We start from the raw sequence: 68,330 nt of genomic DNA, 5'->3' as shown, positions 1-68,330 counted from the left end.
TTGCATGGTAGTAAGATGTCAGGTTGTTGTGTTAAGCCTGTTGAAAAGATAAAGCATCTTAAAGAACACAGCGATGTCATTATTGATTGTGGAACGTTAAAATTAGCGTTAAGTTATGAACGAGACTTGGAATTGCTGCTCGAGAAACTATGGGACAATCTGTCAAGATCTGAAACTTCTTTGAGTTTCTATGACATCAAGTTGTCAAGTTATGCTAGTGGATATGTGGTAATCTCCATGGTGCCCGGTGAATCGCTGCTTTGCTGTAGTTTCTGGCTGCAAGTGCTTCTATATTTGCTTTCATCATGTAAACTCATGTCATCTCATCTTGTCAACTTTGTAAACTCGTGGATTTTGTGCTCTCAAGCTTCAATTGGTGTCGCTCAGTATATGACATTAGTGGAAACTTTATGAATACGATCAGTTGTATTCTACGTCACCTTTAGTACAAAAGCAACGCTAGCAAACATGTATGGTGTAAATATCACTGGCTTCATTGTACAAAACCTTGACGATTATTGGTTACATACTTCACGATGATTATAGTTGATTTTGTACAATATATGCAGAGTTCTATTAGATTTTTGGAATTGTCACAGCACTGGAAAATATAGAGAGAGGTGATAGTTTTTTTTTTTTTTTGGGTCTACTAAAACCTTTTTTATTGTAACTCAGTACTGAAGAAGCGATATGGTTGTGCATCAACTGTAATGGAAGTTTGCGATTAATTTCAGTTGTAAACCTATCAGCATAATAATAGGTTCGGATATATCCAAGTTTGGATCTATATTCCTAGTCTTTGCCTAAGCAAATTTATATCAGCTTCCTGATCTATGATTGTAATAGGTGGTCTGTATGCACTCTTGGTTTAAATTTTCCTTGACTCTCCTCTCATTCCTTGTCAACATGTGTCGGTTAGCAATAAGAGGAGTCGCCGACCAGGACTTAGTTTGCGTGGAATATTATATATCTCTTCCCATTATTGCGATCAGTCTCTTGGTTCATGAAGGGCTTACTATTTTGTTAGCCGACTTTGAAATTGTTAATATGGTAAGTAATGTGAAGGCCATCATTTCTTCTCATCCCAATCTCACTGAGCTTGAAATTTATAACTACACTTTCACTTACGCATTCACCAACTCATATCATTATTACCAACAGCCTCATTTCTTGAAAGACACAGCATGCACATCAACTTTTTTCAGAATAGGAAAGTGTTTCTGAAGTTTAAATCGATTTTGACCATAGCCATGAAATCTAGCGGAAACAGGTTGGAGGAGGAAAAAAAAAATGCATCAGACAATATCATTGCATACCAGCCTAAAAAGGGTTCTTAAGGAGGTTCCTTGCAAAAATTTGACCACCATGTGTTTTCAATCTTCAACTTTAAGCTATGAACTGTATTTTCTTTATTTGGGCGTGCCGTCTTTTTCAGTGGGCTCTGTACGTCATTGAAGTGCACCACCCATATCATTCGTGATAATATGGCTACAGTGACCAGAGTTGCATCCTCACTTCCTCTGCAAAATTTTAGACGTACTGTGATGGTGAAAGAGCGAGTAGTGAATTAGTGAAAGCAAGCACCTAGTGCGTAAGCTCACACTAGTTGGTACATCACGTATGTGTCTGAAAGTGACCCACCAGAATCTAACAATACATAATTCAAAATGGAATTGGATTTCATATTTCTGTTCCATTTGGATCTTTTTTCATGTTTCAAGCGAGACAATAGAAAAACCTTACAAGATTCTCTTATTCCTCTAACTTGATTGGGCATCCAATGCTCACTATCTTTCTGCTCTCGAGCCACTTTCATACGTGTGAAACTGTTGTGTCTACCTTCTATGTCACATGCATGTATAAACCTTCTTGTCGTGCCATTCTCTAAAAACAAAAGTCAGAAAAGAGAAAGATGGCTTAAGGTCAAGAAAACAAAGGTAACACAATACAATGAAAGCCAACAAAGCCAAAGTGAGAGCAAGAAAAAGAAATAGTTGCCATCAGTATAATATAAAAATGAAGTTGGTTCAACGCATAATGATCATTTCACACGCTGAAAAAGCGAAAAGGAAGTCTCAACATGAATCAAAAAGTATCATTGACCCCTTTAAGCAGAGTAAACAATTAAATGCTATTCTTTGTTGCCTCATTTTTGAGTCAGAACAGAGTGAGATGGACAATTACAATTACAGAGAAGCTCATACAAATGCAAGCACAAAAAGTGGATGGTAAAAAGATATATCTGCAGCCTTCTGGAGTTATGAATAATGGCTCTTACGTGTTATACGATCCGACACTTCAGAGAAAGTTTTTGTTTTTCCGTTTATTAAATCAAGTAAATGTCTGCTTTCTCAATTGGCATCAGATGACTGGATTCAAGTTGGTCGGCAGAGAAAACAAGTTGGTCTAAAAGAATGTTGAATTGGTTATTCATTATCATTATTCAGACTAAAATGTCGTCAAAAGATTGGGCTCGAGCCCAGTTGGGATAAGGTCTCGTTCCATTGGCCCTATTTAGACCCCTCCGTGATGCAAAAGGTTCAGACGCTGCAATATTAATAGTAGCAATACCGTTGAATAGCAGATAATTGATGTAAAACACAGTTTGATAACTAAGTTGTGTGGGTGCAAGTTTCTGTGAAGTGTTGATGAGTGATCCTTTGCCATCTTGACATTGCGTTTACAAAAGAGCGGGAGAAGAAACTAGAGAACAGCCCAGGGTGTGGCTAGGTCATTGAAACCATCACCTAGAGCCTTACAGGAATTAAAAGTCTCATTTAAGTTATAATATTGAATTTCGCTTTGTAAAACATGTAATAGTACGAAATTTAAAGATAAATTATAAAAAAAAATGACCTTGCTTCTTCACATAAAAATAAACTGTTTGAATCATTTTATCACGAAACACTGATAAATGATTTTGCAACTCGTGAAAATAAAAAATAATATGCAATAAATATATGAGTTGTATTACATGATATTAGATTTCTGTAATAATTTTGCTTTAGACCTCAAAATTTCTAGACACCGCCCTGGAACACAACCCCAGCTACTTGGATCTTACAAAGATTTGAGATAAGAAAGTACATATTCTTTATCCAAATCTCGACCAAATCTGTTCACGCCAGATACCATTCACATATTATGCCAGCAGATAATGAGAATGGAGGCGTGTGCTGATGAATCTTATTCAAGTACGTCGCGAATCACTTATTGCATTTGTACTTGATAGATGATAGCCTGAGGTTGGGTTCGTGCTTATAGGGAAAATATGATTGCGTAAGACTGTGTTAAGAAGAAGTGAAATGATACCCTACTAGACAGACTTTTTTATTATTAATTCAGCACAAGTATCAAGTAAGATTGCTTTTAATTCTGACTTTTTAAATGTCGTTTGATCTATAAAATGAAATGGAATGATTTCTGGATAAGAAAAAATTATTTTTTAATTAGTTGATAACAGCAAATGTATAATAGATATATACATCACGTCTTATTTCAAAGGAGAGAGAGAGAATCTTTCCTCTTCTGCCTGAGAAAACAGTTAAATATATGAATCTGCGGCGTTAAAATGTTCGATATAAAAGAATAAAGACTGCAGAACATTGAGTTGGAATCCAGCTAATACACGTAGAAAGCACACTTTTAAAAAATATAATTTTTAATCCTTGATTTTTTTTTTCAATTATCAATTCACTCCTTACATTTTAAATCAAAACAATTCAACCTTAAAGTTTTTTGAACACTTTTAAGAAAGCTTCATAATTTCTTGATTTTAAAGACGTTAATCCTTATAGTTTTTTAACTCAATACAAGTCAATATTTATAATTAATTCCTCAATTTAATAAACTATAAAAAATAAATTATATTGAGTTAATTAGGGTTGAAGAGCTGAACAATATGGAGGGAAAGTTTAAAGATCAAAGCTTATACCATCCCTTAATATAATAATGAAGCGAGGTGTTTGGGAGCGGATTAAGAATGAGCTACCATAAATGTGGTGCTTGGTGATATTTGAAGTCCATATAGACAGATATGAGAGAGAAATAATGACAAGGTGACGAGCGTTGGCATTGCTGATATGATACCCGATAGACGATGGCAGGAAAATGGGATCACGTAAGTGTGAAGAAGAAATTAAAGTGCAAAGAGGAATGAGAATAACGGAAGTGGGTGGGTGGGTGGGGAAAAATGTGAAGGGAATCGATTTAAAGGTGAAATAGATAGCTAACATATTCTAAAGGAGAGGCATCAACAAGGAGCAAGCATGGTATCTAGAAAAGCTCGCCACGAGCTTGGTTTGGTTGGATTATTCAAATCCAGGTAACCTGAGGATTAAAAAACAGAAAGCATTTCTATTATCTCTATAGTTATAGTTTTATTGTAGTATAAGTTTCTGTAATTTTTTTTGCTTTGCATTGTTTCAAGCTGCTCTAGTTTATTCTATGCACAATATTATTCTTTTCTATTTGTAATGCATGAAAGAATGATGAAATTGCATTAATGATATCAAATATGTTGGCATGTAATTAATATTGTTAATCTTCGTATTGAGGAAAATTATACTTCAACAGATTAAGACTTGAAACTTGAAAGAAAGTAAGGTAGACAACACTATTAATTTGTAATTTCACTCAATATAGATTAACGACTTCAATTATGGGCCAACGTATTTAATTTAACATCAATAATGTCATCATCTCATCTTTCAAAAATTATCAAGATTCATTTTCCATAAAAAAATTCAAAAAAATCTTTAACATCAAAATGCTTCTTACATAAAACGTCCCCTACAAAAATATTTATTAGATTGGATACTTTTTAAGTATTATATAATAAAATCTCTTACAATTATTAATCAAGTCAAACAATTGTTATCATACAACCAAAATTAAATAAGCGAATTTATGCCACTTTCCGTATCTAAATCCTTGTTAATTTCTCTATAAAAAAATATACAAGGTATCTTTTCTTATGTTGGATGTTTAAAAATATAAAACATATTTAGTTTCTCTATACATAAATAATGATTTTTTTTTCAAAAATACTTTAACAATTTTATAAGAGATATAATTCAATTAAATATACTTTATATTTTTATGACTTAAGGTCCAATTTTATTCTTAAACTTATTTTTTAGGAACACTGGGCACCATATACTCTTAAGTAAGATAATTTTGTCCCTAAAATATTTTCTCAAAGTAAAAAAACTCCCTTTTATTAGGAAACCATTAACTGTGCCATTTTCTACTGACGTGGTATATGCGTGAGACTTGCATACAGTGAAAAATAAGACTCTAACCATGTCTTTTTATACTAATTTACCTCTAAACTCTTTTTAAGAAGCGTTGGATACTTTAAAATTTTTGTCTAGTAGCACTGAGTACCTTAAAGTCTTATTAAAATAAAATTTAATAAACATTATCAAAATATTAAATATTTTTATATTTAATATTGTAAATATTATTTATAAATATCCATTCAAAGTTTATAAATTACTTTTAAATCTTAACAACTCAAAATTATTAAATATTAAAATATTTAATATTTTAAAAATATTTATTAAATTTTATTTTAACAAGACTCTAGAGTACCCAATACTTATAAAAAAAAACTTTATGGTGTTTTGTGCTTTTAAAAAAAAAAGTTGAAAAAAAAATAGTATGAAAAGACATGGTCAGAGTCTCATATATCATTGTGTGTAGATCTCACACACATGCCACGTCAATAAAAAATAAAAAAAATAATGGTTGATTAATAAAAGGAGATATTTACTCCTTAAAAAAATTTTAAAAGTAAAACTATCTTACTTAAAAATATAAAATGTTTATCACTCTTGAAAAATAAGTAAATGAATAAAATTAAACCTGAGCTCTTTTTTTATTACTTCCCTGACCTTCCACCTCATCCTCACCATGCGCCTCCCTGCGTCTCCTTTTTATCCCTGCGTCTCCTTTTTATTTTTATCCTTTTTCCTTTTCAATTTCTCTTTCATAACAAAACAAATGGGATCTCCCGGCCTTTCTACATGTCTCTCTACAGTCTGCATATTTGCACGCGCACATCATATTCCAAGAGGGGAAATTCCAGTTAAATTTCTTAACTCAAATTAATTTCAATCAGACTTTTTAAAATTTTAAAATTTCACTGCATATATAACAGATTGAAATGAAATTAATAAAACGACTGAAATGATTTTATTATTCTTAGCAAAATGAATAATTAATGTATGGAAATTGAATAATTGATAGAGATGAAATTTACAAACTATAAATATAATTATAAATAAATGGTGCTAAGCTATAAATTTCACCTATATTATTTATTTACTTTTTATATGTCAATTACTCATTTTTTTCACAATAGTTATCCAAGAGTCTAGCTTTATTATGGACAATATAATTATTTTAGTGAGTTTTAATTTCATTTTTTTCTCTTTTTAAGACATAGCATATCAAGCAGAAACAAGAGTATATAATATTGTTAGGTGGTGGACTGCATTTTCACACGCAAGGAAAACAATAAGAGAGATGGACTGCAGGTCAAAAAACTGCATTTATTCATATTGTAATTTTTTTTATCATGTTTTGGCCAAATTTTTTTTTTATCATGCAAGATTTTCGCTCGGTGTATATTTTGGGGAGGACGTTGATGATGACGTGGCGCTGACACATAGGTGGGGTGACGCGTCCCTTTCTGGGGAGGTACCAGCGGCTCGGTAATTAAATCGTGATCTTCGTTGAGTGCGACGGCACATTGAATTATGAGAAAGATGTCTCTGTCTCAAATGTTCAATTTTCTTAATCTCAAGTAAAAAAATTTGAAAAAAAAAAAATCCCCCCTTAAAATATCTGACTCTCCGGAAATGCGTGCACATCTTTGGTAACAAAAAGCGAGAGAACTTAAAAAAAAAAAAAAAAACTCTTAGATATATTTATTTAAATTTTTAATTTTTTTTAAAATTTTATTATAATTTAAAGGTTTTAATTTAATATTAAATTTTAAAAAAATAATAAAATGTCTTCATTTAAATCAACACCAGGATTGTTTTATTTTATTTATTCACTTACTTATAAAATATTATTCATTGTTTTACTTTAATTGTTTATTTTCTTATAATGAAATCAATTAAAAATTTAGTAATAAACAATAGTCTATAAGTAAATAAGTAACATACAATTTAAGAATCAATAAGTTATTTTAAAATTATTTAAACATCAAAATTAAAAATAAATTAAGCAAGGCAATTAACAACATTTCGTAAATAAATGAACAAGTGAAATAGAACAATTAACAAGAAAAATAAAGTAAATTTTGATATTAATTTAAAAGAGAGATAATTTTATCATTTTACTTAAAAATTTAATATTAAATTAAAACTCCTAAATTGTAATAAAATTTTAAAACTTTAAAAATTTTAAATTTAAATAAATGTGATTAAGGGTCTTTTCTTAAAATTCTCCCAATAAAAAGCTTCCTGGATAAAAGTGATTAATTTTATTATTAAATTGAAAAAAGGGGGAATGTTGGGCCTGGGAATATGGGGCCCCCCAGGGATGGTTGCGGTGGTGGGGGCCCAGGGTGCTTATTCGGGTCCACTCACCAACTTCCACGCAGCATCACACATCCTCTGCCCACTTTCACCGTCTGAGAAGGCGAGAGGGGAAAACCTTCGCCTTTTTCTTTTTATGGAGGAGGAGGACAGATATTTGTTCAGATTCTTCCTCCGGAATATCCCTTCGATATAACTTCGGCCTTCTTAAAAGTCAAAACAAGACCACCAAGGCGCAACCCATCCCATGATGATTAATTTAATGTAATTACCCCCCGCCATCCTGTTATACAAGACAAAACCTACCTTCTAAAAAACACCTTTCATCCATATAATTTTTTTAAAAGATATATATATATATATGGATCATCCATGTACTTTCTTAACATTGTATATTACCGCATGGAGTATTTATTATGTGCCAGATTTCCATTTCAATCCTTCAACAGTTTTGATTATTGACACTGTAAATTGTGAATGGAAGTTTGAATGAACGGTTAAATATTAAAAAATATAAAATATTTTTAACATTTTAAAATATAATTAATATGTTTTTTTAAATTAATTAACTATCAACTTTAAATGAAACACTCTGCTAAATAAGGACAATAATAAAAAGATGATATAAATTTAAAAATAATTAACTAATATAAATTAAAAAATAATTAACTAACCTTTTGAAAGTTATGATCTAGTTAAAATGTTTTATATTTTTAATCAGAATAAGTGATATTTTTCAACATGTTTAATATTATGAGAAATTGTTTTTTTTTAATACAAGGTTACAGAAAAATCTGTTCAAAATGATGACAAATCAAGTTATGTTAGAGTATAAAAAATTCATTCACCCATTGGCTAAAAATAAAAAATCTTAATATTTAGATTATTATATGAAGATTGATGTGTAAATCAATCAACGCATTTATATGACAAATTGATTTTAATATACATAAAAAAGTTTGAAACACTTCATAAATAAAATCATAGGATAATACCCCTCATGAAAGTGTTACTTTTCTTTCTTTCTTTGTTTAAAGGAACCTATTTTTTAATATTAAAAAAGGATAAATTCTTATTGATTTATTCAGTGAATTGAAACGAGGGAGGAGGACAAGGATAAAAATGAGGGGGATTTGGAATAGACCCTGCCTGGGGGGATATCCATGATTTGCAATCTGGGAAACACCACGTTGATGACCTCCCTATCACTCTTTTGTTTCCGTCATTTTCCAATTTGTTCATTCTGGAACTAGATAAGGTTTTTCCACACCCTCCCCTCTCATTGTCTCTATTTCTATTGTTTTTCTTTTGGGTCACAGTTGTTTCTATTCTATTGATCGTTCCTCGTCTCACCCGTTGCTCACATCTGTGCAATGTTTTTCCATATCTATCGCTTTCCACGCTCTTCGCTTGCGTTCGCTTCCCTCGTGTTACTGATCCTCTCTTATTGTTTTCTCATCAGAACTCTACAATTCGTTCTTCTTTCATATCCCTTTATGCAAAGTGCTTCTTTTTTAATTCCGACACCTCTTTTCCAACACTGTTCACTAACATGACAACCTTGTTTGTCAAATCTTTCCGCCAAGAAATACAAAATCGCCACCACAATTATTTAGCTCCCCCCTCGTCGCCATCCGCCCATCCCAAATAATTAGTTTTAATCATACTATTGAAATTCGAATCAATTCAACTAATAAACCTAGCATCTTCACTGTCTCAATGGGATGCTTTTGTTGACGATTAATCCGATTATGGTTGTTGATTATCGACCTTTAAACCAATGGCTTTAACGCAAGGGCAAAGCTAGGAATTTTAATTAGAGGATGGGATGACAAAACACATATAATAATAAAAGGAAAGTTAAATTCACACACGTCATTAATTTAATGTAAATATTTCAATGTTTATATTGATATTCAATTTTATAAACATAAAGCAAAAATAAATGAGTACTTTTATTTTTAATTTTTGTTTTTAATTTTTCATGACATAGAAATTATTAATTGCAGTGTTCATAATAAATTTTTTAATAATTTTTTATCAATATAAATTATCATTAAATTGATGAAAAATCCATCTTCTTTTTAAAAATTGAATGACTTACATCATCCTTAAGATATAAAGTTGCGTTCAATTTAAGAGGCTTTATTGTTTGTTCACTGAATTTATTATTTAATTTTTTTAGTTGGTAATCAACGACAATAATAAATAGATCAGTACAACAACAACATTCAACTATCACAAGTCTTCATGTTTGTGAAATTAAATTATATTATAATAAAAATTATTTATATAATATATTTTAATAGTTTGATTATAGCAAAAAGAAATAATTAACTTTTTTTAGATAAATAACTTAATTATAATTTTTAAATTTTTGAGTAAATAATTTTATGATAAATATCAAATATATAATTTAACAGCTTTTCTTTCGTCATTTATTTCTTCCCCAATCGCCAAACAAGTTGAGGGTAGAATCGGGTCGGTGGGCAGAAAATCAGTCGGCGAAGCTGAGATTGCCGGCAATAATAGCGGCAGATCTCCGACTGAGCTGGAGGCGACACGTGTAGTGACACGTCATCGATCGCCATTTCTCTCCCTTGCGATTCATAAGATTGCCGTACGAGTTGATACCAGAAAAGCGAGGGAGACCCAAAAAGGTCAAAAGACATGCGCAACTACTCTTTCCCCAATCAAAGACCGACACGTCACCTCAACAGGCCACATTCCTCCGCGGATTCTCTAAACAACGCAATCGGGGTCCCTTCGTTTGCCTATTAATTATTGAACTTTTCTTCACAATCACATGTCATCTTTCGTTCTTCCTCGTTTTCCCTTGTTCACTCTCTTTATCTCTCTTTGGGATTTCCGTGGTTTTTGGAGGAGGGGGAGCGGGACTCCTGCCTGTAGTATTTTTGTATTCGAGACGAGTTTCTCCTTTTCTTTTCCTTTAGCCAGTATGTTATTGCCCGCGAGGTGCTAAAACTGCTGGCCTGCTCTGAGATTTCGAAAGAGTTTTCGGTATATGTTTTTCTTAAATTTTCAGAAATGGAAGATGAATATGCAAAGCTTATCTGGAGGATGAATCCCCCGAGGTATTTTTTGCCAAATTTGTAGAAGATTTTCTCAGAGGACTTTGGCGGTCATCACTAACAAATTTGGAACTGTCTTAGGGATTAAGGAGTCAGCTTTTTCTTTTTGTTCTTCCCTTATAGTTTGCAACTCTGGTCCTAATTTAGTAACTTTCAAACGGAATTTCACTCGGATTCTTATTCAATGTTCAGTTCGAGTGAGGAGTACCCCCCCCCCCAAAAAAAAAAAATTGATGAGAAAAAGTCTGTTGTAGATTTGCTTAATACTCATTTTCCAGCTCTCCTGAATTTAGTAGGTCCGATTTCAAAACGATTTCTATATTTCTGATCAATTTGTATTCAACTTTCCTAAAATTTGGTATTCTGATGAACGTGTTGGGTTTGTTACTAAGTGGCCATATTTTTTAAGCTTTTATATTTATTATGTTTACGATTTGAGGATTAACATCTTCCTATTCAAGAGTTTGTATGTGTATCGATAGAGTAACTGTTCGCTGTTACTTAATTATCCTTCCGCCTGGTTCATGTAGGGTTGTAATCGACAACGACGCTAGTCAAGACGCCACCGTTATCCAGGTAAAGCTTGCTTTCCTTCGTGTTTAGGTTTCACAAAATTCGATTGGCACCGAGTTGTCGAATACTTTGCCACATTTTACTTTTCCCTTCTTCCGGTATTTTGTCCCATGTGTCCGAAGATGAAATTCAATTTTGAGTCGACAGGATTTTTAGTATTATCTTATGATTTGAATAATTTTTGCAGGTTGATAGCGTTAACAAACATGGGATTCTCCTGGATGTTGTCCAAGTTCTGACGGATCTCAACCTCATAATAAGAAAAGCCTACATTTCATCTGATGGGGTGTGGTTCATGGACGGTAATCTTCTTTTTCACTAGAGGGAGGCTAAAATGCGAAAGGCTTGAATTATTATTGTAATCATTACCATATTATTAATTAACTGCTCTGCTTTCTCATCTTAGTCCTAATTTTAATATCCCTTTTTCAGTGTTTAACGTGATTGATCAGAGTGGAAACAAAATCAGAGACAAGGAAGTCATTGATTACCTCCAAAGGGTTGGGACTCATAAGACTTGGCTTTTTTTAAATTAAATCGTTTTGTTGTATGTAAATTATTATCGTTTGCTTGGCATTTGAGAATGGGTCTTTGCTCTTTCTGTATGGAAAAAAGAAAAGAAAATATCTTCAGCCCAATTAAGCAGGACTCAATATAAGAATTGGCCAATTGCATGAGCTATCTATGAATTAGTTAATTGAAGTTATATGGAGGAGGAAACTGTTCGTTTATTGTTGTCCATTATTAGATGTGATTCCCTCCAGTAAACTACTTTTCCTGAACTCTGATATTGGATCTACTATGAATTTTCTGGATTCTTGCCGGAGACACTAGTTTCTGGACTCTGAAGTCTAAAGCATGCAACACTTGCTTTATTATCGTTGTGTTAACTGCTAATTCATTATGGTCAGCACAGAAAGCAACATAAAATTATTAAAGGAATCTCAGTTTTCCGAATTTGTGATTATTGAACTTATCATCACTATGTTGGCCCAATAAAAAAAGTAGTTATCAACACCATACTGCTGGCTAACTGCTTCATCCCCACCCCCCCCAAAACCATACTGCATGGATTCTTCTTTTGGGTGGAATAATAAATACTCTTATACTTTTATCAATGATATATTCGGTCCCTTGATGTTTGACTATCTAAATTGTAGTTTTTGATTCCCTGACAGAAACTTGAAAACAATCCCGGGTTTGTGCCTTCATTGAGAGGGTCTGTAGGGGTTGTTCCTTCAGAAGAGCACACCTCGATTGAACTCACAGGCACAGACAGGCCTGGTTTACTGTCTGAAGTCTGTGCAGTTCTTGCAGATCTTCACTGTAATGTTGTAAATGCTGAGATATGGACACATAATACCAGAGCTGCAGCTGTAGTTCATGTGACTGATGATTGCAGTGGGCGTGCTATCAAGGATTCTTCCCGTCTCTCTACTATAAGGGACTTGCTTTGCAATGTCCTTAGGGGGGACAGTGATCCGAAGACAGCACGAACAACACTCTCACCGCCTGGAATTACAAATAGGGACAGAAGGCTACATCAGATTATGTTTGCTGACAGGGACTATGAAAGGGTTGAAAAAGATGGAAATGGGGGAATCAGAGATAAGAGCTCATTCCCCCACGTAAACGTGTTAGATTGCATTGAGAAAGACTATACTGTTGTCACCATGAGGGCAAAAGATAGGCCAAAACTGTTGTTTGATATTGTTTGCACCTTAACAGACATGCAGTATGTAGTTTTTCATGGTGTAGTCCGCACAGATGGGACTGAAGCCTATCAGGTTAGACCCACCTGGCATTTGTTTTCCACTTCCCTTTTGATCCCTATTTTTTAATCTTGACGAAGCTTCTTCCTCCCTCCCTTATCTAGGAGTTTTATATTCGGCATGTCGATGGTTTTCCCATAAACTCAGAGGCTGAGCGAGAACGTCTTGTACAGTGTCTTGAAGCAGCCATTGAAAGGCGAGCATCTGAGGTGCGTAGCAATAACCAGTGAACAACTAGAACCTGTGCTTCTAACAGTTCCTTTTCGGTTATATATTACATGGTAAGGTAAAATGTCTGTGTGCAGGGGATGGAGCTCGAGCTATGCACAGAAGATCGTGTAGGACTCCTTTCAGAGATAACAAGGATATTCCGGGAGAACAGTTTATGCATCAAGAGAGCAGAAATATCAACAGAAGGAGGAAAAGCCAGAGACACTTTTTATGTCACAGACGTGACTGGGAACCCAGTTGACCCCAAGATCATTGATTCAATTCGCAGACAGATTGGCCAGACAGTACTTCGGGTGAAACACGACTCGTCGAGTCTTCCACCAAAATCCCCTCACCGGACAACGTTCGGGTTCCTCTTTGGGAATTTCTTTAAAGCTCGATCTTTTCAGAATTTTAAGTTGATAAGATCTTACTCTTAAAATCTTACCTTCCTATTTATTCTCAGCATTAATCATCATCAGCCCTCTCAAACCAAATGTAGAGGTCAACGACACGGTAAATATGCATCTTCCTCACTCAGGAGGGGCAGGTAGATTCATCCTGCACATAGTCGTCTGTATGTGTACAGAAGTATGTTACACGGGTCTTACGTAGAGTAAACTAGATTATCAACAAGAAATAACTTTGGGTTGTACGTATGGAGTTAAGTTTGGTAGTTTTACACATGTATATAATGGTGGGAAAGGTGCCTTGGCCAAAGAAAATGGCGGGAAAGATGTAAATATTTCAAAATTCTGTGTATATAATTATATACTTTATTTCCTGCATAAGTCGACTACATTATTATATCTTTTCATCTGCATGGATTTTTATCTATGGCCTTGCACTTGAAAAAAAAAAGTAAAAAACTGTTATCTGTATTTTTTTTCGGAGAGTGATATTATTTAATGATTCTCTAAGGAAATATGGTGTCATTCTCTGATTTGGACAGGTGTTTCTGTGCTTGTAATCGTGGTTAACTTCATAAATGAAAAATTAAGGAAAGAGAGTTTTTGATGTCTCAGGCGAGGGTTTTAAAATTGACCAAGATGGTGTGAAAAAAATTTAGTTGGACATAAAGAAGGAATAAAATTGCAAAAATGATAAAAGTTAAGTTTGATCTTCATTTATTATAGGTTTTGTTTTGTCATGGATAATTTTCTCGGTAGGAATTTCATTTTCAGTCAAATTTTAAAGTATTTTTTTATGAATTTGAAGCGTATATTTTGACGTATGATATTAATAGCATGATTTTGTATAAGAATGAATTCTTTTTTGTTTTATTTAAAAAAAATTCCGAAAATATTGTTAAATTATTTGTCCTTTTTAAAACACATTTGACATGGAGCATATGTCTATGAATATGAACACACTTTTTAAAACTGAATATAACAAAAATTTAATTCATCAAATTGCACACTCCAAAAAATCTCATTTTCAGCATGACCTAAACCGAGTTAAATTCAACTAAACCAGCTTCAACTTAAAAGTTTAAACGAATAAATCTAAAATTATATTAAACCGGAGGTGGAGGAAGAAAAGGAGTTGGAATCATTTTATGGGGAAAACTTGATTAACTTCATTCGAAAATGTCTTCATCCAAGTGGAAGGAAAGGAAAGGATGGAGCACGAGAAAATGAAATGGAAATGAAACATATAGCAAATGACCAATATTATGAAAGAGAGTATTTAATATCATGCCTGTTTCATTTTTCAATGGCCAACAATTAATTTGTCAGAAATTCATTTGACAAAAATAAGTTTGACAAAAATAAGTTATCATAATAAAATTTATATTTAAATATATTATTTTCAAAATCAGTTTGCTAAATCAAAAATTGTCTATATTATATATAATAAAAAGTCTAGATGCACTTTTTTTTTTCAAAAGTCAATTTCTTAAATTAAAAAATGTTTGAATTATATATAATAAAAATTACTTTTAAGTGTAAAATTACAAATGATATTGATTTTTATAATTTATAATTTTTATTATACAAATAAAATATATTAAAAATGTTTGAAAAATATATGATAAAAATAATAGGGTAATTAAATGTTTGTAATAATAAATAAGAGATAATAAAAACATTAATAAGTTTTACATTCAATTTTTTAAAAATATATAAAATAAATAAAAGTATTTTCTTCTAAAAGTATTTTTATTTTAAAATATGGAGTATTTAATTTTAGTGATTAGACAATTTAATTACCTTTGACCCATAAGCCTAAATAAAAGGTCTCAAAAATACCCCCACCATTAGGTTGAAATCAAACTCAAAGCACTAGCCTAGATGCTTCACTGCAAAACAATTAGAATTGATAGACGCGGTCATCAATGACTTTGCCTTGTATTATCCAAATGTATATTTCAAAAGCTTCAAGTTCATAGACAAATCAAGTATTTTCAAGGACTGAAAATGAACTCTTCGAAAGGACAAATATATATAGGACGCATGTAAGCCAAAAAAGGGACATCAATTTTAAATCAAAGTATTACCACATTATAATGACATGCATATTCGCCAGACTAGGATACCTTTACATGCCATATTCAAGCTTCATAATCAATGTCATTTTTCCCACAATGGACAATGGCAACCAAATCATGCATCAAAGGATGCAATGATCATCAATCTTTGCAAGTGCGCTGATAAGAGAAATTTGTTATATTCAAGCCGTATAATCAATCTCATTTTTCCCACAATCGAACAAGGGCAGCCAAATCAAGCATCAAATGATGCGACAATAGATACCTTTGCAAGTATGCTTGAAAGAGAAATTTGTCAAATAAAAATATGTTTATGAAATAAATGAGAGGACCACAAAACAACAAAAACATGAAGAGTTGGAGATGCAAAGCAAGAGTAAACCCACTTTTAATATATTTATGCACATCTAAATGAGGCATCAAATCATATAATTGCTACTGAACTTCATAATAGTGCATTAATGGTCCATTGCCAGATGTCAAAGTAAGGAATTCAATTTTAAATCAAAATACTAACATTTGTCTAGCAAGCCAAATATACCATTTCTACGAAAAACAAAGCAGCTTAGTATTTCATGTTCATGGCTCTAAATCACACTTAATCATCCCACATTTAGATATAAGCATTCATAAAAGAGATCAAACGATACGCTGGACAACAATCATTCAACAGTCCACATGGAAGAAATTTGCCAACAAAAGACAAATATATAGCATATATGTAAGGGGGCTACGAGTAGTAAAGACACAGAATCTAAGTTAAAGAGGAAAAGTAGACCCCCCATAGTTCCATTTATGCACATTTAGATTAGGCATCAAATGATATAAATGTCATTGAGCCTCGCAGGAGTGCATTGCATATGTAGATTCGAATACCAAAGAAGGGGCATCAATTTTCAATCCATATATTACCATATTTTAGATAAGCCACGTATGATATTAAGAAGGCCCAAAGACATGCATCTAAGCCAAATTAGGACACCTTTACATGCCATGTTCAAGCCTCCCACTTTTCCTACAATGGACAATGGCAACCAAATCAAGCATCAAAGGATGCAATGATCATCAATCTTTGTAGGTGCACTTGCAAGAGAAATTTGTATATTCAAACCTCTTAATCAATCTCACTTTTCCCACAATCGAACAAGGGCAGCCAAATCAAGTATCAAATGATGCAACAATAATCAATCATTGCAAGTGTGCTCGCATGAGAAATTTGTCAAATAAAACTGTTTATGAAATATGTGAGAGGACTACAAAACAGCAAAAACATGAAGAGTCGAAGATGCAAAGCAAAAGCAAACCCCTATTGAATATATTTATGCACATTTGAATGAGGCATCAAATCATATAATTGTCATTAAAGCACATAATGGTGCATTAATCGTCTGTGCCAAATGTCAAAGCAAGGAAATCAATTTTAAATCAAAATACTAACATTTGTCTAGCAAGCCAAATATACTAATGCTACGAAATACAACACAATTTGTATTTCATGCTCATGGCTCCAAATCACACTTAATTATCCCACATTTAGAAATGAGCATTCATAAAAGATATCAAACGATACTATGGACATCAATCTTTTAAATGGTCCATACTAAAGAAATTTGCCAACGAAAGGCAAATATATAGCATACATGTAAGAGGGCTACGAGTAGCAAAGACACGAAGAGTCTATGCTAAAGAGGAAAAGTAGACCCCCTATGGTTTTATTTATGCACATTCAGATTAGGCATAAAATGATACAAATGTCACTGAGCCTCGTAGGAGTGCACTGCATATATAAATTCGAATATCAAAGTGACATCAATTTTCAATCCAAATATTACCATATTTTAGATAAGTCATGTAAGATATTCCGAAGGATCTGAAGACATGCATCTAAGCCAAACTAAGACACCTTTCCATGCCATGTTCAAGTCCTCAATCAATCCCAATTTTCTCACAATAGATAAGGGCAACCGAATCAAGCATTGAAGGTGTAATGACCATCAATCTCTACAAATGCGCTTCCAAGAGAAATTTGTCATATTCAAGCCTTTTAATCAATCTCACTTTTTCCACAATTAAACAAGGGTAGTCAAATCAAGCATCAAATGATGCAATGATAATCAATCTTTGCAAGTGTTTGCAAAAGAAATTTGTCAAATAAAGACATGTTTATGAAATATGTGAGAGGACTATAAAGCAACAAAAACATGAAGAGTCTAAGCTACAAAGCAAATGTAGCCCCCTTTTAAATATATTTATGCACATTTAAATGAAGTATCCGATCATGCAATTGTCATTGAGCCTCATACCAGTGCGTTAATAGTCCATGGTCAAATGTCAAAGTAAGGAAATCAATTTTAAATCAAGATACTACCATTCGTCTATCAGGCCAAATATATGAATGCTTTAATTCAAAAGGCAACTTCATATTTCATGCCCAAGGCTCCAAATCATTCTCAATTTTCCTACATTTATATACGGGAATTCATAATTACCAACAAATGATGTAGTGAACATCAAGCTTTCCAAAGGTTCATACAGAAGGAATTTGCTCGCCAAGGACAAATATAAAGCATACATTATGGAGGCTACGAGTAACAAAGACATGGAGAGTTTAAGCTAAAGAGAGAAAGCCTGCCATGATTCCATTAATGCACATTTAGATTAGGCATCAAATGATACAAGCATCACTAAGCCTCATAGGAGTGCATTGCATATATAAATTGGAATAACAAAGAAGGGACATCAATTTTCAATCAAAATATGGCCATTTCATAGAAAAGCCACATATGATATTCCAAAAGGTTCAAAAACATGCATGTAAGCAAAACTAGGACACCTTTGCTTGTCATATTCAAGCTTCTTAACTAATCCCACTTTTCCCACAATGGGCAAGGGCAACCAAATCAAGCATCAAAGGATGCAATGATCATCAATTTTTGCAAGTGTGCTTCTAAAAGAAATTTGTTAGATGAATATATGTTTAGCAAATATTAGAGAGGGCTACAATGTACCAAAGACGTGAAGAGTCTAGGCTGAAAAGAAAAGGTATAACCTCATTAAATATATTTATATTTAGATGGGGCATCAAATCATATAATTGTCATTGAGCCTTGTAATAGTGCATTAATATCCTTGGTCATATGTTAGAGTAAGGAAATCAATTTTAAATCAAATTATCAAAAACAACCATTTGTCCAAGAGGTCAAATATACTAATGTAACAAAACACAAGGCATCTTTATATTTCATGCTCAAGACTCCGAATCATTCTCAATGATCACACATTTATCTATGATCATTCATAATAAGGAATTATTAAAGATGCAGTGGACAACAAGCTTTTCAAAGGTGCATAAAGAACAAATTTGTCAGCAAATGACATATATATATATATATAGCATACATGTAAGGGGGCTACGTGCAGCAAAGGCATGGTGAATCTAAGTAGAAGAGGAAAAGTCAACTCCACATGATTCCATCTATGCGCATTTAATGAAGGCATCAAATGATACAAATGTCATTAAGCCTCGTAGGAGAGCATTATAGATACAAGTTCCAATACCAAAACAAGGGCATCTATTTCAAATCACAAGAATGTCATTTCTTTAGAAAGCACATATGTTGTTCTGACCAAACACAAAGCATTCATGAAAAAGAAATTACAACAGCTTAGCTTTTAAAATTTGAGTAAATTTCCAAATTCAGATATTTGCTAACGCAAAGTTTTCAAACACCACTTTATGGAATACAAACAGAAAAAGAAAGAACGATTTTTATTCAATCGGCAGCTAAGATACACAGCACATTGTAGTTGTTTATAAACCCACATATAATATCTTTTGAAAATACATAAAGGATGTGCTTTAGGCCCGCAAGAAACAAAAATAAATAAATTACGAAGTGCTTTATTTTGGTACAGCCATGTTTTTTGCACGTAATATGCGCTTGTCATGATAAGATTCTCCTATCAAGTCTAACTCTAAATAACCTCTTAGTTTGTAATGATAAGATTCTTCCGCAAATGATTCAATTTCAAGGTTAAAATCAAACTCAAGAAATTTATGGGTGATACTGGCAACCCAAACATGTTAAAGGCTAAAAGCAAACCCCGACATCTATCTTTGCACCTTGTATTAGGCCACCGATAATTAAGCTTATACCGTCTCAGGCTCTGTCCACCGTTGAATCAAAATATGATGTGAGAATATCTATATAAAGCCTCAGAAACATTCAACGTCAGGTACAAAAGATGTCAATATAAAACCAAAGGCTAAAATCAAAATATAATAAAATCAAAGCAAACATAAACAAAAAGAGAAATTGATCTTTCTACAGGAATTGCGAGTTAAAAAGGTTAGGAAAAAAATACAATACCTATTCAGAAGACTGGACCTGGATCTTTCTACAGGTATTGCGAGTTAAAAAGGTTAGGAAAAAAATACAATACCTATTCAGAAGACTGGACCTGGAATTTCTCTTTCTTTTTAATATTTCCGACGCACCGGAGATTTGAAAACTTTTTGTTAGATCAGAGACAAGCAAAACATTGTACGCTAGTAAACTAGACGGGCCACTAGTGCTGAATCTAAAACGATTTCCAAACCTGATTCATGCCCTCAAGCAGCGCACATTTCCTCCTCGGGAGATTAATTCGTGAAGGCTGGGATCGATCCATCAATCTGCTGGGCGCGAAAGGAAGAGAAGAGGAAAACCATATTTTAGCCGTTTGATCATCTCGTGTCAGTCAAGAAACCCACAATTTTACCCTCGCCCGCGAAGGTCGGCGCTTGGAAATGACCGTTGGGATTAGGGTTTAGATTTAGACGTGAGGGGCGCGGCTGCGCAAGGGTTTCATAAGCTAACTGGGCCTTTTTTTTTTTTTTTAAATTGGAATCACAAATTGTAAAAAAATATTTAACAAAGAATAAGTATATTTCTCACCGGAAAAGTAATTGGCAGGGTTCCCTCTTTCGCAATTACTGCATTACACGCTTCTTTCTGAAAAGTGATTAAATAAAATTTGAAAAATAAAAAATTTTAATTAATTTGAAAAAGTATCGTATTTGCTTATTTAAAAAATTTACTATCCATGTTATCCTTTGTAAATAAATTTTTTACATTTATTTACTTTAGAAATAAAATTAATTAACTCTAACGGAAATTACTGTCATGAGCTAACCGTAAGACATCAATAATCTATATCTACAATCTTATTTATTAATAATTATATAATCTATATCTATATATAATATATTGTAATTAAGGTCGGATGGGCATGGTAAATCTATAATGCCCCTCTGAGTAATGTGGGCCCTGTGGTAAATGAAATTGGCATGGGACCTGAAAAAATAAATTATTAATAGGAAACTCGTATATAAAAAAATAAAATATTTTGTCCTGCCCTTTATTTTATTTTAATTAATGATACTTTTTTTTATTTTTGAAATCTATATTAACCTTTTTTAGTATGTATAGCTATAAAATACAAAATTTTTTTTATTTTCTGCTTAACCATTAATTGACTGTTAAGTCACATATGTTAGGTTAAAATACATTTCTTTAAATATAAATATTATCTAAATTTCATTTAAATTATCCAAAAAAAATTAATTTTTAATTAGTTAAATGTATTTATTTTGTAATTTTAAATAAAATTAAATGTATAAATTGGCCAAAATAATATTCACACACAATCAATGGACTCAGAAAAAAGAAAAAAATAAAAAAAATAAATTTTTAACAATTTGAGATAGTTAAACTAATTTGATTAAATCCAAAAATTAGAGGTGTCAAAGTGAGAATTGATTACAAATGGAGTCAACTTTCACTTTAACACCTCTGGTTTAAATTAGATATGAATTAAGGGTTTAAAGGGGGTAGGGTCAACAGGAAATTTTAATAAATGAAAATTTTAAAATAAAATGGAGCGGTGTGATTTAAAATTTTTAATTAATTTTATGACAAAATTTTAATTTATTCCACTTAGCTTTTTCTTTGCAATTTCTCTACATTAAAAATTTTCAATCTCATTTATTTTTTTAATTCAATTGATTAAAATCTTCTCTCTCCATTTTAAAAATGCAATATAAGAATATATTAAATTTTATTCTTGTTAAGTTATTAAGAATAAAAGCCCAATATAGGTGCAAGGCTTCTGGGTTACGTGTATTCATATAAATACAACAAAACCCTTTATAGAGAGGGAAATTAGCTGCACGATTGAAGGTGTTGAAAGGAGAAATAGTTCCCAATTCCAATCAGGCCTCAAACAACTTAAAGCTCAACTCTGGTATGATGATCATGAAGTTATAACTTAAGAAGAATTATATTGGTTAGGTGTAAGTGGCTATAGGTTGGAGATAAAAATACAAGGTTTTTTTTATGCCTTCATAATCTCTAAATGTAAGGGGCAAAAAATTTCATCTCTTAAAGATTAAAATGGAAATTGAGTACAAGAGTCGTCATCTTTGAAAAATATGGCCAATCAATATTTCAAGGGACTTTACACCAAGGATTTAGAGCTAACTAATAATGTTAAGTAGTCCATCAGCTTTCCCAAGTATTTCTTAGATAGAGCTAGATTGGATTCAAAGAAGAATTGACCTTACTAAAGTAAAAATACTGCTTTTTTTATTGGGGCTTTTAAGGTACTAGGATCGGATGGCTTGCAAGAACATTTCTTGTAGACTCAATGGAATCTAGTAGGCTATAAAATCTTTGTTTTGGTTTAGGATTTATTCTCAAACTTGAGTATGGTTAAGGATATTTATCATACTAGTATTGTCTTTATACCAAAGGTTGAGCACGCCACCTTCTTTAAAGGAGTTTCGGCCAATCTCTCTATGTAATATGAGTTTCAAAATCGTTACAAAACTTCTTGCCAATCAATTGAAGGTTGTGATGAATGGGCTTGTAGCTCAAGAGCATTGCAGTTTTGTCTTAGGAAAAACAGGCTATGACAATATCAGTATTGCTTGGAAGGTTATTCACATGATAAGAATGAGTAAATAGAAGAAGGCATATGTGGCAATTAAGGTTGGCATGGAGAAAGCTTATGACCAAATGGATTGGAGTTTCATCCAAGATACTTTAGTACAAATTGGTTTGGAACACCACTTTTTTAATCTAATCATGGCCTGCATTAATACAGCTTCTATACGAGTGTTGTGAAATGGGGAAAATGGTCTAAAATTCCATCCTTCTAAAGGCATTAGTCAAAGAGACCTACTTAGTCCATATATTTTTGCACTATGCATGGAACACTGGGCCAGCTCATTAAAGAAGAATTTGCTGTAAACTGATGGAAGACATCTAGATTCAGAACGCAACGCTCGTGTATCTCCCATTTTTCCTTCAGGGATGATCTTGCACTCTTTACAGAGGCTTTAATACAACTAATAGAGGCTATCAAGAAAGTAGTGTAGAAGTTTTATGTTGCATCGGGCTATAAAATTAACATGGATAAATCTAAAATGTTTTGCTCAAGAAGCATTTAACTTAATCGAAGGCTTAAGCTTAATCAAGTTTTAGGTGTTAAAATTACAGTTGATTTAGGGAAGTATTTAGGGATCCCTCTTATGTATTCACATGTCACAAAATTGACATTCAGCTCAATTGTCTAGAAGGCAAGACAACATCTCTCACCTTGGAAAAGTAAGTTCTTGAGTACAATTGGTCAAATTGTTCTCATTAAGGCAGTCCTTTTAGCACTTCCTAGCTATCACATGTAACCAACTTTACTCCTTAAGGGTATTATTCACGATCTTGATAAGCTTAGTAGAAATTTCCTATAGAGTCAAATGAGGAACTTAAAAAAATGTACCTTGTAGCTTGGAAGCAAGTCACGAAGACTAAGAAAGATAGTGATCTTGGCATTAAGAATTTAAGGTAACGGGATGTGGTTTTCATAATGAAACTTTGTTGGAGTTTGACAATTGAGATTGAAGCCTTATGGGTACAATGTTTAAAATCAAAGTACAAGTGTGGGGAAACTCCTATCCTTGGGGTTTGAAAATTTAGAAATGCTTTTCTCACGTGGCAGTCTGTTTTTGAAGCATGGGATACTTTTGAAGGTAGCCTTCTTAAAGAGGTTAGTAAAGGTCAATTAATGAAGTTTTGGTAGGATCTCTAGAGTCCTTTAGATAGACTACTCATTAAGTGTGCTACATAATATAGTTTAATCAACCTTCGAGATAGTGTTCGAGATCATGTTTTACTTAATAGTTAGTGGAGGTAGAGAGGCAGGGGGTGACCCTGCCACCTTGGGTGATTCTCCTCCTTTTATAGACTCAACCTTTTGTGTCAATTGAAGAGGATTCCCTATACTGGTGCCACTTGGTGAAGGACCAATTTACAATCAAAAGTGCTTATGATTCCCTCTTCAGCCATGGAGATGGAAGGGAGTCTTTAATATGGTGTAGACAGTAAGGAGGTGATTCTATGAACAAAGTATGCTAACTAGTCATAGTACATGAATGAACTATTTAATCCCTTTATCCCAAACCAAACAGATGAATAAGCTACTAGATAGTTAAAAAGAATATGCGAAGGTCTGTGAATAGACTCAGAGCTTGTTGACCTGGATTAAGGGTTTGCCCAAATAAGTTTAAGATAACGAGGTTAAGCCATTAAAGTATGAATTCATGCCAGAGCCAAAAGGAAAATAGATGGAAAAGAGTGTTTTTAAAAAGAGTGAAATAGCCTAAAAAGAGATCATTAAGGGATAATGATGGTGGTGAACTTGGGAAAAACAATAAGACTTGTTTTGACATTAGTACTTAAGAAAGAAATGGCTCCTTGGGGATGCTACTTGGAAAGCTAAGGAAAAGATAGAGTAGTAGTGCCTTCACTAGTTTCAATAGGAGTGTATTGTTATTAGTTGTTTAATTTTTAGGGATAAAATTCTTAAAAGAAGGAAAGAGTTGTAAATTTATAAATTTAAATATAAAAGGAACTGAGTTAGAGACAGTTATTGGGTTTGGTTTTAGCTTTTAGATTAGGTCCAGAAGTGAATTAAGTCTCTTAAACTCAAATTGTAAAAAAGAAATAGATTTTGGTCTAGTGCATTATGCTGTAGCATAATTTTCAGAATTAGCTTTTTTAAAAATGTGAAAAAAGGGTCTAAAATAGGGGGAGAAGACCAACAACATAGGGAGGCGATGAAGAGAGTTGTTCCTCTACTAGGGTATCAACTCTTAGGCATTTTAAAGGTAATTGGAATTTGATTTCACCTAGGTATGTCTTCCTTATCTCTTCTTCTTCTCTCTACATGTTTTAGAGGTGAGATTTGAAGTTGGAAGATGATGATTTTCAAACTTAAGGCTATAGGTCTAAATTCATTAGTCTAAGTGAGACTAATAAAAGTTGTTTGAGTTATCTAAGCCTAGATATAGTGGTTTTATACACCTGTAAGAGTGAGCTCTCAATTATAGATGAAATTATACCTTAAAATGTCATGAATGGTGGTGCATGAGGTAGATGGCTGCCATTGATATTAATTAAGGATTGTGTTAGTGTTAGTTATAGTTAATGAGAGCTAATAAACCTAATGTGATAATTAAACTCAATAGTTTAGAGCATTAGGTTATTAAAGTGTTGAAATTTAAGAGTTAGAAGTTACTAATCTGTGACATTGATGATGATTTGGGTTGTTAGATTATATATTAGTGATTATTTAAGTTGAGAGCTAAATGAAATTATTAGGAGTTAAAGAATTCATTGAATGTAGGGTTGATTTTATAGTTGAGAAATTTAGTTATTAAAGTATGAAATTAAATATTGAAAATAGTGATTTTATTGACTAATAGTGACGGGTGTTAATGTAATTGTAGATTAACGTCAGGAAGCACTGGTGAGTTTGCATTAAGCTCGGAAAATAAGTTGTGATTGAGGGGTAACCTTTGACCTCTCAAAGGTTTAAGATAATCAAGGAAAACCTAGTTTATATAGTTGGATATTAATAGATTATTATTGAAATGGATGATTTGAAACATGTTTGCTATTTTAAACTCTTGACACAAAATTGGCATACTTGAGAATGTAATATTGTTGAAGTGTTATGTTCACTTATATATGAATAATGATAATAATTGAGATTATGTGAGTATGTACCATTTGTTATGTAGTATTTGGTATGTGGAGTGGATTATTTAAGTATCGATATGTGAATCCATGTTATGTGATTGATGATCGATGTGCATGAATATGTGGTATACGTGTTCGCGCCCGATTCAAAATCTCCTGGGAAGGAAAATTGAATAAAAAATATAATTATTTTGGAGTCGCCACCAAAATTTTACAAGTAACTTTGAAAATCTTTTTGACGTGTGGTCTACATATAGAGAAAAGGATAAGGGAATCGATTGTGTGCAATAAAGTTGTTAAGCACCTTACAACACCCATTCATGTAAATGCTTACCTTAAGTTAACTATATAAATTTAAATGGCCTTAAAAAGATATTAATTATCCTTAATAAAAAAATAAGATAAAAAAGGTTAGAAAATTAAAAGGAAAAATTTTATTTATTTATGAGTTAGACTTGACCTAAGATAAAACCCTAAGGTATACGTACCCTTTTAAGGGATTAAAGCTCACGTAGTTCGGGATAAAAATGCATGTCTCTTGGTTGAAATTTTTTAAAGAAAATATTACTTATTAATTTTTATAAAATAGTTTTAATGTTGGTTTGTAGTTTTTATTTAAGAAAATATTTTGTTTCTTTATTTGTGACAAAATTTTGAGAGATAATCTTGAAAAAATATTTTGATAATATTTATGAAAATTTCATATACCCAAATCAATCTTTCAAATATGATTTATTTTATTTTATTTATTTTTAGGAAAATAATTTACTTTTAATTTTTTGAAATATGTACTTGCGATAATTTATTGCTGCATAGGATAAATTAATTGACTTATAAATATGTAAGGACTCTAAAAGTCTCACACAGCTGACGATTTCAAAATTATGTACATGCAATAATGTCTCGCTACATAGAATAAGTTAATTGATTTATTAGCTTGCGTGGACTCTGAAAGTCTCAAGCGATCAAAAATATAAAATGCCTTACAGACGCACAAGTTGATAATTTATCCCTATATATACTAAATTAATTAATTTAAAAATTTATAAGGACTCTGAAAGTCTCTCACAATAAATAAATTAGGTAAAACCTTCATGAATACCTTTCAAATGATGCCGAGGTTATTCATTAAACTGTCTATTATAACTTCAAAAGATTTCTTCTTATTTGACACCTTAATGTTTAATGATAAAGCAATCAAGGAAACAAATGATGCAAGAGGAAAATAAGAATTTGTTCTCACATCTTATTTAATGTCTAAGGATGATGCAAGTAAGGACTGAGGAATTGATTCTTACAATGTTACGTGTGAAACAAGTGACCAATGAAGGAATAAATTTTAGTTCATACTTAAAGATGAGAGAATATAAACTTACCTTTATGAATCTCGGTTTGCTTGAATATCTATCGTCCTCTCTCTAACTGTCTCCTTGAGTCTTTATCTAACTATCTCATTGAGTCTCTATCTAATTATCTTATGCTCTATCTTTATTTTCCTTTATACAGACTTATTCACTTAAGGTTTCTCTAATGTCTCAATCATATCGTGATCAATATTAGTATTTTATATATTCTTATATTATTATTATTATTATTTAGAGATTGGATATTAATTGTTATCTTTTCTATTATTATATCCTGATTATTATATTATTTTAAAATCTTCAAATCTTAATGTTAGATATTAGGTTATCTTGAGATCTTCAAATAAGATTAGACTATACTATTTTGAAATCTTCACATTGTAATATTAGATTATATTATATTATGATTATTTCAATTATTATATTGTGATATAGCTTGAATATATATTTTTTTATTATCTTTGTACCTAATTTTTTTATATTTTCTCATATAATATTTTTTTATTCTTATTATTTTCATTTTTATTTTACTATGGATATTATCTTATTTATTTATTAGGACCCGAATAAAATACGGTATTCACAATGTGCATAACATGATCATTGGCAGGAATTCACCTAGGAAGAGGAGTAGATTGGTAAATAAACGTAGTATTGGTAGTGATCGTTGGAATCGAAAACTTGTCTTGGCATCAATCATTGGAATTGAGAGGTGGCCCTTGTCCTATGGTTGATTCAGGACTATCTCACTTGTTTTATTAGGAACTTAAACCTAATTAATCTCCACTAGTTCATGAGGAGGCTAGATTAGGGATACGACACTCCATGGTTGTTAGTATTGGGGGAAATCGGATTACACAAGTGAGTGAGTTGACCTTGATCAGGTAGCTCTTCATAAGTAGAAGGTTGGGTTAGTTCGTGAAGGGCATAGCCACCAGTTTCATGTTAGAGGTAATTATGAGGTAAGGCTGTGCATGGGCAAGGTCAGGTAGGGTAGCCCATTAACCCGTTGCTCTGCCCTAAATATCTTCGAACAAAAAAACTATGCCCAAAGCTTGACCTTACTCGAAAGATGCTCGATTTTGGAGGAGCCGGGATAGCAGGGATCAGGCACCTCGGGTAAGGTCTCAGCCTTGTCTTACCAAAACAAAAAATTAGAACCATCCATAAAAATCTGATAGACATTATAGCAGATTAATTATTCCCATCAATTAATCACTTCCAAGCTCTTATTTTAAAAGTAACAGATTGTTAAATATCACTAGTAAAAATATTATGGTGTCATTAAAAAACTTAATGGTAAAGAAAATATGGAAGGAATTTTTCATGCAAGTCACAAGTGCTGTCTAGTTCTAAATTCTAAGGAATATAGAAATATTCAACCTAAGGTTTACAAACTTGATCATTAAGGCACATAAAAAAAAGGAATGAGTGAGGAGTGAAGTAAAGATAAACAATTAAACACTATTTATGTCCCCATCAAGGTAACAAATTACATCCTATATCATTATTTTTATAAAAAATATATTATATCTCGGGCCGGGCAGGGTCAATTGGTTGGATACCCCAGCCCTAAACCTTACCCAACCCGAACATCGAGCTCAGTCCGACCATGCCTATACAGTATCAGGCAATATTTTTAGGGCTCGGGTTGGGCATATTTTACTCGAGTCGGGTCGAGCATCTCAGGCTTATGAGCATCCTGCACCAACCTATTAGGAGGGTATAAGGTTGGCATATGATCATGCATTTAGTTCGGCCACATGGTTATTAATATTGTGGTTAAGTACTGTTTAGGGGCACATGGTTGGTATTATTGTAACCTTAGGTTGTACATTATTGATATATATATATATATATATATATATGTGTTTGAAGCTCGATCATATGATTGTTATTGTTTTGGCTAAGGCTATACGTTGTCATACATGCTTTATACGTGCATTTAATGCCAGTTGCATCTGTTTTTAATAGATATGCAACTGTATAGATTAGGAAAAACTTAATTACTGAGTAGTTGTACTCACACCTTATTTAACATTTTATAGGGCTAACTCTGATCAGGATAAGGGAAAGGCATATGAAGTTTAAGAATGAATTTTCTACTGTAATGCCTCAAATATTTTTGATTAATGTGTAATTATTATGATATTACTAACTAGGATAATTATGTCCATTAGTTGCACTATTGCATTCATATGTGATTGTTAGTTGGTGTTTTGATGTTCTTGGTCAGTTTATATGAGTTAAACATGCTTCTTCAGGGCCAAAATATTGTGCAAGTATGTTTAAAGTTATTTTGAGAGTTATAATTATGCAATTGGATAATTTGAATGATGATGACCTCCCTATTTGCTTTTGATGAATTTGGGGTTGAGGAGTAAAAATATGATCTGTGGTATATATATGTATTGCATAGGTCATTTTAAGTCCCTTGAGTATAGTCTGGGTAGTTGTGTAGGCTAATAGCACTTGGCTTGAGTTTTGGACCCTTTAAAAATTGAGAAATGTGAGGAAGTAGTAGTTTTAATTCTGAGTGTCTAACTTTTTGATGATAGAATTTGTAAATGAGACCAATGCCATTAACTAGTTCATTGAATGAGCTTTTTGTGGACACTTAAATCATCTCAATCGGATGTCGGACAAAGATTTTGTGTACGCCAAAAATTTAGGCATGAAGTCTATCATGATAGTCTTTTGCTGTTGTCATGGATTTTGTTATTTATGCTGCAACATAAAATTTTATATGGGAGCATAATTGTGCCAAAATTAGTTCTTTTTTGCTATTTTGACCTCAATTTGATGTTATCTTACCTTGTATGTTGTCTAGAATTAAACAAACCAAACTTTATTTAAGAATAATAAACAAAAAACTACTATAACAACTAAATATTTAAAACATTATCAAAAATATCAATAATATTATTATAATAAATAATATTTTAAAATATAAATAAATAAATGAGCCTAAATGGGCTGGCCCTTGACCCTGCAAGGTTAACTTGTTTAGCCTCTTGACCCATTAAGGCTGGCCCTTATAAGCTCATGCTTTGTTTTAAAGCTCAAAAGCTTTTGCATTCCAGTTTAATGTACTGAACTTCATAGGGCAGACTTAGAGGTGTGAATCAAGGTGGGCTCGACCCTTAAGGGCTCAAGCCCTAAAGCCCGATTACCTAAATTTTGATTTATTTTTGGGGCCCAACCCTTATTTATAGGACTTAGGGCCAGACCCTTAAACCCTCTTTCTCCAAAAAAATCTATTTTAATTTAAATAAAATATTCTAAAATTTAATATAAAATAAATTAAAATCTTACATAAAATTCAATATAAATTCAACAAAGATTTACAATTTTAAATTTAAGATGAATATTAAAATTTTTATCAATGTAAATCAAAATTCTCATCATCATCTAAAAATAAAATATTAGATCCTTTAGATGCAGGTTCATGTGTTGAAGATAAAAGTATAGATTTAATGTTAATTATCTCTACAATTTCTTATTCATCATCTACAATAAATATTAACCAAATTATATTATTATTAGTCAAATATATATATGTATGTATATATATAAGATAACTTAACTTATCAAGACTTAAAGAGTAACTTGGACTTGAGTCTTTTTCTATAAGATTTACCAAGATTAACACTTAAAGTTTGATTACTTTAACAAAAATTTAATTTTTTAAATTTAAATTTTTATTTAAACACGGTCTTCAAATTCGATCCTTTAAATTCGACACTTATCTTCCGCTTTAGCCAGACTTGAAGGGGTGCTGCAGTGTCGCTGCACAACCTAGTGCCTGGATGTACTCAAGCCATTTAGCTTTTTTTTTTTTTTTTTTTGGGGGGGGGGGGGGGGAGGAGGGGTGTGGGAGATTGAAACTTGGAGATGGTCGCCTATCGCCCATCTGTTTGATGAAATCCCAAGCAGCGGCAGATTTGGCGGTTCGAATAAGCGGAGCTCTGATCTCGGCCTCAAACCACGCCAAGCCAACACGTTCATGGAATCCTTCTCTCGAGCACGTTCTCCACAAACTCGGTTGCCGCCGTCTTCTCTCTCCCTCGCTCGTCGCCACTGTCATCGATCCCTTGCTTCTCAATCACCACTCCCTCGCTCTGGGCTTCTTCAACTGGGCATCCCAGCAACCTGGCTTCGCCCACACTCCCATCACCTACCAATCCGTTCTCAAATCCCTCTCCCTGTCCCGCCAATTCAGTGCCATTGACTCCCTCTTGAAACAGGTTAAAGACCTGAAATTTTCTGTTGATCCTTCTGTTTACCGCTCCATAATTGCTTCTCAGATCGTTGGGAGGAAAACCCATAATGCTTTTTTAGTTTTTGGCCAAGTGTCCTATCTTATTCCGGAAATAGGAAGCGAGACGTGTAACTCGCTTCTGGCTGCTTTGGCATCTGATGGGTACTTGGATAGTGCAGAGAAAGTGTTTGGCGAAATGGCTCAACGAAACGTCCCTTTAAGTACACTTGGTTTTGGGGTGTTTATATGGAGGCTCTGTAAAACGGGTGAGTTTAAGAAAGTATTGAGCATACTAGATGAGGTTACAAAAAGCAGTTCAGGGATTAATGGTTCTGTGGTAGCTGTTCTGATCATCCACGGGCTCTGCCGTGCATCAAGGGTGTCCGAGGCTTTCTGGATACTGGATGAACTGAGGAACAGGGGATGGAAATCTGATTTCATGGCGTATAGAATTATTGCGGTAGCATTTCAATCGATGGGGAATGTGGTTGATAAGGAAAAGGTACTGAAAAAGAAGAGGAAATTAGGAGTGGCTCCAAGGGCTGACGATTACAAGGACATAATTCTTGCCCTGATCTCGGAGAGGCTGATATCTGAAGCAAAAGAGTTGGGGGAGATAATAGTTAGTGGTAATTTCCCTATTGAGGATGACGTTCTCAATATATTGATAGGATCTGTTTCAACCATTGATCCTGATTTAGCAATTGTGTTTTTGAACTTCATGGTTGGAAAAGAGAGATTCCCATCTCTTTTAACCTTGAGTAATTTGGGTAGGAACCTGTGTAAGCATGGCAAGGTTGATAAACTGTTGGAGGTATTCGAGGTTTTGAACTGTCACAACTTTTTTGAAGATTTAGAGGGTTACAATGCGATGTTATCACTTTTGTGCAAGGCTGGGAGAGTTAAAGAAGGCTATGGAGTTTTACAAGACATGAAGAAGAAAGGAATAGGCCCGGATGTCTCATCTTATAATTATTTGATAGAAGCATGTTGTAGGGAGGATCTACTGCGCCCTGCTAAAAAGCTTTGGGATGAGATGTTTGCTAGTCACTGTTGTGGGAATTTGAAGACATACAATATTCTTATACGAAAATTTTGTGAGGAAGGACAAATTGAAGAGGCTCAAAGGCTATTTTACCACATGTTGGAAAAAGGGTTGGAACCTGATGCCGCAACTTATACTTCTCTTCTGGAAGGACTTTGCAAAGAAGCCAAGCTTGAAGCAGCTTTTGAGCTCTATAACAAGTCCATCAAACAAGACACTATGCTTGCCAGAGACATATTGACCACGTTTATATTATCCCTCTGCAGTAAAGGTATTCTCGACTTGAACAATTGATGGTGTCTTCAAATTTTGCAAGCTAGCATGCTTAGCAACTGAATATTAATCTTGGGTATTTTCAATGCAGGACATCTTATGACTGCTTCAAAGTTTATTTGCAGTCTTAGTCCCGGAATAGGAGGCGCAGAATCGCATTTAATTTTGTTAAAATATTTAGCAGATGCAAGAGAGATTCAAACTGCCTCGGAGCACTTGAAATGGGTCAAAGAAAGGTCACCTTGGACGTTAAATGATATTAGGACTGGACTTTTAGCATCTCTTTCTTCTGTTTCATGTTCACGATCAACGTTACAATTCCTTCAAATGATACCAGATAAATGATTATAGGGATTAGGGAATGATTCATCCTACAGAAGTTCTCATCACATGAAATTTATTAAATCCCTCGTTCTCTTTAAAGCAGCGTCGGTTTTCATATCTCATCGATATTGAATATGAATGGTGGAATGAAGGTCTTTTTATTTTTTTTCCTTCCACTTCCCGATCCCACCGTTCATTAATCTTATTATTTAAAAAAATTAATTAATAAAATAATTTGAATGATGAGGATGGAGTAAGTGGAGGGAAAAAAATAGAGAGAATGGATGTCATTATTAATAAAAAAGTTATCAATGTTTTTCTTCATTTATCATCACGCCTAGCCGGTCATGGGGCGTGGCTCTTCTCATAGTTTACTGTGCTGATCAATAGTGTTGGCTCAGATGAATAGTGTTGGCTTGCATGGGGGTTTGTTGTTAGAGTCATCAATTAAAGGTTGAGCTCATGGGTCAGTTCTTTTAAGTTCGAAAAAATTAAGGGTTATGTTGCTATTTTGATTTTAAAAAAGGTAATCGAACTTTTTAAGCTTAAAAATAAAAAGGTCGGCCTTTTAAGGTCACGGTCGGCTCTTTTATGCCCTAATAGATTTTTTTTTGAAAAATAACATAAAAATAAACAAAAAAAAATCACATCACTCAAATTTAGCATTCACTCTCTAATCCAAACAGTAACACGCACATTGTTATTTGCTTACTTTAAATATTTTTACATTTTTTAAATACCTTAAAATTATGATTTTGATTTATTACTTATTGCAAATAATGAGAATGAAGATTGAAGAAGGAAGATATGAAAAATTTAACACATTTGTCATAGATGAGGATCCACAAGGAGAATGATCAAATCATATTGAAGTTGATGATAATAAAAATCATCAAAATTTAACTGATGATACTACTAACGTATAATTGATGTCGAAATTGATTTTGAAATTTTTTTTTATCAAACTTAAAATTTTTGTTGTGTGAGTTGATTTTATTTTATTTTTCTAGACTTAATATAATGTGCGATAACTTTATTAAAATTTTAAATATGTTTTTTTTTTAAATTTTAAATTGAAAAATTCAAAAAAATAATTAGGACTAAGATCCTGAAGGCTAGAGTCAGACTATTATAAATAGAGTTTTAAAATATAATTAAATTTAAAAAATCAACCTCTTTAAACTTGACCTTGAAGGATCAATTCTTTAGGGTTGGACTGGGTGTCGTGCAGATGCTTCCCAGTCCCTTTCAATGCTCGCCTTTTCACGCTTCCCTCCTTTTTTTAAAATTTCTTGTCAATCGTCATGTGCCTCAACACGCCTTCTCCCCGCTACACTGTTGCCCGTCATCTCTCCTTGGCCCATGCGTCGTTCTTCTATTTTCCGATGGTCTCCTCCCAGTCCCAGATATGTTTCCCAAGTGCGCTTGCCCATCTGCTCTTAATTCGGTGGTTTGCATTCATTCCTTGTGTGCTCTGTTTATTCATTTTTCCTTTTCCCTTCACACCGTGCATCTTGATCCATGTGCCCGCCTCCTGTGACGGTTGTGTTCTTTGATCTCTCTTCATTATTCCAAGCGTCGGCATCTCTTCGCTTGTCTCCAAACGACATAAATGTTGTGACCTCCCCTGCGCCAAGGTTATTAGGTCAGGTATTTTACTATTTTATGTTCTTTTATTTTCCTGTATTTTTTAATCTGGAGTTCTATTGTCTTCTCTTGATTGCATAGTTTTTTCTTTACTTGTTCACTCTAATTTTTGACTTCTTTTCCCCTAACTTATGCTCTCCATTTTCTTATATAAAAAAAAAAAATTGTATCACACAATTTAAAAAAGTTGATTAATCATAATAATTATGTTTGAAGATAAAAAAACTAGACTAAAATGCCCTATATTAAACAACATGAGTATGTATTAATTATTTCTCATTAATATAAATTATAAGGGATGATTTAGAAAATGCGTAATAAATGCTTATTGAAATCAAAAATTTTATTTATATAAAAAAAGAGTAAAAAGTGATAGTTTCTCATATAAATAAAAACGGAGAGAGTATCAAGTAGAGATACTATATATATTGGAGAAGTGCTCTTGTTGATAAACTCTACAAATGACTGGTAATAACATGTAGAGAACTTCAATAAAAAAAACACGTGGAGAATTCAACTGGTGACTAAACTTGGTGTGTTTGACTGTAACCAAGATTTATTGAATGCATTTTTTTAATGCAAGGAGACGGACAAAGCCATAAGGAATTACAAAAGTCAGGTTAGATTAGAGTCCAGAATGGACCTGCAAGCTATATAGGTGGATCGTTATAAATAATGAGATCATAATTTTTATGATAGGTTTGACGTGCAAGCAGATCAACGCATTTGTTTATTTCTCTAAAGTCATGATCAAAGGTGACTGACCAGTTTTCATAATAAGTTTCCATGATTTTCTTGATGTTTGACGTTAAAGGATGACTATTAAAGAAGTTATGCTGGATGAGAGAGGGCTTCCATAGAATCAGTGTGTAAATTGATCTTAATAAGTTTAGCATTCTAACCAAGTTGGAGACCTTTTAAAATGCTTGATTATTTAGCCGTTGTACTAGGTTGGTAGCTAAGATATTTAAAAAATCTCATAATCCAATTTCCTTTGTCATCGTAAAAGACTCCACCACAAGCAACTGCCCCATAAGAATTAACAGAGCTATCAATATCGAGTCTAACCTACCTTACTTTCAAAGGATACCATTTTGCTTCATATCTGAGTCTGTCTTTATTTAAGATATTTCTCTAGATAAAAGCCACGTATCATTGCTTATTTGATGGGCGTAACAAAAGGCAATGTCTTTGTCTTGAATATCATCTTCATAATAAATTTTCTTGCATCTTGCTTTCCATATACTCCAACAGACATGAGCAAAAAACTTCTACCAATGCGTTCTTCTTGTGTTAACCTTCCTTATCTCGTTCGTAGCATTCCAAGCTATCCAGTCCTACACATTCAAAGAAAAGAAAGTATTCAGTTTGGAAGGTTTGACTAATTTTAGCCAGACCTCCTTTGCTTCCTTACAATAGCATAGAATGTGTATTGAAGAATCAGGAGAGTTACAACCAAAAGTGCAGGAGTGTTGCATTATGTTTACACCCCTCGTCTATTACAAAATTTGACTAAAGACGATCCCAAGCAGCTTTTCAGAGGAAATATTTGAATTTTTTTTATAGGTAGGCCATTTCTAAATTTTGAACTAAATGTCAGAATTGTTTTGTTCATTTTAAAGACCCAATGCATTGTAGGTAGATTTAATAGTGAAATTTCTGTCAGAGGAAGGTCTCCAGCAAAGAATATCATTTTCACCATGTGGGTTAAGGGGTTGCATAAGGGTAATTTGTTTTATCACATCTTGATGAAGGTGGCGACTAAGAAGGTTGAAATTTCATCTTTTGCTGGTGTGCATAGATCAAAAACTTTGGCATGAAGATTAGAATCAGTATTAGGAAAGGCTTATTTCACAAGAGGTTCAGGAAGAAGTGCCCATTTGTAGTACATAGCTACACATTCTCTTACATTTGATATTTTTTGGGTTAAACTTACATTTGATACTGGGAAAATAGTACAAATGATTAGCATGGTCTAAAAGTATATAATAGTCCAAAGTGGCATGGTACTCTCGTGTTTTCAATAATTCCATTATTGAACGCATTTGTAGTGCACAGCTGCACATTTTCTTACATTTGATATTTTTTGGGTCACACTTACATTTGATATTAGGAAAATAGTACAAATGATTAGCATGGTCTAAAAGTATATAATAGTCCAGAGTGGCACGGTACTCTCATGTTTTCAATAATTTCTTTAGAGAGTAGATCAAGATTTTCTCATATAACAAGCTTCACTATTCTTAACTTTTTTCTGCCCCAAAAGAGAAAACCTTAACTTCTTGTTAGCATAGGCATTAGTCTTGCACAACTGCTACAAGAGGAAGGAAATTACTCATCTACCATCTTGAATTTTATTGGGCCTGATTATTGTTAGGCACCTTACAAAAGACATAGGATTAAGTATTAGGCTTAAAATAATAAGATAATATATATATACACACAAAAAATAATTAAAGTGATTAAATTTAACAAATGTTTGAAACTAACTTAAAAAATAGTAATATTCAGATAATTTTGTCAAGTTTTACAATATGTCGTATCATCTTAAAATCATCTTTAAAGATATATGTTTTTAAATAATAATAAAAATAAAGAAAGAAACTAAAAAATTATTATAAGTTTAAGTGTGTATTTGGATTAAAAAATTTACAATTGAAGTTAGGATTCAACTGAGATTATCAAACTTAGGTTAGAAGAAAAGTTGATGAATGTAACATAATTTATGTTTAGATACTTTTTTTAGAAGTTAATTAAATAAACTAAAATTTGTTTACATGATTTGATTTAAAAGCCAGTTAAGATATTTAATAACAAAAATAGACATGAATTTTTTTTGTATTTTTAACTAATTAATAAGTAAAAAATTTTAAATATTCATTTATGAAAAGCTAAAATAAATTCATAAATTATAGAATATTCAATTTATATGATCTATAAATTGATCTCCAATTATATCACGAACACGATGCATCTACTTTAATGATCTAGGTAGATTTTAAATGCAAAAATTTTAAATGAGATTTGAAATCTAAAATTCAAATCTAAATCAAGGTATTTTAATTTGCTAGCCCAAAAAAGATATTTTAATTTCGTCATGTATGTTATTTTTATTTATTTTATCAAAAATTATTTAAATTAATGTAAAATGTAATATTATTTACAATTTTTTTAAAAATGAGGGGTGATTTGTTGAAATCATTTTTTGATATTAAAATTACTTATTTTGACATATAATAATTATATTTTTTTGTTAAATTTATTACCTTTTATTTGAAATCCTAGACACTATTATCACTCTACCAATTCACCATCAGTTCGCAACTTATTGCCTCCTTTTACCATGGTGACGTCTCCTCCATACTCCCATAAGCAGCAACATTTACCCTTACCTTCCCCTGCGATGCCTCTCCAATTGTCAATCTTCATCGATCTCAATCTTTGTCAATCACTCATGGCTCACCCGTATATGACTCCATCTGTTAGCTCTCTATTAGCTCTTTGATCTCAATCTAAAACCCTCAACCTCCACAGACAATAATGGTAGAATGATGTCCACAAGAAGGTGCTGGAGGCAACAATTAGTGCATGCTTAAAGTGAAGACAAAGTAAAGGTAAAGGGTGGGGGTGAGAGGATAAAGAAGAAAGAAATACAACGCTCATTGAAAAGCTCCAAAATGTGGCTTGAGGAATAATGCTTATTGGAGGCTAAATGCTCGTTTGATTTTTTCTTCTCCCAAACAAGGTTTCAAATGAAATAATGAGCTTTTTACCTCTCAACTAAGGTTTGAGCTATTCCAACCTCACTTGAAAGGTAATCCAAACATCGCCTAAACCTATAACCTAGTGAAAACCCTACCTCTATGTTCATTTAGTTTTCTTTATTCCTATCATGCGGCTGTTGACTTCTCTCTACATAGGTAACTCTTTCTAATTTTCTCCTTCTCCCCCTTCATCATTTTTCTTTTCCCAGTGCATCATTGTTGTGCATGTTCATACATGTTATATGAACACCACCTATAAAGTTGTCAAATATTTAGTTTCTGTCCTTTTTCTTCCTTATTGTAATTGTCTACACTATACCTATTGCTCATGTACAATGTGATACTTAAGAAAACAACAACATCAATAATAGTTGCCTTTTGGTGCTTATTAGTTATGTATATAGGCATATCATTGTTATGTATTTTCCAGTGCATACGTATATGCAGTATGATATTATATATAAAGTAGGTTTTGGCATGAAACTTAACTATTCTAATGAATTAATAAATTATAAAGTGATATGAATTTTAAAAGAAAATTCTGGGGCCTTGAAGGTAGAGCTAAGATTCTAGAATAATTTTAAAGTAAATTTAGGATAGTTGTAAGTAATTCTTAGTGACTTTAAATTTTCTATTAATATTTTCATATGTATGTGATTTCTATAGACTTTCATTAAAAGCTCTTTTTGTTTGGTTTTGTTGTGTGGTTGCTTGCTAGCTCGAGGAGAATAGATAATTTTAGGTTTTTCCATGTGTGCAAGCTTTATGTTTGATAATGAATACATATAATCATAAATTTAATTGTAAGAAATTCATATATTACTCGAGTCCTGTCAAGCATGGTTATAGCTTGGCTATGTATTTGATGCGTAATAATTAGAGAAAAAAGGAACGAGAGGAAACAGAGAGAGAAAGAGACAAAATAGGAAGATAGGAATAGGGAACTCAAGTCTATTATTTTCAAAACTGATTACAATGGTCACATTTGGTGCCCTTTTATAGCTTATACCTGACATTTTAAGTAACTATCCTAACTACCTATTAATTCCTTTAACTAATATTATTTATTTACATAACCATACTCCTCCTCAGAAGACCCTTGCCCTCAAGGGTTAAGTAAAAAAAAATCCTCAAAAACTTAATTGCAATTTTGAAGAAGACAAGTAAATTGACTAAGGTTGTGTTTGGATGAATGAATTTACGTTAGAAATTTAGATTTAAATCTCATATTTGATATCTCACATTTGAAATTCATAGATTTTAAATTCATTGTTTGAATAATATAAAAAAATTTAAATTATAATATTAAATTTTTTTTGTTTAGATCTAAAGTAAAATTTTAAATTCTTTATTTAAATTTAAAGGAAACTTGGACGATTGGTCAAAGTTAATAGTCTAAATGGCCAACTTTCACCAAGATAAGACAATTAAAGCTGACTGGGATTGTAGCACTGGTGATGATCGAGACAAGATGGCTTCTACTTCTGTAATTGGACCGGTGCGATGATAGAGATTGAACTGCCTATTTCCAACAGGATAAGACTGCAATGACAATTGGGATTGAAGGGCTGCCTTCTACTAGGATTGGATCATTGGATCGAAAGGCCACCTTCCATTAGGACCGGATCAATGGTGATGACTGGGATCGAATGGCTGACTTCTAGTAGGACTGAACTGACAGCGATGACTAAGATCGGACGATTAATTTTCACTGAGATCAAATTGACGACGATGATCGGGACTGATGGCTGACTTTCATCGGGACTGAACTGATGGTGAAGACTGGATTAGAATTTCAACTTCCACTGGGATCTAATCAATGGTGATGATTGGGGTTGCACTGTCGACTTCCATTTGGATTAGATCATATTTTAGTCCTTGTCATAGCCATTGATTCAATTTTGGTAGAAGTTGGCTATTATGTCACAATGGAAGTTAGTTGTCTTGTCCTAATCATTGTGGTCGTCATCTGTTCAATTCTGATGGAAGTTTGTCATCCAATCCCTATTATTGCCGTCGGTCTGGTCCTGGTAGAAGATGGCTATCCGATCCCAGTCAACAATGGTGATATTTTTTCTCATAACTTTAGCAATCCGGTCTAATTATCATTGGTGGGCCGATCAAACCTTCATGGATTTGAGTTAAATTATACAAGAAATTAAGTTAGAATTTGAAATAATAGGGGTTTAAAAAGGATTTTAAATTACAAAGAGATTGAAATAGAAATTCATACATATCCAAGCATAGTATAAAGGTATTTTTGGCCTTATTTAAAGTGAAAGCATATGAGATAGGACATAGGCACATGAATCCACCAGACACTAGGTATTGAACCTTTTAGGTCTGACCCAGTACAGATTCTGGCTATTCCTCCTTTTTTTCTAGACTAAAGAGTACCATACCACCCTCATATTAACCAACCCACGTGAGCTAGGTAAGCGTTTAAATTTTCAGCACTTAAAACATGCACCTGTGTGATTCTCTAAGCAGAAAAAACAAGAACTTTTTTTCTTCCTTGAAAACTCTTGTATCTCTTATTCTTGAAAACTCCTCTCTCTTTCTTGGAGCTCAAACGCAGCCCTGACTTCATAGAGGCTTCTGGCTATGCAAATGAAATAGAGATAGCAACAAAGAAATGAAGACAGACAATGTTAAGGAAGTATGCAGAGGCCATGATAGATGAAAACAAGAAGATAGCTGTAGTGACTGAATTCAGAAAACCAAGAGTAGTAGTTAGGTTAAAAGCCTATGATCATGAGGGACCTAGGATGAGAAAAACTTTACAACTTGACTGAATTGCTGTTTTGAAACTTTTTTGAACAATTCGACTTGTATTAGCTTCAAGGTGCAAAGGCTAAGTGACGGGTGATGACCCCTCTTTTGAGACGGATGACGTCAGCCTACCAATTGGAAGAGAGATATTCTTATTTCTTTTCAAATATGCTTGTATGCGATATAATATTGTATATGTATAGTATACAGTGACACATCTTGGTTGGGTTTTTTAAAGAAGGGAGCCATAGTCTGGGATTGGGCTCTGTACCTTTGGTCAAGTAATCTTGATTACTGAAGAAGCTTGGTCAGTCCATGATGTAGGGCAAACCGTATTTAAGCTTATGGTTCCATTTGGTGGAATAAAGATGGATGAAGGAATAAGGGGATTATTGGTATTGCATATTAACATGTTATGAACTATATCCTATGAAATTCTTATGTCATAATTGAATGATTTTCGTGATGGATGAAGGAATAAGGGGATTATTGGTATTGCATATTAACATGTTATGAACTATATCCTATGAAATTCTTATGTCATAATTGAATGATTTTCGTAGATTCACTAGTATGTTTGTTGTATGATTGTTTGGTTGTGGTTTGTGCTTGTATGATTAAAATTTTGAGTTACTGAGACATTAATGCTCACCCTTTTTTTAATATTTTCCAGGTAAAGGCCTAAGTAGGAATGAAGAGAAGGCGCAGGAGGAGTGAGCCTTTGGCTCTTGTACTCCCCACAACATATGCAAGATTATATTTACTTTTTGCCTTGACTATAGAACATTTTGTCATTTTTGAATTATGTTACTTTCTTTTTAGTTACTTATTGTTATGGACTGTGGTCCACCATAAACTAATTTGGATTGAGATTTCTAAAATTTGGTTTTTTTTTAATTATGATGCCACAAAAATTTATGTTTTGAATTAAATAAAGTAAGCGAAGCCTTTGTTCTTTTGCAATTGTTTTACTAATTGTTTAGATGATAGGATAGGCGTTACAACCAACACCCTTCAAAATGGCTGGTTTGAGGGATACAAAATGTATTTTAGTTTATTATATTTGAGAAATGTTTGTTTCTTATGCTTGAACAGGTGCTCATGTCTCTGCCTTCGGGTTTTAGGAGTTCACAGGTACAAATGGTGAGGCCAAATATATATGAACGTACTAGTGAGTGCTTTCCTTTCCTTTGAATTATATTGCTTCCCTTTCCTATTTTCTTAATTCAAAAGCTGCATTTTGAATTAATTGAATGGGTCATTAAAAATGAATGAAAAGACTATGCTGCCACATTATTTCTTTCCTAGTTTTAATTGTATCTCTCTGATAGTCTGATGTCCCATCAGCGATGATTGAAATGAAAATAAAAATTCACAAATAAAAGCTATAAGAGATAATAAAAGAGGGAAGGAGAGACAATTAGATTTTATAGACTGTTTTTTTGCAGGATCTATCAAAATTGTTAAAATGTGATATCCTTATTACAGTGTAGTACAAGGAGTGACACAAGGAATCCCTATATTTAAGGATAAAAATCCTGTGCAAGTGATCAATTTAGTGAGGCTAATTAGTTGACATGTCAAGGGCCTTTGGTTAAATTCTACCACCAGACCTCCGAGCATGCTTGGATCAATCCATAATATATGTGTGTGTGTGTATATATATAGATATAGATATAATATAGATATAGATATTTCATCACATAGTTTATCTGCAGAGGGAGAAGGGGCAGAGAAAGATTATAAAAGAATATTAATGATGAATAACACCTGTTCAAGGTAAACCTTTTCCCTGACTCCTATGATCACCTGAAGAGTCTCCTTCAGTGTCTGCTCCTCTTCAGGGCAATTAGGCTGGTGTAAACATAAATTGAAATCATATAGAAATCTAAGAGTTATTGTTTATTGACAAGTCAACTTGAAAAAGGAGATAAACTAAGGTGTTGATGCAGATAATTTAGAAACATGAACTTCATGTTATTTCGTTTCAAAAACAGAAGGTATTGGTGTATTAGAGTCGGAAAATCAGGTTAAGTCTGCGAGTTAACCCGTTTAACTCGCAAAATTTGATGGGTTGGCTTGAAGAAATTGGCTCAGTTTTAAAACGAGCTAGGCTAATCCAACCACAAAACTAGCGGGCTAAAACAAGCTAGCTTGTAGGTTAGCGTATTTTTATAAAAATAATTTTTTAATTGCATTATATTTTTTTATAAATCTAAAATAATGATAATATTTCTCAAATATATAATTTATGACTCCCGAATATATTCTTTTTATTTAAAATATAGTGTAAATTTTTTTACAATTTGCAAATAAAATTTTTGTAATTTGTAAATCAATGATTTATTAGTTTTTATAAAATATTTTAAATATATATTATTTATCAATCTCATAAAATTTATTGATTGAAATCATAAATAAGAATTCATTGAGAAAAATAGTATGGTTTTATATTTAAATTTTCTTTCTCAATGAAAAAGATAACATACCTGGGTGAAAAGATGATAATAGTAAAAAAATTAGCAAAATGAATTTTCTTGGTGGAATTTTATGTTTTTATTTTATTTATTACAAGTTCTTTAATTGCTAATTTGTTTTAAAATGTGAAATAAATATATATATTTATATTACATAAATTTGAATTGTTAAAAAAATTTAATAATTTTTTGCGGGCTAGTCCGCTAGAAAATGGGTTGAGTTGAGTTTTCGAACTCATTTTATCTGGCAAGTTGGCCCAACCCAACCTGCAAAAGTGTTAACCCATACGGGCTAGCCTGTAACCCATTTGCCAGTGCTATGGTGCGTAACGTTAATTTTTTACCCTTTCATAAGTGAAAGAAGGAGAAATAAAAGGCATTAAAAAGGGTGGGGAAGTTTAGAATTACTAATTTAAAAAAAAGGAAGGAATATTGTTGATATATCACTGTTCACATTCTTTCTGTGGCTTGTAAAGAAATGCCATATTTAGAAATTGATTTTTTCCCCCATTTTGATAGGGAATATTGCTGTTATCAATTGCGATTCATTATTAAAAACATACCTCTTTTAGGTGGAGGAGTTGCAGGTTCTTTTGATACTAATTTTACCCCTCATATCATTATTACATTTAATTATTGGAAGGTAAGCATCTGACACATTTACTTGCCATATTGAGCTTTTGTTGTGCAATTCAAAGTTTTGTTCTTCAATTTTTTTTTGAAGTGAGTAAAAGCATGTCTATAATATTCCCAACCCTGCATGTCAAATCAGCCTAGGTGGTCCTTCATTTTTCTTCATCCTCCTCATCATCTAAAGTATCATGCTCAACTGCTATTTAAGGGTTGAAAGTTTGCAATGCCTTTCAGCTACGGTGAAAAATGCTTTATTTCATACTTTATTCACTGGCACTTCAAATACAAAAAGTTCAGCTCATTTAAGTGGTTTTGCTCTCCAACATCTACAGTTTCATTGTAATGTTGATTTTCTTTTCATCCTTCCATAAGAGCAATTTTGTTCTCCTGCCTTTATTCCAAGAAGATTTGGTTTATGGCCATTTTCACACAATTTTGTTGCATAACTATGAAAAACATTGTACCTATTATACTTCGCTTTTTTTTTTAGAAGGCAAATGTTGAGACATTTGTGGGCACAGTTTGAACTCTCGATTTAAGCATCACAAGGATGTTGCTATGCTAGTTGAAGCCAAGGTTCTTAACGTTATACTTAGCTTTTGTTAGTCATATGGTGTGATCTTATGTGGCAACCCAGTTGGTATCCAAGATGGTATCCCACTTGACAATCAAGTCCTAGATGATAGTATATATGGTGACAAAGTCCTAAGTGACATGCCATGTTACCAAGTTATCTCAAGCCAATTCATCTAAGTAGAGGAAAGTCTAAGTAAAGATATTTATATTCAAAATACTATAATACATAGTGGGACCCTAAATCAACACATTAAAAGCCTAATACATAAGCATACACATTAAATTAAGGCATAATCTTGCAGACCTTTTTTTATTTAGTACTTGTGATTCAAGAACGAATCGAATCTTCTTCAAGAGGGAGGAAATGACAAGAATCAAGGGATAAGTCAGAATCGAACATTTAGTAACTTTGATCTGTTGTAGGACGTAAAGGATCAATGACTAGATCTAAAGCTAAGATGATTAAAAAAGCTCTAAATTCATTAATTAAAAATGTTCTAAATGATCAAGAGGTCCTAAAGATAAATGGAGTTCTAGAAGATCAAATAAAAAACTTAGAATATTAGGTCTAACTTGTGATATTTAGGCTATGAGTCCAATGAGTTTAGTTATTATCATTTTCTTAAATTCAAAAAATTAGTTTAGTTTATTTTAGTTTATTTTGTTTTAAAGTTAAATAAGGATAAAATATATCTTTAAGGATATGATTTATTCATTTGGATCCTAGATTAACTAGGATTGTGTCATTTTGATTTTTAGAAGTCTATTTAAATAGTTCAACCTATTGTATTTTTTTTTAAAAAAAAAGACTAGATATGAATTTATGAATTGAAATTTTTTTTAATAGTGAGACTGTTTCAATCAGTGTTGTTCTGTATGAGATAACACATCATGAGATTTCGGATTATTGTGAACTGTTGTTTGGTTGCCCCGTATCATCTCTACTAAACATTTTGATCCATTTGAAAATATTTGAGCTAGATGTCTGCTCCCTTGCAAATCTATATTCAATTTCATATTGTGAATCCCTTATTTCTTTATATTTTTCTTTTTCGTCAAATGGGAAAAAGAAGAGGTGACAAAGGAAGACATCTGTGTTAACTTTCAAAGTAGACCAGCAAAGAACTTATCATAGTGTCAGGTGTTTGTAGAACACTTACAGCATGCCTGAATAGATTTTTGGTAAAATTTAGCTTGATAAGAAATAGATAAAAAAGAACAAGAATGATATTTATGGTTTAAATGCATATGGTCTTTGGTTTATCTCATAAAAGGTGGCACAGTTAACTATGAGTAGTAATGCATTCAATATGTTGGCTTAAAGATTCATTCATATTTAGGACAGTTTATTAATATATTTTTCAATTGCTATACTAACAACACAAGAGGGGGGAGAAGCACATTACGAGGACTTAATTTACCATTAATAAAAAGAACAAAAAGCTTATCTTCTTATTAGTATATTTTTCAATTGCTATACTAACAGCGCAAGAGGGGGGAGAAGCACAGTACGAGGGCTTAATTTACTATTAATAAAAAGAACAAAAAGCTTATCTTTTTATTAGTATTTTTTTCAATTGCTATACTAACAGCGTAAGAGGGGAGGAGGCACAGTACGAGGGCTTAATTTACTATTAATAAAAAGAACAAAAACTTATCTTTTAAACGTTATCTTTATGTCAATTGACTTTAACCATGTAATATGTATAACTTGTATTGTACATTTCTACAGTAAAGTCATTACCGATTTACCCTTAGCTCTAATCTTGTAGTATAGAAGGTATTATTTGCAACTTCGTTGTATTTTTTGGAACCTCTATTTTGAGTTAAATATTATGTATACACACTCCCTCCATTTCTTAATATAAAATGAAGTTTGAAAGGTTTTTTGTTCTAAATATAAGACAAAATTAGAGTAATTAATATATTTTTTTTCAACTTTACCCCCTATTTATTGTCATTTGAATTCTTACATAACAATTATTATGATCCAATAATTATAAAGAAGGGTAAAAGGGAAAGGCTATAACCCTTTTTTTTTTTTTACATTTCAAGTTTATAACCAACATTTCTTAATAAGCATAAAGTTTGTTAACTTCATCTTATATTAAAAATTAAAATAATACATGCCATTCTCAACTGCAACTCATTAAAAATTTGGACATGTCTTTTTCAATTGCTATATTAGCATCACTAAGAAAAAAGAGCGACATTACCACGAATTACTTTACCAATGACCAATTTACAAAATTTCTAAATTTTGAACAGTATCATCATGCCCATTGACTATAACTGTGCATAACTTCTTTTCTTTTTTTATTGATAACCATGCATAACTTCTATTGTCAATATATATGACTAAATTGTTATTAATACATCTTTCATGTATTGCTCAACTCCTTATGATATGAAAAGTATAGTCCCAAACACTCAGACCATTGCCCGAGTTTATTTCAAATAAATCAATTACTCCTACTGGCTCAACAAGAACAAGAGGAATTTTATTGGTGATCGGTTTTTAATAAGTTTACCATGTTCCAAAACTTTAGATGTCTCCATGACAGCTGATTATTTGCCCATCACTTGTATTAAAAATTTCTAAATTGAATATAAATAATTAATTCACCATTAATATATTATTCAATCATAATTTTTACAATTAATTTTACCATATTCTGCTCTCATTATTCTTTTCTAAATGATCCTATGAGATTTTTATAATAGGTGCAATTATGCCTACTTATAGACTAACAAAATTGTTTCTTTTCATAACTGTCACCGTCATTCATTGACTCCCATACTAATTATTTTAAATTAAAGATTCTCAATACAATCTCATCATCACCACAAAACAAGTTCACTTCTCATTTCCAAATTGAATTGATTTTACAAGTATACTAATAACGCTACTCAATCCCATTTCAATACACACCCATTTACCTTCAAAAACATGAACTGCCCGTGCAACACCTGGAGTGCGATCTAGTCAAGTTAAAAATATTTGTGGCAATCAGTTGAGCCGGCGAAGTAGCAACTTTTGTCTATAAATACCAATAGATGTGAAAGAACAAGAGGACTTATAGAAGTTACCGAACAAAGCAAGTCTAAAGCAGTCCTGTCGGCAAATTTCCCAACCCTATGACAAGAAAGCTAGAGGAATATCCCGAATTATTGACATATAAATCGAAGTTCAAATTACACATAAGATGTCTAAAGAAGGTGAATAGCTTGGGTTCAGTCGCCTGCGATGTACAGTTTTAGAGATGGAGAGGGCAAGCGGGCGCTCGGTTATGCCTGTGATGCATAGTGACATTGTAGGGGCAATCAATCATTGCTCGAGAGAATGCTAAACCTGAAAATTGTTGTGAGCGGATTCCCTCGTAACATCTATTCATTCATTAAAAAAAGGTGTAAACTGAGTAAAAGACACCAGATTTCAGTAGAAGTCATCAAAGGATGACTGTGACAATAGTTCTATCTATATGCCTATCTCTGATAAGAATGATGTGCCATCTGCCTTGATCTCTTAACACACAAAGCATTGCTCCTGCCTCGTGCGCCCAAAACAATAAAAGGCCATTGCCCCCACGTATATACACTTATGAAATACTGTACAGTGAACACGCTAGTCAACGCCGAATGGGTTTTCAATAACGAATCCTATTTGTAATAGTAAAAACCAAATGTGCCCCCAAAAAAATGACAGCTATGCTCTAGCGGACTGTACATCTTACCTCGCCGCTTTATCAAATATAAGGAGGCTTATAAAAAAGAAAAAAGAAAAGCATTTAAAAATTTTTTTACAGCTAATCTACAAGCAACTATCAATCTTCTGGGCGTTGAATCTCACCCATCATGATCCGGTTGCTAGAGACCTTGAAACCAAGAAGGGAAGGATCTATCTGTTTTCCCCTTTTCCCCTTCTTTTTGCCGCTCCGAACAGCTTGTGATCCACCATCAGACGATTCTGCGGCAGCTCCACTGGCTGCGTCCATCTCATGAAGAATTGGCCTTTTAAGCATGTCTATAAAGGATGTCTCTGAGACTGCACCATCGCTACCAGAGGAAGTTCTCCTAAATAGGACCTCTTTTCTACCAGAAGCCTGAGCATCAACCACGGTACTAATTGACGAGTTTCCAGAAGGCTCTCTTCTCCCTAATGTAGAACTCATCATTTCAATTTCTCAGGTATTAATCAGAAAAGAAACAGAGAATATAGCAAAACAATAGCACATACCATCACTAGCATGAGGTAAAGATGATTGGTCTGACTGAACGTCTGGGGAAGATAAAACACGAGATACAGGAGGGCGCTTTTGGAAATGACTATCAAGTACTTTCGTTGAAGGAGACACCCTATCAGTAATATAGACATAATCAAAATTTCGTCACTAGTAGGCCAACATAAAACTCACACAAGCGAACAAGCCATTTATTACAATTTACATTATTAACTGGCTTCTCAAACAATTACACGCTCTTACACATTTAGCACAAAGATCACTTTATGAGCAGTAGAAAACTCCGATCTCAATCATCTAGAACAATCATCAATAAGCATGTAGAAAAAGGCGAGATAATGGTTTAAAGAGCCCCATTTTGCTCTTTTTTATTTTGGGAGGGGACGGTATGAGAAGGAAGCGAAAAATCTAAGCAATTATCACTCATCAGCTTTCAAAATTCAGATGACATAGTACATAAAATCCTTCACAAGTTCTATAAAAAAAAAAAAAACAATCCTTCACAAGTGCATTCCTAACTTTCATTTTTGTAGGGAGTCATGGAACATTACCTGTCATTAGGAATCTCGTCTACCCGTGAATTACTCAAACCCATCTCACGATTGTATGGGCCCCCATCGCTGCCTGCAATGTTCATGCCCAACAATGATCAGTGAAATTTATACCATTTACAATAAGTTTGCAGAATGTGGAGGAGAATTACCTGCGCTGCATAGTGAACTATGTCTGCTATGCGCAGTAGCTGGCAATTCCATGGAATTCATGGTGCTTTGTAATTGTTCTGACAAGTCTGAGATACCTGAAAGCGATGCTTTCATTGTTCCTACAAACTCATGCCTCTGACCCTTATCTGCCTCCAACTCAAGTAAGTCTTTTTCCACAGTTGATTTACCAATCAAGAGTGGATTTCTGTAACTGGTATGTAAAGTATCTTTATTAGCAGATAAGAATGACTGCTCTTCCACTATCAATCCAGATCTAGACTGAATAGGCAATTTTTCATTGTTCCTTAAATTATCAGCCATCTGCATGATAAGGTGATCTTGTATTTGGGTTGTGGAATTGGCACTTCCAGGCCTTTCTTCAAATGGATCATTCAAATGGATTTGTTGATCTTGTGAAATCTCAAAAGGATAATTTAGTGAGTCAGAATCCCGAGCATGCCAAGAGTTGTCCTGACTTCTTGATGACAGAGGATGCCAATTATCAAAATTTGATGATTGTGTGGATTGAAGACCCCATTTATGATGAAGTAGGTCCATTAAACCTCGTGCAGAACTCTCATCACGTGCTCCGGCAGATGCAGGCATGTTTAGATCAGCTGATGAAATGGTACCCCCTAGCTCTATTCTGTGTCTCCCAGCTTCAAGATGTTGTAGTTGAAGCCGTGGGTCAGTCCAACTATTTTCCAGATGACTGTTGTTACCAGAAAGGGAACGCTTGTATGCATCCGGGTGACGAGCAAAGAGTTCATCAGATGCTTGTAGATGTTGAGAGGATAAAGAACTAAATTGATCAGTGGGATGCATATAGCGAGGTCGTTCTTGTAGGTCCATTCCTTGGACAGAAGCATTTACACCATCAAAATTCATTGCAGGAACACCAGGAGAAACCGTTGGAGACCTCTCAAACATCAAAGAATTAGGCTCATAGAACCCTCTATGGTTCTGCTCAGCAAGATTCCTGCTCAGATAGTTTAACTGTTCATCTTGTGCCAAGAGTCCATGCTGCGTTTTGTGAATATCAGAGGAATTAAAGCCTGCTGAGGAAGTAAGTCGATGGGTTGAAGAATTTCTTAGTAGATGTCCAGTGTCATTGATTGGCCACGACCTTCCAAATTGTTGTTCCCCCTCCAATCCTAACTGTTGTCTCAGAGCCATAGATAGCTGTTGTGCTTGCAACTGTTCTTGCTGAAAATGAAGTTGCTGTTCAGAGGGAAGGATGTTCCCATGCCTTGCTTGCAACAAGAGATCCGACAGGTCAGATTGCCTTTCTTGGACAGCATTGAGACCAATATTTGCTCGGATAATCTGCTCCATTGATGGATCAAGATGCCTCAAGGAACAAGGATTCTGCTGCAAGTCATGCAATACCTGCCTCCTCAACTGAACCTGATCAAAAAGATCATCCCTTATAAGATCAAGTTTTGGCTGCCTGAAATTAGGATCAGGTATCTGCTGATGCATAAATTGTTCAAGAAGCAATTGCTGAGCTTGTGATTGCTGCTGTAATTTCATTTGTTGGAGAAGCTGTTGTTGGTGCATCTCATGCTGCTGTTGAAGCTCAAGCTGGCGTTGCTGTTCAATCTGAAGTCCCATAAGATGTTCATAATCTGATCCTGAAGTCTGGATCATCTGCTGAAAATTAGAGTTCCTGCTCTGAGAAAGTGAAAGGCTTGGAACTCTCTCTAAGTCCGGCACAGTATGATGGGAAGCAAAATGAGAAGGTAGACTATTCTGCTGTTGAAGTCGTTCCTTCTGCAGCTTCTGCAACATGAGATGCTCTGCACTATCAAAATTATTAAATTTTGGTCCCATATGGGACAAGTAGTGATCATCTAGAGAACCTATACGAGCATTGGGATTAAATTGCCTATTTACTGCATATTCATCAGACCATGTGTCCCTGTATGAAGGATGATTAGCCACACCACCAAGAGAGCCTTGATCAACAAAAATAGCATCTCTATCAAGCAATGGATCCACATGATGGCCCTCATCACCTAATCTTGAAGATACATTGGAAGATTTTGCACGCCTTAAACAAGAACCATCTATGAGCTCAGACATCAATAGACCAAAGGGATGCAGCTTATCAACCTCATTATGTGTATCACTCCCAGAAACTTCACTCGCAACCATTTTTCCAGGAGGATGGGTATGTGAAGTGTGGACATCAGCAGGCCTTGTCAAAGAGCTATCATTGCTGCTTCCGGCCATTCTGGATAAGATGTCTACATAGAGAAATAAATATGCATGAAGATTAGAAATAGATGCATAAACAACAGGTATGAATCAATAGATTGATCATAGACTAGTTAATGGATGGCCATAGTAATGGCAAAATGAGAAAACAATCACTTACTGTCATCTTGCTTGATAAAATTTGTGAAGGACTGATCATTTGAGAACCTGGTTTCAGAGTGAAAATTTTGACTAGGCATTTGGGAATGAATACCAACACTCAAGGTAGCATCAGATTGAGATGAAACCCAAGATTGATCATCTACTATGGTAGACCCATCATAGTCAGGAGAATGCGCATTTACTGTTTGGTTCCTTCCACTGGTCTCAGAAGGTTGGGGTTGAGAAATCAGGTTACCCCCAGAAATGGATCCAGATTTCAGTTTAAGATGAGGCATAACATCACCAAGTTCTTGAAAGGGTGATCCTTCAGGAGCATTTGACAATCGAACTGGTAAATCTGTCCCAAAAAACCCTTGTTCAAACCATAAAATGATGTCAATCCCAAGAAAGGGTCCTTGAATTACCCCTTGAGGATCAAGATAGCACAAACTTAACTCCTCCAAAGGGGTACCAATCTCAGATGAATGTTTCCTCTCATTAGTTATCGTGTCTTGTTCATTAATTCTTGGCATTCGCTGCAGACGTGAAAATTCAAAAAGAGAGCGAGAATCATTAGGCAAGTTGCTATTCATATCTATGGCAGCAGGTGACTCAATAAGATCCTGATTGGCATGGTTCTGAAGGACTGGAGCCAGTTCCTGCTGGCTTTCACAAATTCCCGGTTTAGAAACATTGTCACCAGGGGTACTAGCCTCTCCAGTGCTGCTGGCAGAGTTCTCATCTCTCCTATGTACATCAATTGTCTGCATATGCTTCTGATTTCCTTCTTTAAAAGTCGCAGTGTCTGAAAGGGCACAATGATTTTGTAAACAATGTTTATTTGAAACTAAATGGAACTTCGTCTGATTAAAACAATTACAAAGATAAGATCAATTCCTCACCATCAACTATATTTCTTAATGAAGCACCAGCATTTGAAGGTCCACCAATAAAATCACCACCACCATTCAAGACATCAGATCCTGATATAACGCCTCCTCCCATGCCAATTGAGGTAGTGATTTTTCCTTCCCTTACATTCTCATCAATGCCTGAGGAAAACCAGAGAGTCTCAATCAAAAAGGTTTAAGCTAACTGATCAGGACTGACAGAAATAATTTATCACCTGATGTATCATCAGTTGAGCCTCCGTCCTTGCCTCTAAAGGAGTAGCTTGAGACTTCACTGCTAGTAATTTTCCCCCTCAATATATCTCTAAGGACAGCCTGCGATCATTATCCATGACTTGAGAATAACAATGGTGCAAGTGCTAGTGACACTTTAAGCAGATCTTCGAGTACACAAATATAAATGTTAAATGGGTTGAATCAAAAGACATAGCAAAAACTTTCCCATGTCTTCAATGTATAAAATTCATTAAATTAATAGCAGCAAGCCATTCCACGTACCTCTTCCTCAGAAGCTGGAGCAACAAAAGCCAATGGTTCTACAGAGCCAAGCTGAGTTACTGTTGGTATATGCTCCACACCAGCAGGCATGATGTCAACAGTAAGATCAATCTTTTGTTTACGATATATGTCTAGTAGCTTACCCCTAGGGTAGGAATATAAGTCTGAGTTAAGGCTAGGCTTTCCCAATATGACTATGTTCTTATCCATGAGTGCAGACCCAAAAGTAGAGCCCAAGATAGGTTTTCCAATTTGTAGGTTCCCATTGATATTGGCCCTTCCTCGTCCAGGAGCAAATCGCACATTGGAAGCCTCTACACGTCCTTTTTCAAGTCCAAATCCAGGAGCAGCGCGGTATGTGGCCACGGCACCCACTTGAGTTTCCATTCGATGGCGTGGTCTCCATTTATCACGAGATTCAGTGTCACGTTCAGAACCTGCCCGGTTAGTAACACCAGAGGATTGCTTTTCAACATAAGCATCTTCCTTCTCAACATCATTCCTTTTGTCACTCCGTGAATCCTTCTCCTTATCTTCAGGTCCCCATCTCGATGACCACTTGTTCTCTCTACGAGACTCATGGCCAGAACTACGGCTATCATGCCAACGGTCAGAAGACAAGCCTCTATTATCAGGTGTTGAGGCGATTTCTGAGCGACGATCTTCTTTTCTGCGATCTCTTCTCCCAAGTAAGCTTGTTTCCCTCTCCTCTTCACGCCAACGGCGACTAATGTCAACATCTGGGACAGTCCTCCTCCAATCTTTCTTGTCTTGAGACCCATCCAAACGCCAACTATCTTTCAGTATGGGATCAGTAGCATTCCCCTGGAACAAAGGAACAAGCAGATGATCGCCTATCAATTTTCATGGTGGAGCAAGACATTGTGAAAATAAAAAAGAACGAGACAACACAAAAGTAGTGTTAACATTATAATACATTACAGCATGAAGAAACAATCTACTTCTAATTTTAAAAATAAATGAATCTAAAATAAACTATTCTGTAAAAAATGAAATAAAATAAACCTTGTGCACAATCACAAGAATGAAAGAGAACGTGACCAAACAACACTTGAATGGTACCTGTTCCTCCACGAAACAGGAAGGGCCCTCATTGCTGTCTAGATTCCCCCCCCTCCTCTTTGTCTAGAGAAGAGCAGAATCTTCACTCTTAGCAAAAAGAAAAGAAAAGAAGAGAAAAAAGAATGATGCATGGTAGCTCCAATAATGATGATCAAGAGCATCTAAATCAATAATACTAGCCCCAACCACAAAATCATTAATATTTCATGAAATTGTCAGGTCAAGAAAAACGCCATTATCCTCTGGAAGAATCTACGAATTTAAAAAAATCAAAGTGCAGATACACTATAAGTGCATGAAGTTTTACAACACACAAGAACCCTAGAAATTTGCAATTGGTTGTCACTAAACTAAAAATTTATCACAATACACCAAGGTCATGACAAATTCCCTTCCACAGATTTATTGCTCATTGACTTGCCCACTGTGAAGAAAGGGGGAAATCAAATAATATGTGCCAGATTAAATCAATTTGCAAACTACATGTCTGCTAATCTTATGGAATTCAGCTACAAAATAATGTAAACTACCACAAATAAATCTAGATTCAAGCAAGGGTTGTACTACATTTCAAAAGCTACCAAGAAATTTAGTCAAAGCATAGTGAAAATCAAGAACGCTGTACAAACTTGAAAGCGATTGAGAACAAAGATCAGACTTTCAGTCTCTAGAAGAATAATTACTTGCGATATAGAGCCTCAATAGGCAAATAACATAAGTGGAAAGGCAATAAAAGTATAAAACTTTAGAAACAATTTCAGCCAATTCAAAAGAGTAGGTATTGGCGTATTGCATACCACCACGGTGTTGGTAGATGATACCCTTGCGTCAATGGGCTTGGAATAGAGCCATTGTGGAGATAAGGGTATGCTGTTGTCAGGTGACACTTGATCTGAAAGAAAAATCAATTATCAACCAATCACCTTCACCTAACATGCATAATGGGAGAAACGCAACTAAATGTTTGATTTATAGTTAAGTTACACTTTCACAAAGATTTAACAAGTACCTTTCAAATCATCAAGCACACCAACAATACCTTTCTCCTCACCATGCCCTTCCAATGCTTCATCTGGCCCATACAAAACGCCAATGTTGAACATGCAAACAAACAAGTAAAACATAAAGATAGGATCTACGCTATTAATAAAGTAAACCAAATAAACTTAAATGTCAGGAGGAGTGCCGTAATTTGCATTTACATAATGCCACGAAAACTAAAATAATCATCAACTAAATCCATGAAAGCGTGTAAATCAATGTATCATTCTGACTTTGCTGATACCGAAAATAGCAAACACCCCCCCAAAAAAAAAAACACACACACACACGCACACACAAAACTGAAATAGTGAGCTGTGAGAAGAAAACTTAACAATAAGAGACGGGCGAACATATCAATCTCCACACCTTAATAGTAGGGGCAAACTCACTCCGAGACAAACCGCGACCATTGATAAATCATAGCATCGATAAAATAATAAATGCATCTAATCCAAATTAAGCTATTAAACATACTGAGACAGCTAAAACGAGACTAGCGGAAATCGAGAGACACTTCAATCCTCAATATGAAGTAAGGTCAACCGGAAAAATACATAGGGGAGAGCCATAAAATATTCGGCCTGGCAGGAGTGAGTCCTCCTTATGATATACACATATAATACATGGTAGATTTAGATTCAACGGACCCAGACAAGTAACAATTTCAAACGAGCACATATTGCAATGAAGATTACAACAGGTATGATTAGATGAGGAAAAACATCTTTACGAAGAAAATTACCTTTAACAGAGAAGTGTCCATCGCTAGTCTTTAGAAGAGATCGTCGGGAAGATTGGCCTTTCCGTCAGCCATCGTCGTTGAGAGCAAGATTGCTGAAATTCTGAGACGAAGATCCGGAAAAAGAAAAAAGTGAGCTTGAATGCGACGAGAGGAAAAAATGGAGCTCGGATTGATACCAGGAGAGTAGCCTCGAGACTGAGAGGAACCAAGGAGACAGAGCTGTAGGGTCTGTGAATTGCTGAATATGAGGCAGAATAATGGACGACTTGGGAGAGCAGAGGGGCAGAGAGAGAGAGAGGGGGGGGGGGAGGCAACGGCGAGAGGGGTAAGGGTTTGGGTCAGAATAGCCACAGCGAGAGTGGGTTTTTTTTTTTTTTCCATTTCTTGTGGGGGAACTTGGCCGTATTTATATGGGAGAAGGACAGTAAATTTGTTTAAAATATATAAATAATAATTTAATTTTTAAAAATGCTATAACTCCTTTAAAATTTTAAAAAAAATTCATATTATCAATAAATTTATATAAATTATTAAATTATTTTTATTAAAAATAAATAATTCATAATTTTTTATATTCACAATTTTTTTATATTCATGATAATAAATTATAACTTTATATTTAAATTATTTATTTACTGTTGTATTATTATTTGTATAAGAGAAAAAGTTATAAACATAAAAAAAAAATTGTAAATTATTTATTTTTAATAAAAATAATTTAATAATTTATATGAATTTATTAATAATATAAAAAATTTTAAAAATGTCATAAAATTATAATATTTTAAATATTAAATTATTATTTATATATTTTAGAATGATGTTATTGTTATTTTTCCACTCAAGTACCAACTCTCATTAAATTTTTTTTTTCTTTCCGTCATTTGACATTAGACAGTGTGATTTTTTTTTTTTCGGTGGGACCAGACAGATTGTCTGGTTAACTGATTTACCTTGCGTGTGCGTGTGTTTTTTTTTTTTTATTATTTATATTACTATTTTGATAATTTTATTTTTAAGTATCGTGATTGCATGAGCAGGACAGGATGGAGTGTAACAAATTTTTAAGTAGAGCGTAATTCATGAAAATTATCATATGTTGGTGTGTAAACGATTCCTGGTGGTAGATGGTGATAAAGTGGTGAATGGCGATATAGAGTTAAACTTATTCTGATGTGGTCAGAAAAATAATTCTTGATTTAACAAATTTAGTTATTAAGAGATAATATTAACTGATTAATAATCATGTGTATGTAACTAGATTGTATCATTAACGAATCAGTGTTTGCTCAGTGCCTCTATCCATTCATTGTCGCCGACGAAAACTTAACAGTTACAATGTAATCGAGAACCCTGGGAAGTGAGTGGAGACAGGCTAAAAACCAAAATGCTTAAATCCTCAAATAGTTTTGTGATTGATGATTGATGGGTTGTGTAATGTGAACAAAATGGTCAATATAAATATTATTAAAAAAATGGTCAATATAACTTATTAAAAAAAAATAGAAAGCGGCATGGCAGGATAATGTTCATAGTTCGGTGAACTTTGGTGAGTTTTTTCTGTCACAGCACATCATATTCGGCATAAACCTTCTTGCATCTTTGGCTCGAAAAAACTTTCTAACATCTAATATAACAATTTCATTATTTTCATTCAAAATTTTAAATTAATTATTACTCAACATTTATTATACTTTTATACCGTGTCTGAACCTTGCAATTATATTCATATGACATTTACAATTCAAATGTAGTATGAAATTATTAATAATTTCGTTTCGATGAGATAAATAGTTGGTTTCTCTTCCCTTACTCTACACAATTATCATGTAATACAAATGATGTAACGTGATGGTCCTGATATTGTGAGTATAATTGACCAAAAAAATACTATGAATATAATTTTTAGTAAACTTTTTTTTTTCAAATGATGCTGTTCAATTGATTGACAAAAATTTTTTAAATAATTTAATATAATTATGAATACTCATTCTATCTTTTTTTCAATTGATATTCATTCTAACTTTGCGCAACACACAGAAATTAACTATCTGTTGAGTCAGTTCATATAAACTCTGCCACATGAAAGCTCTTTTCTTCTATATTCGATGATTCCATCATCTCACTCAACTATAATGATTCCACAGACTCCAATTTTGACTTGGACACTTTTAAGGGCTTCACACAACATCAAACTTGACCATGGCGATGATGGCAAAAGCAACAACTTAGATGTCATGTGAGGAGCATGTGATAAGTTGGGGGAGGATAACGATAATCTGGGGAAGTTAAGAATGGCAAATTTGTCTTTGATGGACAAAGCAGTGACATTATAGGCTTAAGCAATCATTTTTAGGGGCGAAAGTGTCGAGGCTCACGAATCTTGAACACTCATTTTTTTCAACTTTGCACTTAGACTCCAATCCATGATAATGTGAGAGATTGCTGGTAGAAGAAAATGATGAAGAAGAAGAGGACGATGAACAAGAAGGAAGGGCTACATTGCTTCAATTTTAAAACTTTAAAGACAAATAAGTTTCAAACAAAAGTTTATGATACCCAACACCCATAAAAAAAAATTCAGAACAAATATGTCATTTAATCCTCGTTCAAACTTTAATTTAAAGATTAACATTTTTTCTATTTAATGGTAGGGCAAAATATTATCTTTTTAAAAAGTTTGGGACAAAAATGCTTCAAAAAAAAATTAGGGTGCCAGGCACCTCTGAAAAAAAAGTTTCAGGACAAATTTACTATTTAACCCTACAGATATATATATATATCAAGTTTTGTTTTTAAGTATTTATGTGAATATTAAAGAGTTATCAATATGATGTTAAATAAAATAACATGTGCATTGTAAATTAGTTTAAAAGTATTTTTATATATTATTGTTAATTTTGATTGAGTTATTGTTAATATTTAAACAATCACCTATAAGTATTTGAACATGACTTATTAATATTCAAAAAACAAGCTGTCCAACAAATACTAACTCCAATAGAAAAAACCAATTTGTTCATAAAATATTGACAAATTATGAAGTTATTAATATTATAATAAATAGCATATTTTACATTTAAAATCTTTGATCAATAGCAATTTGCAAAATACCCAAAATCAACGTGATCATATAAAAATTATAATATATTTTTCTAACAACATTACCCGATGAGTTTTAGTTTTCTTCAAAAGGAAAAAGTCTAGGCTTATTAAATATTGAACGTTCTTATATTTGTATGATTTTAAGTTTAATATATAAAACACGAAACTGAGAAAAAAACTAGGACACAATAATGGTAAAAGAGAAGATTAATTTACTAGTCCTTATAGATTTTATCAATTTTAAATTAGGTCTTTATAATTTATTTTACTTTAATCAAATCCTTATAACATAATCCCTTAGACGTGTTAATATCCCTGTAGATTAAAATTCAAAGTTCATAGAAAATTTGATTTAATAATTTTGGCCAAAATAAAAAAAATATTTAATACACTGTCTACATTTTTATTATTTTTTATGAGAGTTTTATGAATAAAAATTATCTATAAGGCAACCCCGTTATATAAATTTTAAATTATAGAAATTATATAATTAATTGCAAAGTCATATAATGTTTTAGTGAAAAATTAAAAGTTCTTAATATTTTAAAAGAAAAATTAAAGAATTAAAAAACTTAATGGATCAAACAATTAGAGCAAAATTAAAATAAAATTTTAATTTAAAATTAAAGAAAATTATAAAGATCTGCATACATATTTTTCTCATGGTAAAATACTAAAATTGAAGTGCCGAATTAAATACCATCCAATTTATGGAACAAAAAAATCACTCAATTTAATGGCCCCACACCAGCTAAAATATTCCAATTTTAGAAGAAGAAAAAATCAGTCTAGATTCATTGACCACACTTGATAAAAAAAAAATTGTTCCTTGAACTCAAAAATTTCATTTTAGATCAAGGATGGCGAAGTAAAATTAAAATGTTAAAGGAAATGATAAAATTAATCTTCTTTCAATTCTGAGCTCTACAACATCAAACAACCTCCCTTCATGGTCTCACTCCTCCTCATCTCCGTGGTGATTGCATTGCTACTCATAAATGCTGCAACTTTTGTTAGTTATTACATTCTCCATTGTGCCTCTCACCCTCCACGTCCCTCTAATCATAAGCTTTAGGCCTTATTTGATATGAGGAATTAAAAGGATGAGATTGTGATTAGGCAATGCCACTTTTTCATGCTTGGTGTGAGGGAGACATTTATATTATTTATGTATGTTGAATGCTTTTAAATGGTTGCTCAACTTGTGTGAAATATAATTATCTTAACTCAAGAGACGTGCCGCGCGCCTTAAGGCTAGTCTAATCTCCTTAAAAGATTAATATATGTTGTAATTATGGGTAGTGACTAAGGTCATTATAGAGGGCTTAAATGAATGAATTATTGAAAGGTGAGTGAGCTGTAATGTACAGTAGTGCAAGACTAGATCTAGAGAGCTTGCCACGAGTTGAAGGAAGAAGACGAGGGCTTTTGTGTCCTTTTAGTTAATTTTTGTTGGATTTAGGTGTTCCTTTTTTTTTAAAACAAAATCATGACATATCAAACATCATTTTAAAATATTCTCACTGCCAATCCCAATGCTAATCACGTTCTCAATCCCTTAAAATTTAATACCTTACACCAAACAGGGCCTTAATCTCTTTATCCAAACTATTGAAGGCTTCTAGCGATGAATGACGAAAAATAGTCCATGCAGAAAGCACAGGTGTAGAGATGCCCTTCCATTTGCTTGAAAAGTGGCTTGTTGATGATGTTGCTATGATCTCATCAAGTGAAGATGCAGGTGTCCATTTTTTCTACCTTGGTTCCATTTTAGACTTTGGAAGTTTATTTTCTCACTTTATAGCCTTGACTTAAGCCAGATTCCTTCTATTTTCAAGCCTTCTGGTGCCCTCAATGTAAATTCCTTCTTTTTCTTCTTCACCATCATCCCATTCTATTTGTGCTTAATTGACTGACTCATTGAAATAACAATATTGCACATGCTTTTGAATAGTCATCTCTGCCGCTATATTGCATTTTGTCTGCCAATTGAAGTTTCAAGAAAATATTAGGGGTTTGGAGAGAGATCTCTTCAATGATTTGTTGTAATTGGGGAGAATTACATCAAATGACCACTCAAAAAAATTATTTATATATAAGGACTAAAACAAAATAAATTATTATTAACATGAGAATATAACTTTTTTTTAAATGAGATTGTTAGTCCTTATCTGTGAATGATTTTATTGAATGGTCTTTGGATATGATTGTTCCTTGCAGTTATGAACAACTTCAAGTAGAGAAACAAGCAACTTTAGTATGGGTAATGAATAATTCATTTTACCTTGATTACAACATTTGGAATAAAATTAAGATTTAGTAACGGCACAAATAATTCTTAGAGAGCAATAAATAATTTCATGTAAGGAAGTGAACAATTTCAGCATGAGTAATGAACAAATTATTTTGCCATGATTACAACTCTTAGAAAAAGAATCAAAATTCAATAATGACACAGATAATTCTATTGGAATAATGAACAATTTTATGCAAGGAAATGAATGACTTCAACATGAACAGTGAACAACTCATTTGATCATGATTGCAACACTTGGAATGAAATCAAAATTAACTAATGGTATAAACAACTCACGTGTGATAATGAACAATTTCATGTAGGGAAATGAACAACTTCAATATGGGTAATGGATAATTTGTTTTTTCATGGTTACAACAATTGACAGAAAATCAAGATTCAATAATGGCACAAACAATTTCTATATGTCAATGAACAATTTGATATAGGAAAATGAACAGTTCATTTTACCATGATTACAACACATAATAAAATAAAATTTCAATAATGGCACAAACAATTCCTGCAAGTCAATGAACAATTTCATATAAGAAAATGAACAATTTCAGCATGGGTAACAAATTTTTATTTTACCATGATCACAACACTTGAAATAAAATCAAGTTTCAGTAATGATACAAATAATTTTTGCAAGTCAATGAACAATGTCATATAGGAAAATGAAAAATTTATTTTACCATGATTATAACACTTAAAATAAAATTGAGATTTAATAATGGTACAAACAACTCTTGTAGATTAACGAACAATTTTATACAGAAAAATGAACAAATTATTTTATCATAATTACAATACTTGAAATAAAATCACTATTCAATAATTGTGCAAACAATTTTTATAAATTAATGAACAACTTGATACAAGAAAATGAATAATTTCAATAGATAATTAGAAGGGATGAGAAACAATGAAATAATTTTATTATGTATTTTAATTTCACTTCATTATGCCTGGTCTAAAGTGAATTTAAATATGGTGAAGGGTTTTACATCAAATTTTCCAAAAGAAAATCAGAACGGCAATGAATCAGAAACCACAGTAATGCTGAAACGACTTCGTTTTATATAGCTCGAGTTGAGTAGACGCCGCACCAGACTGTAGACCCGCCTTGGCGGCATTTGCACGGCATTCCGGTTGAAAGCAAGCGACGGATGAAAGCAGTGCACGGTAACAGCAGGGGCCGCAGTGGCAGCTGAAGAAGAAGAAGCAAAACATGGAGAATAGAAACGTTGTCGTCTGCGACAATGGCACCGGGGTACCTCTCTCACGCTTTCCTACCATGCGATTGATTATGAATGGATCGCGTTGCTTTATCTGCCAAGAACCATTTACTTCTTTCTAGATCAAAATTGGTTGTTTGCTGCATAGCACCGAATGCGGTTCACCATGTGTCCCTCTTGGTGAAGTTTTTTTCGATCTGTTGATATTTTATTCAGAATTGACAATTTTTTTTTATCTGTCTCCCTTTTCATCTTTCTGGACGTTGCTAATTTTGTGTAACCACCGATGAGTGTTGGAAGTTCACGGTCGTTTAACATAACTCTCAGTATGGATTATCCTATCCTTTCGTGGCATTAACTTTCTATGCTTGAGATTTTTGCTGTTTAACTGCTTTGGGTGATTCTAACTTCTTTGTTGTCATGTGTGGAGTCTTTCTTCCCCTTTTGATGTTGGATTTTCTTCTGAATGCAGTACGTCAAGTGTGGTTTTTCCGGGGAGAACTTCCCCACCTCTGTATTTCCTTGCGTGGTGGGGAGGCCGATGCTTCGGTACGAAGAATCACTAACTGAACAAGAGCTGAAGGTGTGGCGCTCTTGAACCGACAAACCTTCTACGTATAAGGAAAAATGCCATAAGACACAATTATCTTGGCCAAAAAACTTAACTGATGGCTCATTATTTGAATAATGCTTGACTTGTCAAGCAGCAAGGCCTGATGCTGAAAATCATATAAGGGAAATCTAATGAGTCATATTGTTGATCGGATAATCTTAAAATTGGTGAGCAATGTATATATTTCTAGAAGGAAGCAAGGCCATTTGTTTTTGGGGAGTAAAGGAAGCGAGACTATGTTGATCTCCAAGAAGTGCTTGTTATCATGATTTTGCCCCGCTAAAGTTTATTGAATTAATATATTGCTAAAGTATATTATATCTTATGCTTTGGAATGCACTGTTTAATGTAGGACATTGTTGTTGGGGAAGCTTGTGCGGATTTGCGACATCAGCTTGATATATCTTATCCTGTCAATAACGGAATTGTGCAAAACTGGGACGATATGTGTCATGTGTGGGACCATGCGTTTTACAATGAATTAAAAGTAATTTATTATAACTTCTGATTTGTCTGCTGACAACTTCGTTTTGTACTGTTGTAATATTTACGGTCAACGCTTAACATTTTTTTGGATAGATTAATCCACCAGACTGTAAGATTCTACTCACAGATCCTCCACTTAATCCTTCAAAGAATCGTGAAAAAATGGTTTGTGTATCAATTCCAACCTTTTCCTTTTCTAGAAAAACTATTTTCTCTTAATATCTGAATATACCTGGAACATCATTGTTTTATGTAATTTGACTTGGCAGGTTGAGATGATGTTCGAGAAGTACAATTTTGCTGGAGTATTCATCCAAATCCAAGCTGTTCTAACATTATATGCTCAAGGTGCTTATAGAGATGATTAAGGTTGAACTTTTGTTTTTCAGTTTTATCTGATCCTTATTGTAGTTTACTCCCCAAAATTTGACCATGCACTTTGAAATTAGATAGTATAATTTCCAAGGATTTGTAAATGCAATATATACTACTTCCATGGACATTTCATTGGCATGTGATCTCTTTGTACCTACAATTTAACGTTTCCTTCTCTTGTCCCAGGGCTCCTGACTGGACTAGTTATTGACTCTGGTGATGGTGTCACACATGTGGTAATTAGCTTAGTATTACACTGACCTTTACGATGGGGCTTTGTTCTATCTCCCTTTTATTTATCTGGACAAATCAGTTTCTTGAACCAGGGCTTTAATATAGATTTTTTTTTTAATGATTCATGTCACTTGTATATGATAATTAACACTGCTTTCAAACTTTATACTGTACCGTACTTGTGCAGTTTATGGAAAATGAGATTTCATCAGCTTGGCAATTGGGTTTTGAGGGATTGTTATGCAGATCTTGCATCCCAAATCTTAGATGAAGTGAATAGCCAAACTGTCGAAATACTTAGCTTATTTTGTAATACTGTACATTAGTCTTGAGAAAGTGGATAATGTTCAAATTATCTAATATTTATTGTTGCTGCAACATGATTTATGATTTATATGCTTATTTGAAAAAAATGTTAATAGTGCAACTTTTAATCCAGGTTCCTGTTGTTGATGGCTATTCATTCCCACATCTTACAAAGCGAATGAATGTAGCTGGCCGGCATATAACATCATATCTTGTTGACTTGCTTTCAAGGAGGGGGTGAAAGCTAATTCCCTTCATTTCAGTTCTAATATGATGGTAACTGGATGTTTACATCACATGCTTAATGTCTAAATGGTGCAAAATTTTATTTCCTCAAGGTATGCAATGAATAGGAATGCTGATTTTGAGACTGTAAGGGAGATCAAAGAGAAGCTGTGCTACATAAGGTCAACACACAATCTCATTCTACTAAGTTTCCTGGGTTTCATGTTTTTCTTCCTTGTCATGGCTATATCTTTTTTTCTGCAGTTATGACTACAAGAGGGAATACCAGCTGGGGCTTGAGACCACGATACTTGTTAAGAATTATACTGTAAGTTTTATTTCTAATTTCTTGAAAACATTTAAGGGCTATTTCTGTGTAAATGGTCAATGATCCTGCAGGCAGTTTTGCTTTATATTGCTTAATTGAAGAGTTTTTTTTTTTTTTTTAGGAGATCCACTTTGCCTTATCCTATAATCTGTTCTTTTATGCGTTTCTTCTCATATAGTATTCATGCTTGTCTGTGAATTCATTTACATTTTTTTTTGTTTTAATGTATTTATTATGTTATATTGGGATGTTTTATTGTCTCCTACAGTTGAATATGGTATACATGCATGCATGAAGTAGGTGTCATGAATTTATTGTTTTCTTCAATGGTGCTTATTGATATACACTCATGATCAGCTTCCAGATGGAAGGGTGATTAAAGTAGGAACTGAAAGGTTCCAGGCTCCTGAGGCTCTGTTCACTCCAGTAGGTTCTCCTTGTCCATTTTATTTCAAGTTTTCCATTGCTAGCACGTAGATTCAATGTTGTAATGGTGATCATAGTTTGCCGCTGTATGGGTTGAAGAGCCTTTTTGCAGTGAAATTTGATGGTTTGTGATTGCCCAGAGGTTTATCCTTCTTTCAGGAGCTTATTGACGTTGAAGGGGATGGAATGGCTGATATGGTTTTCCGTTGCATCCAGGAAATGGATATTGACAACCGGATGATGGTGCAATATTATATTTGCTATTTACAATATTTAATATTGGTATCATATTGTTATGTTCGGATTTGAATACTTGTTCATAGATTGAAGTTTATCAACTTAAAGAGTGTGGTAAAAGAAATTGTGTTTAGCTACACTTTCTAAGCAAAACTTATGAAGGTATCTGAGGCACTACTTGCTATTTGATTTAACTGTTCTCTTCTAATGGTTATCTAAGTTATCAGCCATTCCTTTTATTGTTGTTTTCTTGTATCGGCATTGAATGGCAAATCTTATTTGGAAAACTCCTTCAGTGATTTCATTTGTTTTTCTTACTTTTAAGGATGTCAGATCATATTTTAAGGTTTTCTGGTGCTTTGAGATTGATTTTAGAGGGACAATCGTGAGACTAGCACTGGATTTCTTCACTTCTATAAAAATAAATAAATACTGAATTATTTCACTCTTAATTAGCTGAGCTTTTAATGTAATTGATTGGCATTTAGGGTGTGTTTGTTTTATGTAAAGTGATTTCTAGCAGACTGTCTTTTTCTAATCACTTGTCACAATCCTCTTTAGGCTTTCCTTTCTTAAGATGTAAATTATTTTTCAGAACAAATCTGATGCTAGAAAATTTTAAAGGATGCATTATTTTCTATGAAAATGTCTTGTTGGAAATTATACTTTCCTGAAATTATTTTCTTGCTAACGACTTTCTGCTGAAAATATTTCCAAAACCAAAGTTGGTTTCTGTAATTTAAAAAAAAAAAATCCCAAATGGATCCTTTTCACGGTATCTGAGCAAGTAGATATCAAACTTGAATTTGGAGCGTTACAAATTTCATGAGCAGTTTCTTGTTCCTCGCTAAATGACTTTCTGCATTAGAACTTAGTAGTTAGTGTTTTGTCACATCTCCTGAAGATCGCATATCTTCTCATGACATCCAGCACTTGAGCATAATGTTTCATTATATAATTGTCATCTGCATCTTTACGGGATAATCATTTTTCATGATTTTAATTAATATTGAAAAAGTCCCATCAATGCTTAAAACCACAAAATCCTAAGGATCTTATCTCAGTCTTGCTTCTAAGAAGTCTTGCCACCTTCGTTTTGTTTTGAAAATATCGTGGAATTTAATGCATATAATGTTGTAATTTATTTTTAAATTTGCCTTCCATTCTACAGCTATACCAGCATATAGTTCTGAGTGGAGGGAGCACAATGTATCCTGGATTACCAAGCCGGTAGTTTCTTTTTCCTTTACATTAGCTTAGATCGTTCTTGACTTTTTTTAGTTACTGATACTCGGGGTAAACATCTGATGTGTTAACATAGTGGTCATTGCATGGTTCTTCCCCCATTTCTATCTCGCTTCGTTCTCCATCCTAACTTATTGGTAGGGATTTTTCAATAGTAGATGTAAATGTTGATAAAATCCTCCATGTTTGGCTCCGTTTATGTAGTGGGCTTATTGATCATAGTTCAAAATTGTTATTCTAGTAACAGGTGATTCCATTTTTTTTTTAATGTCAGTTGATTGATTAATTTTTCTGTGGTTCCAAGCAGGATGGTAATTATAAAATAAATAATAAATGTCAGCTAAGGTAGTTATAAAATTTGAGTTGTTAGTAACTGTTGGGCCTTGTGTGAAGGGAGGGTCCTTGTACGAGAGGCTTTTGGCATAATGAGAAATCGAGTTCTGCTTCTTGACTCTTTCAACTCTCAATTTGTACCTCCCTATCTGTTCCTCTCTTCTCTTCGTGTTCTATTCTTTCTTCTCTTCTACTTTTCTTCCTACGTAGCACCATGATAGATGTAGTGTGAGTGAGGTGATTGCCAACTTTTATACCATATATAAGTTGAGTTGTCTAATTCATGTTAAGCTATGCATGTCTTGTGTTGGGTGATATATTTACCTATGGTTCAAATATTGAGTTTGGGACTATTATTACAATATTTGATGGCTTTTTCCTACACTCTTT

General features: G+C 33.3%; 5 protein-coding genes and 1 long non-coding RNA gene across 7 annotated transcripts in view; 4 read left to right on the top strand and 2 right to left on the bottom strand.

Moving 5' to 3' along the window:
- Window positions 1-562, top strand: part of LOC129288503 (transcription factor TCP20) — a 2,818-nt gene extending 2,256 nt beyond the window's left edge. The window contains exon 2 of the mRNA XM_054925122.1: window positions 1-562. This exon is cut by the window's left edge and continues 913 nt beyond it. The gene's annotated coding sequence lies outside the window, so the exon portion shown is untranslated.
- A 9,790-nt stretch (window positions 563-10,352) lies between these two features.
- Window positions 10,353-14,015, top strand: LOC129287984 (ACT domain-containing protein ACR6). Its single transcript, XM_054924289.1, has 7 exons — window positions 10,353-10,648; window positions 11,176-11,221; window positions 11,406-11,520; window positions 11,651-11,718; window positions 12,397-13,005; window positions 13,095-13,199; window positions 13,296-14,015. The coding sequence occupies exons 1-7, from the start codon at window positions 10,602-10,604 to the stop codon at window positions 13,638-13,640; spliced, it is 1,335 nt and encodes a 444-aa protein (XP_054780264.1). The 5' UTR covers window positions 10,353-10,601; the 3' UTR covers window positions 13,641-14,015.
- A 1,519-nt stretch (window positions 14,016-15,534) lies between these two features.
- Window positions 15,535-20,549, bottom strand: LOC129323146 (uncharacterized). The gene is made up of 2 exons (XR_008596364.1): window positions 20,153-20,549; window positions 15,535-20,079 (listed from the first exon to the last, which is right to left on the bottom strand). It is a non-coding gene; the product is annotated as an uncharacterized LOC129323146 (long non-coding RNA).
- A 10,465-nt stretch (window positions 20,550-31,014) lies between these two features.
- Window positions 31,015-33,288, top strand: LOC129286770 (pentatricopeptide repeat-containing protein At5g14080). The gene is made up of 2 exons (XM_054922795.1): window positions 31,015-32,711; window positions 32,805-33,288. Exons 1-2 carry the CDS (start codon window positions 31,055-31,057, stop codon window positions 33,056-33,058), a joined length of 1,911 nt encoding a protein of 636 aa, XP_054778770.1. The 5' UTR covers window positions 31,015-31,054; the 3' UTR covers window positions 33,059-33,288.
- Window positions 33,289-48,469: 15,181 nt separating this feature from the next.
- LOC129302484 (uncharacterized) lies at window positions 48,470-55,807 on the bottom strand. The gene is made up of 10 exons (XM_054941415.1): window positions 55,714-55,807; window positions 55,502-55,596; window positions 53,622-54,446; window positions 53,339-53,438; window positions 53,115-53,264; window positions 52,232-53,017; window positions 49,851-52,100; window positions 49,699-49,771; window positions 49,144-49,262; window positions 48,470-49,062 (listed from the first exon to the last, which is right to left on the bottom strand). Exons 1-10 carry the CDS (start codon window positions 55,805-55,807, stop codon window positions 48,731-48,733), a joined length of 4,824 nt encoding a protein of 1,607 aa, XP_054797390.1. The 3' UTR covers window positions 48,470-48,730.
- Window positions 55,808-62,995: 7,188 nt separating this feature from the next.
- Window positions 62,996-68,330, top strand: part of LOC129318930 (actin-related protein 2) — a 6,889-nt gene continuing 1,554 nt past the window's right edge. Inside the window, exons 1-12 of one of the 2 annotated variants that reach the window (XM_054963950.1) lie at window positions 62,996-63,167; window positions 63,605-63,715; window positions 64,098-64,232; window positions 64,325-64,396; window positions 64,501-64,579; window positions 64,793-64,842; window positions 65,280-65,383; window positions 65,485-65,553; window positions 65,636-65,699; window positions 66,057-66,125; window positions 66,285-66,368; window positions 67,534-67,592. In XM_054963950.1, coding sequence (XP_054819925.1) covers window positions 63,126-63,167; window positions 63,605-63,715; window positions 64,098-64,232; window positions 64,325-64,396; window positions 64,501-64,579; window positions 64,793-64,842; window positions 65,280-65,383; window positions 65,485-65,553; window positions 65,636-65,699; window positions 66,057-66,125; window positions 66,285-66,368; window positions 67,534-67,592 — 938 coding nt within the window. In that variant the 5' untranslated portion in view covers window positions 62,996-63,125. The remainder of the gene's footprint in view (window positions 63,168-63,604; window positions 63,716-64,097; window positions 64,233-64,324; window positions 64,397-64,500; window positions 64,580-64,792; window positions 64,843-65,279; window positions 65,384-65,484; window positions 65,554-65,635; window positions 65,700-66,056; window positions 66,126-66,284; window positions 66,369-67,533; window positions 67,593-68,330) is intronic. The other variant, XM_054963943.1, reaches the window with a different exon arrangement.

This window comes from Prosopis cineraria, unplaced genomic scaffold (assembly GCF_029017545.1).
Source record: "Prosopis cineraria cultivar Desert tree isolate PC_DT_omini unplaced genomic scaffold, ASM2901754v1 PC1, whole genome shotgun sequence".
NCBI classification, from domain to species: Eukaryota; Viridiplantae; Streptophyta; class Magnoliopsida; order Fabales; family Fabaceae; genus Prosopis; species Prosopis cineraria.
Note: the sequence above shows the minus strand (reverse complement) of the source record. Positions and strands in the feature narration are given on the sequence as shown.

Coding starts and splice junctions, on each gene's coding strand:
- LOC129287984 (XM_054924289.1), top strand. CDS start 10,602: ATGGAAGATGAATATGCAAAGCTTATCTGGAGGATGAATCCCCCGAG. Junction 11,719..12,396: donor TCATTGATTACCTCCAAAGG/GTTGGGACTCAT, acceptor ATTCCCTGACAG/AAACTTGAAAACAATCCCGG. Junction 13,006..13,094: donor ATGGGACTGAAGCCTATCAG/GTTAGACCCACC, acceptor TCCCTTATCTAG/GAGTTTTATATTCGGCATGT.
- LOC129286770 (XM_054922795.1), top strand. CDS start 31,055: ATGAAATCCCAAGCAGCGGCAGATTTGGCGGTTCGAATAAGCGGAGCT. Junction 32,712..32,804: donor ATTATCCCTCTGCAGTAAAG/GTATTCTCGACT, acceptor TTTTCAATGCAG/GACATCTTATGACTGCTTCA.
- LOC129302484 (XM_054941415.1), bottom strand. CDS start 55,807: ATGTTCAACATTGGCGTTTTGTATGGGCCAGATGAAGCATTGGAAGGG. Junction 52,101..52,231: donor TTTTATCAAGCAAGATGACA/GTAAGTGATTGT, acceptor TTCTCTATGTAG/ACATCTTATCCAGAATGGCC. Junction 49,063..49,143: donor TTTACCTCATGCTAGTGATG/GTATGTGCTATT, acceptor GTTCTACATTAG/GGAGAAGAGAGCCTTCTGGA.